The sequence below is a fragment of the Theropithecus gelada genome, chromosome 8, assembly GCF_003255815.1.
Source record: "Theropithecus gelada isolate Dixy chromosome 8, Tgel_1.0, whole genome shotgun sequence".
NCBI classification, from domain to species: domain Eukaryota; kingdom Metazoa; phylum Chordata; class Mammalia; order Primates; family Cercopithecidae; genus Theropithecus; species Theropithecus gelada.
The window spans coordinates 73,258,468-73,330,556 of record NC_037676.1 but is presented as its reverse complement, the minus strand read 5'-3'; positions in this window follow the sequence as shown (position 1 = coordinate 73,330,556).

Below are 72,089 nucleotides of genomic sequence, written 5' to 3'. Positions count from 1 at the left end.
AAAGTGAAGCAAGTCATGGAAATAAGATCTTCTGAACTAGCAGTGATTTGGATGGGGGTGATAGAGGAGGAACAGAATATAAATGTCATGGTTTTGAGCCCTGAGGACTAGGTATAGGAGGCTACTGAGAGAGGGTTCTTTAAAGGGGAAATGGATTTGGGAGGAATTGAGGTGCTCCAACTAAGGAAGTAGAATCTGAGATCCCCCAGAACACTGTGGCATAGACATGCACCACGAATCTCAAAACAGTAGTTGAAAGTAGAAGTGTAAATCTGGAAGTCTTTAGTTGGCTAAATCCTTGAATTAAAATGAGTCACTGATGAGATATTAAAGAAATATGAGAAGAGATGGAGATTGAGAAATTAAAGATAGCCTGGATTTTCTGTTAATTACAGATATTGAACTCAACCCATCCCAAAGTACACGAATTATTCTTTCTTCTTCCTCACCTGCATCCATACCCCTAAACTTACCCTTGCTTTTGTTATCATCACTTCTGATATTGACTTTATTATTAACACACTCAGCCAAGTTATAGTCACCTTGGCTTTACTTGGTCCCCAAATGTTACAGACCCTTCTCTCTAGAAATCTATTCCATGTGGCACTCTTTTTGTCAGCTCAGTCTCCAAGTTCAGGTCTTCATCATGTCTGATCTGAACTATTGAAACCTATTTCTAATTGAACTCTCAGTATCCAGTCCCTCTAGTCTGTAGTCCATTCTCCAAATCACCTCTCAAAGATATCTTTCTAAGAGATGGAACTTTATCATATCTCCACTGTATTTTAAAACCTCTGATGATCAACTTTGCATAGAATGACATCAGTATTTCAGCATGGCTTATAATTGATGCCCATATCTACCTGTAAAAACGTTGGCAGTCGATGCTGTGAGGCCTTTTCTATTCTGTATCTTTCTTAGCACTCTCTGCAGAGCTCTGCCCCGAGATGAAGACTTTCTGTGCTATCTGTTACAACTGCAGCAACTGTGAAGGAGCAGTGAGTCAGGCTAAGGAACCATAAGGCTTGAGAACAAAAGGGATGTTGAGGTGTTTGATAATGATGGTAGGAGATAGCAGAGACTGAAAAACAGTGACCCAATATGACAAAGAGCAAAATCTTAGAGTGTCCTTAAGTGCCTACATGAACAGACCCCTGCCCACCTCTCTCAACTCACCTGAAACCATTCCCATTGCTCTCTGCATTCAGGTCTCACTGGCCTTCTTGCAGAAACTCCAAGTTTCCTTTCTTGTGCTGGTGTCTCTAGCTACATCACTCTTGCTTGCTTCTGACCTGCTAACCAATCTAATCTCATTGCACGCTTACACTCGCAGGGACCAGGTCCTGCCCTCCCCGACAAGGTCAGATGCCCTGCACAAATTCTCTAGAGCCCTGAACTTTTCCTTCATTGCCCTTAATGTTTGCAGGCAGATACTTACATGGTTTCAGTAGCATGCACACACCATTCTGATAGATCTTAGCAGTTAATAAAGTATTCACACATCTAACTTATGTATATATGTTATTGAAAAACTGATTTACAATCTCATCCTGAGATGCAATACTTAAAAAGTCCAAAGATTGACAGAGCAACATATTATCTATTAACAGATACAGTTTTCAGAAGGTACAAGCAAATTCTTATTTGTGTGCCCGTGTTACAGGCTCAGAAATCCATGTAATTTTTATAAACAGTCAAGACTTGTCACTGTCATCATTAAGAAAGTAAATATGATTTTATGATCATGCATGTTCATAGGCTGAGATGATCACGTGAAAAGGATGCCTAGCTGAATCCAAGAGAAATACAGAAGTCGATGAAGGAACCATCTAGACAGCCAACTCCAGTATAGCAGGGAGTATAAGTACCATTTTCTCTCTTGCCTTCTCATAGTAGACCTGTAATAATCAGTTGTTAAATGAATGAAGGTGCTGATGTCCTTGAGAAATGAGCACTACTTTGTCTTTGGTAGACGAAAAGGATGGAAAAAAGTATAGAGTAATTGCACAGTGTGGACTTCCCAGGATGATGGTAATTGTGGCAGAACAATAGTCTGGAAAGAGGAGAAGGAGAGAGTTTCAACAGTGGGGAGCAGCAGTGTTAAGCTGGTTAAGAACAAGACAAGAAAATCTGTAATTGTGTCTAAATGGGAAACTGGGTTGAATGTGGAGGATGAAGGTAAGATTCCTTTTTTGTTTTTTCAAACCCAGATATAGACGGAGGCTTCAGAAGTCTTAGTAGTGAAATGAGTATGCTATACACATGGTTGTAACATTGGGGGATGTTATACAAGCACCAGGATCCGGTTTATGCAGCACTTAGTTTCTTTTCCCCCAAGAGAATAGCTAATGAATAGAAGGAGTGCCAAAATTACTTGGCAGACCTATCATCACCAAAATCTTACTTCAGATTTAGATCGTTGAGCATGGCTTGTTTTTTGAAAAGTGCCATTGAGTTGGTGTCTAGCAGGAGCTTAACATCTATTAAGTCTTAGGAGATGCCTGAGTGAAAGGTGCTATATTACTAAAATTATTGAGTTTCACCATATGCTTCTAGTCACTCAAAGAGGTGAGAAACAGCTGGTTCATCTTTGGAAGGCAAAACCTTAAGTCCCTTGAACCAACATCTTTTAGGAACCACATTCACTACTTGCAGAATTTGTTTCTGATTTTTGTTCATATTATCCATCTATTCTAATTTACTTACCCATGCATACCTATTCTCTTCTCTAGTTGAATTTAAAATTTTGGGGGGGTAAAACTTATAAAACATGTCCTTGTTACATAAGGGATCCGTATACATACAGGCTGATGGCATACTAATTTATCAATATCTAGAATTATTATAAAGAAGCTATTCGAAAGCACCAGAACAGTACCAAAGTTTCATTCATTCATGAGATGATTGATTGCATAGACTCTGCAGAAATAGATTCATATTTCTGGATACATGTTACTTTATATCCCTCAAAGAGAAAAATACATTTGCACTCAGTACGCATTTACAGGATAATATGACACAGGTGTGGTGATGTTAGAAAAGAGAGGGCCAGCTATAAAGAAGAAAAATAAAAGCTTTCCTAGGGAAAAAATTTAGATTTCATAATGGAGCTCTGGATTTGGAAAGAGAAAAATAGCCAAACATGAAAGATGTTTTTCATATTATAGGGAAGCTCAGTCAGCCAAAAATCTCACAAGCAAAGGTCCTAGTAGGGTATGGTGTAAGACAAAATCAAGTTTATGACAACTGAGATATTGACTTAAACAACTGAGTTCCTTATGACAGGTTGAACAGAACGCTGCTACTCAGCATGTAGGTAACATGAAAAAGATATGAAGAGGAGACAACATAAAGTATTCTAACACTCACCCCCTACAGAGTTTCATGTTGCTACTGTATGAAATGACATACTGCTGTTGTTGAAGAAGCATTCAGCAGTGACATAAAAATTTAAATGTGCCAATATTTATAGCGACACAAGTCTTTTATAGACCATGATATTTATGCACATTCTTATTGCTAACACTACTATTTCACATTAATCTTCAAAACTAAATTCACAGTTTCTTAACATCTAGTTATTCCTAATACATTTTAGGAAGCTGCAAGATAGAAAAATAAATCATGCCAGACATTAAATCATGAAGATTGACTGCAACGGCTTTTTGCTGAGAAAGTACATATCAAAGTACTCATTATTACAAAACATTATGGTTGGAGATGCCAGAAATATTTTTTTGAGTTAGAAACAACTGCATACTTTTGAATAAGTCTGATGATGATAGTTAAAGTGAAAGACAATTGGCAATCCACTTACATAAATGTGCCTTGGCAGCCAAGTAAGAACACCAAATAATGATAACAATAAAAATAATTCCTATGCTAACATTTACTGAACACTGAAGTGCCAAGCATTGTGGCTTTAAATATGTCATCTAATTGAATGAGATGATTTATTTATATGGATTGTCTATTTAATCATCATGATATAACTACCAGGTAGATACCCTAGGAAATATGTTCTGTTCTGAGAGTTTAGCTTAATGGTCAAGCAGTTACGAGTTAAAAGCAGTTACGAGTTTGGGCTAGTATTGGTTATGCCCCTAACTAGCTGCTTGATTTCAGGCAAGGTACTTTAACCTCTGTGCTTTTCACTGTTTCTTATTGATAAAATAGGAAGATTAATGATAATTAATTGCTATAATATATGTAAAATATTTGAAAGAATGCTGGCATATGTTTAGTAATCAAAATGATACTTGTTATGATTATTATGTTATTTTAAAGATGAGCAAACAGAGAAACTTGGTGAAGGCCACACAGTTAGCAAGTGACAGATCTAGGATTTGAAGTTCAGAAGGATGACCCCAGAGGCCAAGCTTTTAGCCATATGCCATCATGGACAGGAAATCTTGAGTAGCCTTTTATAAAGTAAGAATTGATAAGGAAGAATTTTAAAAGTTGAATTTTGTATACGGAACAGGTGTCATAATTATTCTTAAACTCTAATCCATATTGACATACATATATAACTATGACCTGTACTTAGGACAGAGTCATTGATCTGACTCAATCTAGAATTTGATTCTAAATAAGTCTCATGTCTTATTTAACCCATTCTTAGTACACACTACTACCTCCTCCATCCTATGTTTAATTTCTTTAGTTTAAAAAAGCCTTTGTTTTTTACTAAGACAAACTATAGTTGCACCGCAGGAAAAGATGAGAGGAAAGAATAGAGATGAGGCAGGGAGGGATCATAAGCCACGTTGGGGGCCAGGGTGAGCCTTATTCTAAAGGACAAAAGGAGCCATTAAAGGAATGTACATAGGGGGAGACATGGTCAGATTCATGCTGTGGAAAGATTAGCACACAGCTGAGAAATGGGAACAAACTGGTGGCCAAAGAAACCTGTTTAATTGAATAAAGGATATTTCTGAAAACTATTATGTTTAAGAAACACAATCACTGAAAAAAGAAATGATCCTTCCTGAGATTGTTTTAGAAGAGTCCATTTGGGGATACTTCAAAATCACTGTCTCCTATGCACCTCTTGAACCAAATCTGAGTCCTCTTCCCACCACCACTTCAGTAATCATGGTACATACAATCTCTTGAAAATATCTGAGATGTCTGAACTATATTCCTCACACCTCACCCTCTTTTAGTGTAACAGCTTCCCCATCTTCATCTACTAGACTGTGGAGTGGTATTCCTTGGGGCCTGAAGGTGTAGGTTAGTGTGATCAGGTACAGGGTTCCAGAAGAGAAGACATTGAAGCCATGCCTCACATGGCAGGGAAGGGTACAAGGGATCAGAAAACTTGTGGTAGACAATGCCACCTTAGGCATTCACTCTCAGGGCTAGTACTGGGTTTTAGGGTGTTTGGGCCAAGATCGCCCTCTCTCCAAGCCTTCAGGATGAGCTCATTGTTTAACAGTCCACCCTGTTCCATATACCAAGGCTCACAAAGCAGGGACAGAGGGGCCACACTTGACTCAAGAGAGACCTTTGTTTTGGGATATTCTAACATGAAGGAATTGATTGCCAAAATTTCACCATTAGAGGATGTCACATAAACATGCAAATTTTAGAGGGGGAAAAAGTGGAAGATCTGGCAACTTTGGGCTCTCATTGAGGCAATGATTGATAATTGCCTGGTAATGAGTGAGGACGCTACCATTGGAGGCAGGGATTTAGAATATCTATTTTTGTAACCAGAGAGTTCAAATGAGCAGCAGAGTGGCTGGTCATTCTCCGTAGTGACTTGAATTGCTTTGCTCTTTTTGTGTGGGATGCCCTCCCCTGTCTCCCACCAAATTCTCTCTGGTGATTGGTTGTGCATCTTTCTAACATCACTTCCCATGGGAAAATCTGTTGGTAGGTTCTGACAGCATGACGTCCCTCTGCTCAGAACTGTGTGAGGGAGGCTCTCCCCTAGACTGAGCACATCAATCACAAATATTTTCCTTTTATGATTTCACCTCAAGCATCTTGACAGTGTCTGGTGTGTGGTAGGTACAAACAAAAACAAGAAGAACAATAATAATGGTGTAATATAAAAAGTTGAAGGCTTTGAAGTTAGACACTGTTTCACATTTCAGCTCTTTCACTAATATAGACACATTACTTAGTATCTCTGAGCCTTGCTTTCTTTTCCTATAAAATGGGCACTAAAGGTTACTATGCAAATAAAATCACATAATAAAATCATTTGATCACAATACCTGGCTCAATGAGGTCAATAGATGTGAGTAACCTCCCCCTTTTGAATGCATGTGGAATAAAGATTTATATAAAAAGACAGCAACCTATTTTGTTTATTACCAATGGATTTTCAGAAACTTCTTGGTGTAGGAACATTTTCCGGAGAAGTGTAGATATCTGGGAAAGAGCATTCCGAGGAGAGGTAAGCACAATTTCAAAGGCCCCAGATGGATTTTCCTTGGCCTATTTGAGGAACCATGAGGGAAGAATGAGGAAGGGAGAGAGTATATGAGATGAAAAGAGAAAAATAATGATATGAGGAGGTAGGTCATGGGAGCCTGTAGGTAAGGCCATTGAGTCTTTATCTTTGTAAATCTATGAGTGAGCAAGAAAATCATTGAAGAGTTTTGAATAGAGGATAACAAGATCTGACAAGGTTTAACAGGATCACTCCAGACGCTGCACTGAGAACAGACTGGAGCAGGGTAAGGCTGGAAACAAGAAGGAAACAGGTGGAAACAGCTAGAAACAGGAAGAACAGCGAGGAGGCTCTGGAAAATATCCAGATGACAGTGGAAGGTTACTTGAACCCAGGTGGTAGCAGCAGAGATTAGGAGACGTGGTTAGATTCTGGATTATTTAGAAAGCAGAGCCAATATAATTTGCTGATGGATTAGCTATAGAGTGGGGGCTGGGGAGAGTCGGGAAGTACTACAAAGTTTGTAACTTGAGCAACTGCCAAAATGGAGTTGCCACTTCCTGAGAGTATAGGCTTGGGAATGGCAAAGTCACTCCAGGTAACTTGGAAGCCACAGTGGGCTACAAAGCTTGCAAGTGGTGGACAGAAATTTGAATTTAAGTTGTCTGATGCAAAAATTCAGGGCTCCTTCTTTTCCATCCTGCTAAGTTCATCGCAACATATTGCAGAGTTCACAACAGAAAATTTTGTCTAGGCTATTAAGACAGGTTTCAGGAAAGGTGTGGTGTCAGAGCAGAAGACAGAGGAGGGAGACCATAAGACCATTTTGAAATGAACAATAGCACATAGATCATGGGGCCTGAAGGTACCCTCTATTTATTCTGGTGTGACCTCAACTGCACATAAAGTTCATGGAGAGTGCACTGCGGGAAAGAAACCTAAAAGGATACAAGAAGTAATGGAAAACCTTGAAAGCTGTCCCTGGGAGCTAAAATTTAACCATTTGGATAATTAGGAGCTATTGAAAGACAGCAGTAGGAGATAAGAGAGTTTGTACTATATTTAAAAAACATTAACTTTGGAATGAGTGAAAATGATGATTCCTAGAAGAAAGAGATGCGAATCCAGGAGACTAATGAAATAATCCAAATCCTCATTAGAGTAATGGCATACAAACAGAAAAGGTATAATTTAAGAAACATTTGATGGTTAAATTGACAGTACTTTGGACTGATTAGATGAAGAGAGTGAAGTTGTAGAACAAGACAAAGGGTTCCAGCTTGCCTGGCTTTCAGACGGATGCATAATAATTAACTGAGAAGAGGAAGGCCTGGGAAGAAGCAAGTCTAGACATGGAAAGAAACTGAAAAGATAAATTGGATTTAGGGGCTGCTGAATTAAAGGAGCATGGATGTAGAACCACATCCAGATTTTTTTTCATAGTATTCCGTAATCAGGAGATAAATTATGGCTAGAAATAAAAATTTAGGAGCCATTAGCATAGAAGTGATATCAGATAAAAATTTTCAAACAAAAAGGAGCCCAGGCATAGAACAAAAAGGAGCCCAGGCATAGAATCTTGAGAAACACTTGCCTCTGAGAGGCAGATAGGAGAGGAGGAGTCAGGAGAGTCCCTGAAGAACAGGACAAGGGGGTGAGAAGAGGGTCATCAACAGCATCGGGTTTAATATGAAGTCAATTAGCAAAAGAAACAGGAATCTGCAATTGCCTTTGATTATAGAAAGCCCCTGGTAACCTTCAGGAAAGCAGTTTTTCTCCAGCTGTTGGAGAAGAAAGTAGAATGTAGTGGAAGGAAAAGTAACAATTTAGAGATAAAGCCTAGTCTCATAAGTCTGGATGTCAGAGAAGTTGGAGAAGCCCACACCATATCTAGGAAAGTGTTTGTTCATTTATCTTTGTTTTTATTAAAATATGAGGAAACAAGAAGATGTTTACAAACAGAAGGAAAGGATAAGACAGTGGGAGGAAAAGGTTGGAGATCCAAAAGACAAAAGGAAGATTTGATAAAGCTGTGAAATGGAGGAAGTGTGGGAAAGTCACAATGGAGAGTGGGATAAAGAGCACAGCAGTGATGAATAACCGCTCAGGTTTTAAAGAGAACAGGATACAGAAGGAGAGAAATGTACATACAAGCATCATGGGGAACAGAGAAAGCCAGGAAGAATGGAGCTGGATCCGTTCGGTGGTTCTGCTGAATAAAAGACGATTTAAACACTGATCCTTCGAGGGGAAATGCTGCTCTCCCATGTTTCTGGTGAGTGGTACATAATCTGGGTAACATGGAAAGGCACTGAATGATTCACAATATCACTCTTTGTCTAGCTCCATCCCAGCAGATCAAGGACAGGAGCAGCTGAGCTTGCTTCCTGGGGTGAGGCTCCTGACAGAAAGAGGAACTGCACATCTGCTTTGCCTTCCTTCAAACTCAGCATGATGTACAATGAAGATGCTTGTACAGTATTTGCTTGAAGGGCCAAAGTCAGATGGAAAATTTTTCAATTATAAAATTCCAGCCAGGCCAGAAAAACTCAAGGTCCTGAGGAGAATCGTAAAGGCCAGCACAGACCCACCATAAAACTTGGATGCAATGGGAATGTGGTTCTTAGTTTAATTTGTATGTCTAGCCTATAATTCTGCAACAAATAATTTGGAAAGAAAAGGTAGGTCTTTCCTTAAAAGACAAACAAAAAGAGACCTTTTTCAAAAAAATATATATACACCATTCAAGACCATGTCTATATATCAAAATATCAAGTTTGCTTTATTTTCTCATTAAAGGTATTAATGAGTTAAACACAGAATGGTGGATTTACAGGTTCATTGACATTGGTGACACCTAGGAAAACATCAATTTACCCTCTTCAATGACACACTGATCTTCAGAATACCGTGCACTCAGGTGTGTTTAAATGTGTGTTTTTAGGGTACAATGAATAAGGTATAACCTGTTGAATTAAAAATGCCATTTCACCTCCTGGAACAGAGTCTGCAGTGACTGTTTTGGGGAAACTTAAGTTCACCGTTCCCTTTTCTGTTCTTAGATGCTAAAGGGATTTAGTCTAGAGTTGTTTTTGCAATAACAGAGTGTGGTTTTAAGACCTACTTGCCTCTTCCCTGTTTTATGGCTACACAACAGGTTATCTTCTAAATACAAGGAAGGAGTTGTTCTCTGAAACTTTCCCAACTTTCCGTCCTTGTATTTAACATTGCCATCCTTGGACTCTTGATGCACTTGGCCATTATATCTCTCAAGGCATTTATCATCTAATACTCCATATAGTAGTTATTTGTACACGTGGATTATGTTCATCAGTGCCCCCACCACTACCACAAAAGGTGAATATGGAGTGGGGGAACCTTTAGTCACTTTTTCAGCTGTTGAAGTAGCTTGCCTCTTTGTAATCAATCTATACTGATGGGATGGAATTAAGAAAGAAACCAAGGTCACAACAGACTGTGTTAGTTCACCATGAAGCATGGTTCGCAGGCAACTGAATGGGCCCCTTCCTCTGGGAGTAAGGCCCTCTTGTACATGAATTGACATTTCAGGGGTATAGTAGTGTGCTAATAATTGTACACCCACTATACACATACTGAATCCATACCCCAAGAACTTTTTTGCCTGTTTAAAAAAAAAAATTAGAAGGCCCTGAACAAAAAAGGTCTTGTGTGCCAGTCTGTGTAATCCAAACATGTATGGTAATGAGATCCTACAAAAATCCCTACTACAACTAGTGCCCAGATATCAGACCAGCTCACACAATTGTTAAGAAAAAAAAAAGTTTCTCACCATCCCCATCACAATTCACACACGTCAGAAGTAGAACGGCAGCCTGGGGAGGGCGTTCACTGGTGCTAAGAAAATCAATGGCAGCTCTACCATTCTAAGACGGCATAGATATGTTCAGTGTATAAGAAACCAAATTGGGCATTTACAGTAGTTTTAGAAAAAGGAGAAGGTACATGTCAGAGAAATGAAAAGAGTAGCTTCTGAAATACTTTCTGCTCACAACCAGGTAGAGCAGGCCTGCCCAGAGGATCATGGGAATGAAAGAAAGGTGTTCTCTGCCACATCTGTAACTCAGTTTAGACAGCTGAGCCCCAACCATGACTACAGAGGATTATACCAAAGCCCTGCTGGCAGATTCAAGGAAATGAATAATAATATCGTAATTTATTCAGGGCTTGCTCTTGGCCAGACACTGTGCTAGATGCCTTATATCCCTATTAATCCTTACTATATCCCTATAGGTTGAGCATTTTCATACAGCTCCTACCAATGAGGAAACTAAAGCTCAGAGAGTTTAAGAAATCTGCCCCAAAGCCACACCCCTAGCAAATGCCCTAGCTGGAATTTGAAGACAAGTCAACTTGACTGCAGAGTTCATACCCTTCATATTCCATCAAATTCCCTTTGTAAAATACGGATCCTAAAACAGAAAGAGTCACCTTGGGAAAATATGGCACTCACATTCATCAAAACAAAGTTCAGATATTTCAAGACTTCATATCATCTAGCATTGAGTAATCATAACTTTTCATATAGCAGAAAAGCCCAGAAATACTATCAGGTTATGTAATATGTAGTTAGGAACTTAAATTCAGAGTCAGGCTGATCTCATTTCACAGCACAAGAGTTTATTACCTGTGCAATGAAAGCAAATCACTACCTTCTTCATGCTTCAATTCACTCAGCATTCTAACAACTGAATGACACATCCATGTAAAGCACATCCGTATAAAACTCAGCTTAGTTTTTGCTGCAAAGTGAATACATGAAATTTTTTTATGATTCTCTATCCATCCACCCAACTTTGTGCCTCCTGTGTCCCCAGGAAACTCATGTTCCCAGATATGATGAAAATGTCCTCCAGGACTAGATCCCTGCCCTTTAGCAACAACATTTATTGGCCCTGCAACTGCACCTAAAACTACATGGAACAATCTCCTATCTTATTCCACTCCAACATCCTAATTCCATCTAACTCTTCATGGAAAGGAACTCAAATATCACTTCCTTTCAGAGGTGGCTCAGTTGTGCTCCTGCATGCCCCCCACCTGCCCCTGTATCTTCAGCCCTCTTGTCACATTTCATTGAGGGCAGGGATCATTTCTTCTTTATCTTTGTATACCCAGGACTGAGCCCAGAATCTAGAGCTTCTTAGTCTATAATCAATGCTTGTTGGCTGAGAGAGGATAGATCCCAAAGAACAGACATTAGCAAATGATGATATCACACCAGGAATCTCAAAAAGCAAGAAACACCTAAGGACAAAGGAAATTCCAAACTGAAGATCTCTAATTCATATCTCCTCCTGGGTGTTTGTTTATCTGTTGTAGTGCCATTGACAACCTCCTATGGATAAGTTTGTCAAGGGCTATTTTTTAGCTGAAATGATTGTTTAGGCACCAGCAAGAGTGTTAGTTAAAGTTGCCCTCTCACTCTCCACAAAAAGTCAGCAGTCACCCTAAATTCTTCATCATGAGGCTTCAGTGCAGGCCAAATTGTGTTAGCTGCTGAAAGTGGTAAAACTGGTACCAGGACAGACTATTCAAGATTTTGATTCCTGGATCCTACCTGCCCTCTCCCACCCACTTTTCCCTAATGCTAAAGGTACATTTCTGCTTTTAAGAAAATTAGTGCTGGGGCCAGGCACAGTGACTCATGCCCATAATCCCAGCCCTTTGGGAGGTCGAGGCAGGTGACCACCTGAAATCAGGAGTTCAAGAACAGACTGACCAACATGGTGAAACCCCATCTCTACTAAATACAAAAAATTAGCCTGACATGGTGGCACACGCCTGTAGTCCCAGCTACTCAGGAGGAGAATTGCTTGAACCCGGGAGGTGGAGATTGCAGTGAGCCGAGATTGCACCATTGTACTCCAGCCTGGGCAATAAGAGCAAAACTCCAAAAAAAAAAGAGAAAGAGAGAGAGAGGAAGGAAGGAAGGAAGGAAGGAAGGAAGGAAGGAAGGAAGGAAGGAAGGAGGGAGNGGAAGGAAGGAAGGAAGGAAGGAAGGAAGGAAGGAAGGAAGGAGGGAAGGAAATTAGTGTCATAGCTGACTGGCTCCAAATAGCTATTCAGAGAATATCTGGAGGAAAATATGTTGACCTCTGTTGAACAGTCAAAAGTTCTGATTCTCAGAAGGCAGGGTTCTTTCCTTTGAGTCTTCTCAGCTGTGAGAAGGTAGAGAACACAGCATGACATAGAGAACGAGGACGAGAGGTCAGGCAGGGTGGCTACATGATGGAGGTAATGATTGCACTGAAAGTTAAAGAGTGAACCGTGGATCAATAAAATACTGTGTAGAAAGATTTCCTTCAATTCTGGGTTGTTTTGTTACATTTGATATGAAAATTTAAGGACAGCTATAAAATGAGATGATGTTCTTTGGTTACCACATCAAGGTCGGTGTTATTCACCCCTTGCAATGATCCACACATACCTCCCGTGGTGTCCTGTGTGAAAAGCAATATTATAGTTAATTATCTTGATCCTCGTCATCTGCATGGTGATTTGTGTTCCACAAATTCCCCAGGCTGATGAGATATTGAGGCTGAAAACTTTATTCATTATTTTATCCCCTTTCAGCATCTAGCAGTGTCCCTGGAACAGATGAGGTGTTTAATCAGTATGTGCTGAGTTAACCTGGATCATCACTAAGTCACTTCAGGAACTCTGAGGCAGTATAAGGTCACTCACTAGCACACCAAACAGGTATCAGCAGGTTTTGATGAGCATAAGCCATGACTTCCTAACATTTCACTTTATGATGCCAGAAGACAGCAATTCCTTACATACATTATAATTGTTATGCATTGAGTATATGCAAATTTCAGTAGTGCTTATCTCTACTGATTCTTTATGGGATTTTCGCAGGGGAGTTTCACCTAGCAAGTCCACGACTATTTCTGAAGCCGTGCCCTTACAATGTGTACCAGTAATAATAAGCATATTCTAAGCCTCTTCCCTTAGGATAAGACAGCATTCTTAATCATGTCATTGTGTCAGCAGCACTGAATACTTTAATGGGCATTATATATTTGCTAAGGAGCTAAGAGAGTACCCAGGTTACGTGTGCAAGCTGATAAAATCACAAATTACTTTATTTCACGGGATCTCCAACAGCAGATGTCCTTGAATATGGTAATGAAAAGATATTCACTAAAGCAACCACCTGAGAATGCGCAAGCTGTTCACAAGCCACCCATCCATGGTAGTCATCTGTCTATATAGTATGCTGCCTAGAGAAATCAGATCCACGTTCCAGACAGTAGTTATCATGTCGTCTAGATCATACTTCTTCCCAGAGCACATCCAAGAGGTGGTCACATGAACACTCTGGATGGTAGCCATGCCTGGGCCTAAAAGTAGCTCTGATATTAAAAAGATCACAAAGAACTTAACATATGTCTGGGTATTGGGCAAAAAGAAGCAAAGACACTTACCTATTTATGAGAATGAACCAAAGACCTTTGGTTAAGAAGCCCTATACATTATAGAACTACTCTAGGCCAGGCGTGGTGGCTCACATCTATAATTCCAGCACTTTAGGAGGCCAAGGCGGGCAGACCAATTGAGGTCAGGAGTTCAAGACCAGCCTGGCCAACATGGTGAAACCTGTTTCTAGCAAAAATACAAAAATTAGTCAGGTGTCATGGCACACACCTGTAATCCCAGCTACTCGGAAGGCTGAGGTGAGAGAATCCCTTGAACCCCGGAGGTGGAGGTAGCAGTGAGCCAAGATCACGCCTCTGCACTGCAGGCTGGATGACAGAGCAAGACTCCGTCTCAAAACAAAGTACTACTCTAAAAAGCAAGCTTGACAATTCTGGGAGACTATTCTTCAAAATGATTTAAAATACCCTGAAATCGCTTATTATATTGACCAAAAAGATTCATCATGTTTTCTTTTGTTTATTTATTTTTAGTTGGAGACGCTCTGAAGGAAAACTTCCCTAAGTCTGATTTCCCAGTTAAATTGCTCATTCCCACTAAAGCTCATACATTTTTTGTAGTAGTTTACCAACTGTAGTTTACAATGAATTTCAACAACCAAAATGTAAACCCCAGGGGAAGGACCAAATCTATCTTGTTTTCCATCATATCCCACATGCCCGCTCAGAGTTACACTCCAGTAGATATTTGTTGAAGGAGTGTGTGCATGTATGAACACGGAAAAAAAGACACTACTGACTACATGCCAGGCACTGGGAACCATGTGATATAGTTTGAATGGCCCCTCCAAACCTCATGTTGAGATGTGAGCCCCACTGTTGAAGATGGGGCCTGTTGGGAGGTGTTTGGATCATGGGGGCAGACCCCGCATGAATGGCTTGGGCCATCTCCTTGGTGATAAGTGATCTCTCACTCTGGGCTCACGTGAGATCTGGTTGTTTAAAAGTGTGTGGCACCTCCCCCTAATTTCTCTCTCACTTGCTCCTGCTTTCACCATGTGATATGCCAGCTCCTCTTTCGTCTCCACCATGATTTTACACGTCCTGAGGCCTCCCTAGAAGCTGAGCAGATGCCAGGACCATGCTTCCATTAAAGCCTAAAGAACCATGATCCAATTAAATCTCTTTTCTTATGAATTGCCCAGTCTCAGGTATTTATTTATAGCAATGAAAGAATGGCCTAATGACACTGTGCTAGGTACAGATTAGGTAAGCAAAAGGAATCAGAAGCCATCAGAGCAGGCTTGCTGAATCCATTAACACCATAGCTACAAACTTGATAAAGTGCTGAGGAACTCTAAGACAAACGACTTAATTCTGAATGCCTCTTTTCCCTGCTTCATCTCCCTAGCCATACTTTTCACACCACTATTACAGTTAAGGTGCTTTCCCTGACAGTTTTGCCAATTCAGTTGAGGTCACAGAGGCCTAGGTGATATGAAGAGCAGAGAGTAATTGGTGAGGCATGTGATGTTGCCATGTCAAGGAAGCTCAACAGTGTTGCTTTCAGGTTAATAAATGAGTACCAGGTCAATAAAATACTTTCTTTACTTCCATCAGGTGTTGGCGGTTTAGCTTCACTTCCCAAAGACTCATCACAGCTCAAAGGCAAAGAGCACACTCACAGGGGAAGCTCAATTTCCTGTCTGGGGCCTATTTACCGTTCTTGAGTATAAAAGCCATCTTTACAGAGACTGAACCTGGTTGGGTAAAAGCTGTGTATCCAAGTGAAATGGGGAGGTTCTGCTTGTCCAGGACACGGTACTGCACTATGAATGTTTTGTCCCTTCTGAAGACTATACCACTGTGGTCTGGGGGTTGCCTATATCACCGGTGGTGTTTATTTAAAAATCTTCAGGCCCTGTTCCAGGCCTATAGAATGGGATTCTCTTGAGGACAATGCACAAATCTTTATTTTTCACAATGCCCTGATTTTTATACACATTCAAGTTTGAGTATCACTGATCTCTACTGATTTTATATGAGACAAGCCCAGAGAAGTTTTCTAACTATAAAAGATCATGAGAGGGTCCGCTCTCTCTGCTTTTTTGCTTGTGTTACTTTGGGCTAAGATACCTGACCCCCTACAAAAGCCTGGAAGGATACAAGAAGCTGACGGAATGGAGATAAAGGGAAGGAGGAAGTATTTTCACCCAGAAATCCAACATTGAAAAGAAGTATGAGTCCGTAGAAGGAAAACAATAGATTGTGACATTAAAAATCCTTCTGGTAATTTCCCAGCACCTTCAGGTTTAAATCTTACATGAATTATTTGCAGGTATGATAGATTTTACTTCACATAGTAGCGCCCAAATTAAAACTTAAAAAAATATCTAGTTCTGATCTGGGTATGGAGAAATGGGCACTGCTATACATCTTTGGAGGGAATCAAAATTGATGCAGCCTTTTTGTAAAGAAATTTGCCAATAATTATCAAAAAATGCATTTCCCTTTGATTAAATAATGTTACTGCTAAGAATTAACCCTGCAGACATACTATACCTGTTAGTATATGCTAATATTTTTGTACTGCTAAAATAAGAATCTCTACTAAAAAAAAAAACTTAGTTGCATTCATACAACTTATTTGCATTTAAAAAAATACATCTAGAGTACTACTATAAATAATATGATGATTTTACTGATAAAATAATATCACTCTTGAGGGCCATAAAGAAGGCAATTAACCCTTACTGACTTCTGAGTACTTATTTGGTGCCAATTACTGTGCTAAGAGCATTAGTGTAATCTCTCCACAAACCTGCAACCTGGACATAATTTTCCCCATTTCTTCAGACAGGAACACTGAGATTCAAAGAGGACATGTAACTGGAGCAAGATCATGGCTGACAAGTACAGATTCATACTCCCAGACTCTTCCTGAAAACCAATTCCCTTTCTAACTGCACCACCAAAAAGAGAAACCTCTGACCATACTAATGCTGTCTAGAAACATCAGCACTGTAGAGTTTCAGAATCAACTTATCTTGTTTCAACACAGCACTTTAAAAAATAAAAAAAAAATGGGAACCATTATGTTGACAGGTTATGGTAGGAGGAGCCAGTTGCATGAAAAATAAGTTTCAATATTTTAAGCCAATTTTAAGGACTTAAAGGAGTGGAAAAACACAATGATTTTTCTAGTCCTTTCGGCTCTTTCCTCTTGGCACACAAAACTATCACTGTCTTACAGCACTGGAAGAATGATTTTCATCCCACAGAGGACTTAAGAATTTCTTTCTAATAGCTCTGTTCACTTCTTGAATAAATAGGAATAACTCCACCACATCTTTAAAACAGTTCCTCGTATGTGTAATAAGGGATGCTGGGGAATGTGTAGAAATGTGTGGCTGAGCTCAGATTCACAGCCTGAGGTTACAAGGCTCCCCGCCAAGTTTTCACCTATATCAAATCATTCAGCAGGCTTAACTACTCTGCCTCTACCCCAAGGAAAATACTAACATGATTTAACTGCAGCTAAGAATTCCAGTAGGTACTTACTAAATGTGACATAATGTTTTCCATGCATAGAGAAAAGGAAATCATTTTGCTAATCTATGCCTCACTCCAAACAATCACATTTCAGAGCTCAATTCCCCATTAAAGCAAGAACAGCTTAATTAACTTTAAATGTATTTGGTATGAAAGATGTATTTATGGGAAATGCAAAAATTCATAGATGCAAGAGATTTTAAAAAGTACAACAAAAATGTTAAACAGTTTTTTTAAAATAAAATCCTTTTAACACTTTGCTTGTACTTTTTTATTTAAGACAATTTCAATGACATGATATGGGTGAAGGGGAAACTAATAATGTGGAGAGAAGGAGGAAATTCACCATGCTAACAATAGAAGAATGAATGTCTCACAGAAAGGAGCTACATGAAAGGGGATGGAGTCTGGAAGAGAAAGTGATTTCTGGCCAGACCTGTGGGACTGCAGGCAGCGTGATTATAACCCTGTCTGTAGTTTGTCTGTGATCTCTTGCCAAAGGCAGATAATTTAGCAAGGGTAAAACTACAGGAATGACTTACCTTATAACTGATGTGGCAGGAAAATCACTTTATAGTACTTTTTGCCGGCAATGGGATAGTAAAAACAATTGCCCAAGGTTTACAATGAAAAGGTAGCACAATTTATAATGAAAAACTAGTCCAGATAGCTAAGAAGCTAAGAACACAAAATTGAAATGAAGAAAATCAAGGCCAGAAAATAGGTTATTGTCAGAATGTATTAAGTTAAAAATTCACAGGCAAATATTGCAGTTTAAAAGACAAACGTAGGAGTTGCTTCTTCTACCAGAATAGCTTAGCAAATTGTGACTTCAAAGTGAGCCTTGCGGCAGTTGAAAGGCGGATAGTGCATGTTTCTACATAAGTGTTGGGGGTGGGGGTGGGGGTGGGCGAACAGGTGGCTATGATCAATTTGACTGCCTCTTTGGGAGGATGGTGTAAACCATGTTGTAAGCTAAAGAATAAACCATATGAGTAGTTTTAAGGAGGTGTTTAATGCTCGAGGTTGTTAGATGGATATTTTACCAGTAGAAATGGGCTTAAATATAAATGGCCCTAGTAATGGAAAATGCTTCAAAAATAGCTGTGGATAGACAAAACTGAAGAATTTACTGTTAAACCTCCCAACCCCACAGAACCATGATCTGCAATAGAGATGGATAGAAGGAAGGGCAAGTGGAAAAAGTTCTCTTTGGGATGTTAGGAGTTGATTATATACTATAAAGTGTTTCTCTCATTGAGATATTAGTATGCTCTTTATAATAGATAAGGAGAATTCAGAGCTGTCAATACTTCTCCAATAGCCAATCCATTTTATCCTTCTTCCCTTCCAGTAGAACCCCATTAGTAGTGAGGAATCACACTGGGAACATGCATGTGATTTACCAACACTCAGAAATTTCCACTAATCTGCTCAAAAAAATTACCCAATATTTTAGGTAAATCGAATAATTAAGCATCTAATCCAAATCCTTCTAATATGTTTACCTTTTAAATAATCACATACAGAAAAAAATAAAATTATATTCAAATATTAAAAAATAGCCATGGATAGAAAAATCGGAAGAGTTTACTCATAGAGCTTCCAACCCCATTGAACCATGTTCTGCAGTGGGGCTAGACAGAAGAAAAGACAAATGGACAAAATTTCTCTGGGAATTTTAGGAGTATTTTAAAGCTTTTAGAATTTCTATTAAGACTTTATATAAAATAATATGATAAAAGAAAAATAGAAATAATTTTAAAGTGATTAAATGGCTTCATTTTTTTATTTTCCAAGTTACCACTTTCAGGATCACATATCTCTAAAAATAAGAAAGGAAAATGGAGGCAGCCCAACTCCCCATTCCAAGTATCTGATAGGATCTGTAGTTTCAAAATGTGAATAAGAAACTATCTTGCCTTGGCTGAATCTACTTCACCATAGTTACCATACTCACTAAGTTGTTCATGAAGACTGAGAGGAAGGAAAAAAGAGGTAGAACAGAGGCACACTTACTGCCTTGCTCCTCCTCTTCCTACCTTTGAAAAGACATTTTCAAAGCTCTTTATTGACCTTAACAACAAAAAGCTAATTCAACTCTTTAATGGTGATGATGATGGTAACATGCAGTGGCATTTTCTTTGTCAAGAATGGATTGTGCTTGGACATCAGCAAGATAGCAAAATAAGAATCCCTATACTCTCCTTCTCCTCACAAACACACCAATTCAGCAATAATTCACAGACAAATTCCCTTTGTGAGAAATTCAGAAATGAATTGAAAGGCTCTTGCAACCCAGATAAATGTGAAACCAGACTCATCAAAGTTGATAGGTAGATTCAAGGCACCCTCTCACCAGAATCCCTACCCCTGGTACTGTGCCATACTATCAGGAAGAGATGCCTTAGCTCTCAGCTTTTCTGAGGAAAGGCAGGGGTTGGTTCACATGTCTAGAGTCCCAGCTTTTCTGAGGGGGATCCTGGAGGATTGGCTTCTCCCTTGCCAGCCTTGGAGCTCTGATGGGTCTGGTGCAATCTAGCTACCTGGGGGAGAACAGAGATCATGTTTTGAATTGGTAGAGGCAAAAGATCCTCCCCCATGCTTAGCCCAGAGTGAGAAAATTTTAAAATTCCAGCTCGACTACTCCTGGGGGAGGGAAAGACTTGATCCATGCATCCCACTGCCCAGTTTCTCCAGGGCTGCATAAAGAACTGGCATTTCTTTCATCAATCTTGGAACTCTGATAGGTTTGCCACAGTCTAGCTGCCTAGAACAGAGACATTGGTTTTGACAGGTAGACACCATAACTCTACCCAAACCCCAATCCACAATTCAGCATATAGCAAGTGGACAGAAAGCACAGTTGCTTACTTATCCTTGGGGAGGGAAAGAATTGGAAGAAGACCCCAGAATCTTTGGCCAGGCAGATTGGTGGGGTTCTGTTCCTGTGCAAAACCAATCCATGAAGACTTGAAGAGGTGCCTGCTTTGTCTAATGCATAAATAACACAGAGAGATAAGGAAGATGAAGAATCAGGTAAAGATATTTCAAACAAAGGGACAACATAAATTTACAGAAACCAACTCTAATGAAATTGTTTTATATAATTTACCTGACAGAGAATTAAAAATAACTGTCATAAAGATGCTCACCAAGGTCAAGGAAGCAAATAATACTTGAACTAAGTGATAATTTCAACAAAACAATAGAAGATATTTTAAAATTCCAAAATGAAATCATGGAGGTGAAAAACATAATAAATGTAAATTAAAAATTCACTAGGGAAGTTCAACAACAGACTACATCAAGCAGAAAAAAGAATCAATTAAATGACAGGTCATTGGAAATAGTTTAGTCAGAGAAGAAAAAAAAATGAAGAAAGCTAAGGGACTTATGGGATCAACAAGTGAACCAATATACACACTGGGGAGTCTCAGAAGCAAAGAAGGAAGAGAAATAACCAGAAAGCTTATTCAAAGAAACAATAACTAAAAAGTTCCCAAAACTAAGTGAGGAAATGGACATCCAGATCCAAGAAGCTCAAAGAAAACTAAATAAAATGAAACCAAATAAATGTTCATGAGGCATATTGTAATTAAATTGTCTAAAGTCAAAGACAGACAGAAATTTAAAAGCAGTAAGATAAAAGTGACTCATTACATACAAGAGAAATGCCATAACAATATAAGCAGATTTTTCAGCAGAAGCCTCATAGGCTAGAAGGAAGTGAGACAATAAATTCACAGTGCTGAAAGAAAAGGAATGTCAACCAAGAATACTATACCCAACTAAACTGTCATTGAAAACTAAAAAAGAGATAAAGACTTTGCCACACAAACAACAGTTTATGGAGTTCTACACCACTAGACCTGCCTTACAATAATGTTAAATAGACTTCCTCTAGTTGAAACAAAAGGACACTAAGCAGCTGCATTATAGCATAAGAAAGTATGAAATTCACTGGTAAAGGTAAATATTATATATACACAAATAGAGAATACTGTATTGCTGTAATAGTAGGGAGTAAACCCCTTTTAATTCTAGTATAAAAGTTAAAAGGCAAAAGTATTAAAAATAACTATAACTAAACATATATTTAAAGATATACAACATAAATACATGTAAATTGTGACAATAATAACATAAAGTATGGTTGAGGGGAGAAGCTAAAGTGTATGTGATTGAATGTACATTTTTTATCAGCTTAAAATAGACTTTTTATATTTTATGTAAGTTCCAAAGTAATCACACACACAAATAGCACCTATGGAAGTTACATCAAAGAAAAGAGAAAAAAAAACAAAGCATATCAATAACAACAACAACAAAAATTAATAAAACACAAAAGATGACAAGAAAGTAAAAGAGAACCAAAAGAAACACAAGATAGATAGAAAGCAATTTTTAAAATGACAATCATAAATCCTTTCTTAGCAGTAATTACTTTAAATGTAAATGGGTTTAACTCCCCAATAAAAAGAGTTTAATAAATATTAAATTCATAGAGTGGATTAATGCATAAAAAACTAAGACCCAATGGTATGCTGTCTATAGGAAGCTCACTTCGGATTAAAGGATACACACAGACTGAAAGTGAAAGAATAGAAAACATATTCCATGCAAATGGTAACTGAAAGACAGGAGAAATTATTATACATATATCAGAAAAAAAAAAACTTTAAGTCAAAAGCTGTCACAGAAGACAAAGAAGGACATAATATAATGATAAAAGAGTCAAAATATCAAGCACCTGAATATATAAAGCAAACGCTGGAAGAACTGAAAGGCAAAATACACACAAATACAACAATAGGAGGTAATACTAGGAGAGTTTAATATCCCACCTTCAATAATAGAGCATCCAGACACATGATCAATAAGGAAACAGAGGACTTGAATAACACTATAGGCCAAATGGATCTAACATTTGTAATATTAGTACCAATGTTCTACCAAAATTGGCAACATTGTTCTACCAACAATGTTTGATATAACATTCTATCAAGCAACAGGAGAATACACATTCTTCTCAAGCTCACATGAAACTTTGTCCAGAATAGATCACATGTTAGGTCACAAAACAAGTCATAACATATTTTAAAAGACTGAAATAATACTAAGTATCTTTTCAGACCACAATGGAATGAAACTAAAAATCAATAGCAGAAAGAAAACTGAAAAATTCACAAATATATGCAAATTAACAACACACTCAAAGCAACCATTCAGCCAAAGAAGAAATAAAACAAAATTCAAAAATACCTCGACTATGAAATAAAAATCACAACATATGAAAACTTATAGGGTGTAGTAAAAGCAGTGTTAAAAGAGAAGCTCATAGTAATAAACACCTGCATTTAAAAATAAAAAAGCCCTCAAATAAATGACCTAACATTATACCTGAAATAATTTTTTAAAAAAGAACAAACTAACCCCAAAGTTAGCAGAGGGAAAGAAATAACAAAGATTGGGACAGGAATAAACAGAATATAGAAAAATTATTTAAAAATCAGTAAAACTGAGAGTTGATTTCTTGAAAAAATAAACAAAATTGGCAAACCTTAGCTAGACTAAGAAAAAAAAGACTCAATAAATAAAGTCATAAATGAAAGAAGAAACATTACAACTGATGTCACAGAAATAAAAAGGATCGTAAGACACTAGTACAAATAATTACACCAGGAAATTGGATAACTTAGAAGAAATTAATAACCTAGAAACAGACAACTTACCAGGACTAAATCATGAACAAATATGAGTCATAACAAACCTATAACTAATATGGAGATTGAAATAATAACCAATGTATGGCCATACCACCCTAAATGTGTCCAATTTAATCTGAATCACTAATAAAAAATCCTCCAACAAAGAAAAGCCCACGACCAGATAGAATTACTAGTAAATTCCGCAAAACACTTAAAGAAAAAATAATGCCAGTCCTTCTCAAACTCCTCCTAAAAACTGAAGAGAAAGAGACACTTTCAAATGCATTTTATGAAGCCAAATTACCCTGATGCCAGTCGGACAGACACCACCTAGAATAGAAAACAGCCCAATATCTTCGATGAACATACATGCAAAAATCTTCAAGAAAATACTGGAAAATAAAATCCAAGAGCATATTAAGATAATGATACACCATTACCAAGTGACATTTATCCCTGCAATGCAAAGATAGTTTAAAATAAAAAATTCAGCTGGACACTGTGGCTCATGCCCATAATCCCAGAACTTTAGGAGGCCAAGGCAAAAGGATCACTTAAGCCCAGGAATTTCAGACCAACATGGCAATAAAGTGAGAACCTATCTCTCCAAAAAAAATTTTTTTTAATTATCCAGGTATGGTGACATGCACCTGTGGTCCCAGTTACTCAGGATGCTGAGGTGGGAATATCACTTGAGCCCAGGAGGTTGAGGCTGTAGTGAGCCATGTGCACACCACTGCACTCCATCCTGGGTGACAGAGAGTGACTTTGTCTCAAAAAAATTAACTAATGTGATACACAATATTACATTTAAAAAGAGATTAAAATCACATAATCATCTCAACAGATGCAGGAAAAGCATTTGGGAAAATCCAACATCCTTTCATGATGAAAATTATCAACAAACTATGAATGTAAGAAAAGTACCTCAATATAATAAAGGGACATATATGTGAATCCCACAGCTAACATCATATCCAATGGCAAAAACATGAAAGTTTTCTCTCTAAGATCAGGCCCAAGGCAAGATCTCCATTTTTGCCACTTCTATTCAACAGGATACTGAAAATCCTAACCAGAGCAATTAGGCAAGAGAAAGAAATAAAAGAAATTTGAATTAGGAGAAAAAAATTAAATTGTTCTTCTTTGCAGGTGACATTATCTTATACACAGAAAACTCCAAGGACTGTATTAAAAAACAACCTATTAAAACTAATAAACAAATTCATTAAAATTGCAGAATTCAAAATACAAAATCAACACCCAAAAATCGATTGCAATCCTCCTGCCTCAGCCTTTTGAGCAGCAAGAACTACAGGCATGCACCACCATGCCCAGCTAATTTATTTTAATAGACAGGGTATTGCTATGTTTTCCAGGCTGGTCTCAAACTCCTGGTCTCAAGTGCTCCTCCCCCTGCCTTGGCCTCCCAAAGCCCTGGGATTGCAGGCACACGCCACACCCAGCCCAGTTGTTCCTTTTTCTATACAGTAACAACAGACTACCTGAAAAGAAAAATAGGAAAACAACTGTATTTACAACAGCAACAAAAAAGAATATAATACTTAGAAATAAACTTAGTTAAGCAGCTGAAATACTTGTATACTAAAAATCACAGAACATTGATCAAAGAAATTAAAGAAGAAACACAAATGGAAAAACATCCTATGTTTACAGACTGGAAGAATTAATAATATTAAAATGCCCATACTACCAAAAATTATCTACAATTTTAACACAATCTCTATCAAAATCCCCATAACATTTTTTTACAAAAATAGAAGGGAAAAGCAATTCTGTAATTCATATGGAACCACAAAAGACTACATATAGCCAAATTAATCTTGTAAAATAAGACTAAAGCTAAAATCACCACATTTCCTGATTTCAAAATGTATTACAAAGCTATAATAACCAAAACATTGTGGAACTAGTATAAGAACAAACACATAGACCAATGGAATAGAATAGTCTGGAAATAAATCCATGCACTTACAGTCAACTGATCTTAGAAAAGGGTGTCCAGAATAGATAATAAGAAAAATATAGTCTCTTCAACAGAAGGTACTGAAAAAACTGGATTCCACATGCAAAAGAATAAAATTGGACTCTTTTCTTACAAAATACACAAAAATCAATTCAAAGTAGATTAACGATATAAACATGAGACCAGAAACTATAAAACTCCTAGAAGAAAACAGAAGAAACATCAACAGAGTGAAACAACTATATAGGAAATAATCAACAGAGTGAAAAGGCAACTGATGGAATGGGAGAAAATAATTGCAAACCATATATCTGATAAGGGGTTAATGTCTAAATTTATAAGAAACGTACAACTCAATAGCAGGAAAAAAAATAAAAGAAGACTAATAACCCAAATAAATGATGGGTTAAGAACTTGAATAGACATTGATCCAAAGAAGACATAAAAAAAGTGATCAATAAGTATATGAAAAAATGCTTAATGTCACTAATCATCAGGAAAATACAAACCAAAACCACAATAGATATCTCATACCTGTTAGGATGGCTACTATCAAAAAGTAAAAGACAACAAGAGTTACAGAGGATGTAGAGAAAAGGGACACTTGTACGGAGTTGGTGGGAATGTAAATTAGTATAGCCATTGTGGAAAACAGTGTGGAGATTCCTCAAAAAATTAAAAATAGAGCTACCATATGATTCAGCAATTCCACTTCTGGGTACTTACTCAAAAGAATTGAAATAAGAAGCTCAAAGGAATATTAGCACTCCTGTGTTCATTGCAGCACTATTCACAATAGCCAGAATATGGAAATAACCTTAAATGTCTATTAGTGAATAAATGGGTAAAGAAAATGTGAAAAAATACATAAATAATATTAATATATGATAAATATTATATATATTTTTATATATTTATATTTATTATTATATATAATAAAAATATAATTTATATTATATATAATAAATATAAATATATCATATATAACCTATTATATATAATTATATGTAATATATTATATTATATGTAATATATAATATGTAAAAATATATTATATATTACATATAATTATATATTATATTTTATTATATATAAATTATATACTCTATATTATGTATGTTATATTTATATATTATATATAAATGCATATTATATAATATGCATAATTATATTATATATTTTATATAACATAATATAATATAATAATATTATACAGTATATATTAATATATAATATATTATATATAATCTATAATTATGTATTATTAATACATACTATATATTATATATAATGCATTATGTAATATATAATTATATTATATAAAATATACATATGTATAATTATATATAATATAAAATAAAATTATATATAATATAATACATATTACATATAATATATTATATGTTATATATAATATAATCTATATAATATATTATGTATTATTATATTATATATAATAATATATAATTATATATTACATATAGTATATAATATAATATATTATCTATAATTTTATATTATATATTATATGTAATATATAATACATATTATATTATTTTATATGTAATATATATTTTATATGTAACATATTATATTATATGTAATATATAATACATATTATATTCTGATAACCTACTTGAAACTTTTAAGATAATTTTGAATTGGTGAATAAAGCATAATCTGATAATAAATAGGCTTCTGTTAAAAGGTCACTTTTCCCGAAGGATTGGGGAGATATATATACACACACACACACCCACATATATATACACACATATATATATATTTCACATATATAATATATTATATATAATATATAGATTGATTATATATACACACACACACAATAAAATGCTATTTGGCCATATAAAAAGAAGAAAATTCTGCAATATGCGATAACTTGGATGAACCTTGAGGACCTTAAACTAAGTGAAATAAACCAGCCACGGAAAGATAATACTACACGATTACACTTACATTAGGTATCTAAAATAGTCAAATCCATACAATCAAAGAATGAAATGTTGGTTGCCAGGAGAGGGACATATTGGGACTTACCAGTCAATGGGCATAAAGTTTCAGTTAAGCAAGATAAATAAGCTCTACAAGCTTTTGAACAACATTGTACCTATAGTCAACAATAATGCATTATACTCTTTAAAATGTGTTCAAAGGCAAGATCTCATGTTAAGTGTTTTTACCACAATAAAATAAATTTTTTAAAAATGGGAAACCACCTTAATGTCCATCATTGGCAGAAAGAATTAAAATATATATGATAGTACTTAATACCACTGAACAGTACATTTTAAAAAGGTGAAAATAATAAAGTTTATGTTATGCATTGTCTTAGTCTCTTTTATGCTGTTAGAATCCCTGAGACTGAGTAATTTATAATGAATAGAAACTTATTTGGCTCATGCTTCTGGAGGCTGAGATCGGGGAGTAGGGGGCATGTCTGGTGGGGGCCTTCTTCCTGCATCATCCCATGGCAGAAGGGCAAGAGAGCAAGAAAGCAAGAGTGGACCAAAATCACCTTTACAACAAACCCACTCCCAAGATAATCAATTTACGCATGAGGGCAGAGCCCTCATGTCCTCATCACTTCTTAAAGGCCCACCTCTCAACACTGTTACACTGGGGATTAAATTTCCAAGATATGAACTTTGGGGAACACGTTCAAACCATAGTATGTATATTTTACCATGACAAAAAAATAAAAAATATATTCAAACAAAGAATAGATTGTGCTCAGTGTTTTATTGAATAAACTATAAACAAACTATTTTAGTCTCACAACAGCGATAAAGTAGATTCCACCCTTCTCCAAAAGGGATTAAGTCACCTGCCCAGGTCATGGTGGAAGGTGAAGATTTGAAGGCAGGGAGTCAGCCTCCAGAGCCCATGCTTTACATAACTTAACCCTACAGCCTCTTAAGAGTCCCCAAAGCATCTCTTATTTCAAAATTCAGAGGAAAAGAAAGAAAGGAAGGCAAGCAACAGTGAAAACCAGCTACATTCTCTTCTCCAAATGGAGCACAGTGACATATGCAGGTTAGGTGGAGGGAGACTTTGGAAACAAATGTAGCACAGACGTGGTCTGACAGCCCTGGGTTTGAATTCCAGATCTACCACTAACTATGTATGGAGGTGTTAGGGGGCACTCTTATTGTCCAATAACCTAGCTCCCAGGAGATCTTTTACAAGTTCCCTCAGAGAATAGCTTGCAAGAAGCTGAAAAAGCAAACCAAACACCAGCCTCCCTGAAAGAAACACGCTTCAGAATTTCCAGAAAAGTCTCCAGGTTGGGAGTCAGAGTGTGTGGTGTTTGTATTATCAACAGACGCTTTTGCTTTTTACTTGTTGAGTTTGGTAAAAATAGCAAAGTTTTCTAAAGATTATTTCATGTGCCGTGTTTATAAGATCGAGAAACAGCACTTGTTTATGTCAAGGAAGATCCATTTAATTATTTTTTAAAATTTTCACCACTACTGTAATTATTGTATAACTTTGGAGTAGAAGGAGGGCTTTGAGGGTTCTGATGGTGCTCTCACTAGGAAAAAGAAGGTCATCCTGCTTTAGAAGGCTCCTAAAAGTTTATAACACTGAGTTGAGAAGGGGCCCTGCCCCAACATTAGCGAAAGTAGCCTCTGTAGCTGAAATGAGACAAGAAACACAGAGATGAGATGACTAGGCCAAGACTGGCCTCACGCTATGTGAGGAGAGCATTCAAGGTGGGGAGGAGGGTAAGGGACTCCCTTAAGACCCTGGCAGAAGGGAAGGATGGAGATTCCAGCCATGCTGCTGCAGGGATTCAGACTAGAAGGTGGTAGCAATGGTGATGGTGGTTGTCACTAATACTCTTTTTAAATGTACCATGGCAGGCTGCCATGGAAGTTAGGGAAGCAAGTGTTGGTTACACAACATATTTTGTTGAATTATTTTCTGATTTCTGTACCAGAGGATTCTTTTTTCATATGACTTTTACGTACTTACGCTCAAATTTTCCATCAGGTCCCATTCTAGTAACCACAAATGAGACTTACATTTTGGGTTTGGAGTTGCTTATGTGGGCAAAACCCAGCACTTGTACAAGCAAAAGTAGGGGTGGTAAGGAACAAGTTTTTGTACCATTTAGCTGTGGAAAATCCTAGCCCATGAGATCAACATCCACACAGCAGCAGTAAGCTGGCCTCAAAGGAGCTGCACTATGTTTCCTCAGGCAGTTGGCCAAGAGCAGGTGCCTTTTCTTCAAAAGCTTTTTAGTGCTTTCTGTAGCCAGAATAGGGCCTCTTACAAATTATTTCAGGCAACAGAGTTATTTCCCAAACTACTCATATGTGAGATGGTTCCAAACGGGGCCACAGCCTATATGACTGCATTGCCCCACCACAAGTAGTCTGCTAATAACTCCAAAAAAATTAGAATGTGCTATTAGCAGAAAAGAAATTATCTAACTGCCAAAAATATTTTTCTCTCAAAAGGAAAATAACCCTGTGTAAAAAATTCTTTTGCTGCCTGTTGGCCCAATGTCATTCTTCATCACCATGATAATTTTTGTTTGTCAAATTAAAACCTAAAGAGTACTTTTCACAACTGCAGACCATCTTCGAAACATTTATGATCCATGAACTTTAATTTCAAAAAGATCCTCCCTACGAGTTCACTTGCTTCATGGGACCACAGGATTTTCTCCACAAAAATTCTGGATTTGTTTCCAGAGCTTATCTCATGATTCCTGCTGACTCTGGGAAGTGGTGCTGTTCCAATGCCATGTGCGCTAGCTGCTGGGTCAGCCAGTTTAGTCCAATTCCCAAGCCAGGAAGCAGGCCTCAGCAACTTTCAGACTGTCTGCATTCTCTCAAGTGGATATTTTAAAGGTAAAGGCAAATAAATATTTCTCTAGTTAAAGAAGAATTGAAATATTCTCAAAGGAAACTTTTTTCTTGCATGTGAACATTTTTCTAGAAGGATTCCAAACTTACCACAAACATATCTTTCGAAAGATAGATTGTAATTATACATGCCTTACAAAATACATTAGGCAACAGTGTGTGTAAGCAAATCGAGGGTTTCTCAGCTGTGTGACTCACAGAATTGCATGGGGAAGATCACAAGGTTCCACATAGGTAATAAGCACTTTGTAGAGAACAAATGAAAGAACAGAATTCTGTTTTCATATTAGCTGGGTGAATCTTAGATTTGTGAGAGAAATGCAGGCCTTTTGAGCAATAATAGCAACACCATTGTTTCAGTTAGGTCCACTTATAGCAAGCAACTTGTGGTCCTTTCTGATTTTTTTAAAAAAAAGCTTTCTCAAAGCCTTTAATCCACTTCATAATCTTTAGAAATTTCTCATTATGCCATAAAACATCAGAATTACAAGACAATGAATTATATTAAACCCTGTAACCCTCTTTATTAATAAGCATTTAAACATTAACATATACACATGCATATATCATGCCATAAACATATGCATATGTGCATATACGTGTACATAATATACATGCATGTATGCATATATGTGTGTATATATGTGTACACATATATGTACATATATAAGAAGATGTCTCTTCCATCACAGGATGATCTTCTTTGATATTAAAACTTTCCAGGGCAATGGTCATGAATATGACAGATCTCTTCTCATATAGATCCACTTTTATTTAGGGTTAAGTAAGAATAATTTATTATTGTTAGGAAAATGATTTTCTTTAGAAAATCCTCTGTTGATTTTGATGTACTCTTGAATATTTTTCATAGGCACTTTTTCATCCTTATCACAGAGCTGATACTTTTTGTCATCTTTTAAACCAGTGGTTCTCAACAGGGGGTGATTCTGCTTCCCCAGCCCCCACCCTCACCTTTGGCAATGTCTGCAAATTCTGCCTCCCCAGTTCAAGTGATTCTCCTGCCTCAGCCTCCTGAGTAGCTGGGATTACAGGTGCCCACCACCACACCCAACTAACTTTTGTACTTTTAGTAGAGACAGGGTTTCGCCATGTTGGGCAGGCTGGTCTTGAACTCCTGACTTCAGGTGATCCACCCACGTTGGCCTCCCAAAGTGCTGGGATTACAGGTGTGAGCCACCGTGCCTGGTGGACATTTCTAATTGGAACAGCTGGGTGTGGGGTGGGTGGGAGGGATACTACTGGCATACAGTGAGTGGAGGGCAGGAATGTTTCTAAACATTATACAGAACAGCCCCCCACCCAATAATAAAGAACTATCCTGCCCAAATGCCAATAGTTCTGAGGTTAGAAAGTCCTGTTTACACTAAAAGTTCTTTTCCAACTCAACATTACTGAGAGGTGACAACATGCTAGCAGCCCTCACTCTCAGCGCCTCCTCCACCTCAGCGTCCACTCTGGCGGCACTGTGGGAGCCCCCTCTGGGCTGGCCGAGGCCGGAGCCGGCACCCTCTGCTTACGGGGAGGTATGGAGGGAGAGACGCGGGCGGGAACCGGGGCTGCACGCAGCACTTGCAGGCCAGCACGAGGTCCGGGTGGGCATGGGCTTGGCGGGCCCACACTCGGAGCAGCTGGCCGGCGCCACTGGCCCTGGGCAGTGAGGGGCTTAGCACCTGGGGCGGCAGTTGCAGAGGGTGTGCTGGGTCCCCCAGCAGTGCCGGCCTGCTACCGCTGCGCTCAATCTCGCAGGGCCTCAGCTGCCTCCCAGTGGGGCAGAGCTCAGGACCTGCAGCCCTCCATGCCTGAGCCTCCCCCAACCCCCGCCCTGGGCTCCTGCACGGCCCAAGCCTCTCCAACAAGCACAGGGTGTGGCGCTTAGTCCCATCGACCACCCAAGGGCTAAGGAGTGTGGTCGCACTACATGGGACTGGCGGGCAGCTCCACCTGCAGCCCAGGTGTGGGATCCACTAGGTGAAGCCAGCTGGGCTCCTGAGCCTAGTGGGGACTTGGAGAACCTCTATGTCTAGCTAAGGGATTGTAAATACACCAATCAGCACCTTGTATCTAGCTCAAGGTTTGTAAATGCACCAATCAGTACTCTGTATCTAGCTAACCTAGTGGGGACTTGGATAACTTTTCTGTCTAGCACTCTGTTTCTAGCTAAAGGACTGTAAATGCACCAATCAGCACTCTGTATCTAGCTAATCTGGTGGGGACTTGGAGAACCTTTACTTCTAGCTAGAGGATTGTAAATGCACCAATCAGCACTCTGTGTCTTGTTCAAGGTTTGTGAACACACCAATCAGTGCTCTGTATCTAGCTAATCTAGTGAGGACTTGGAGAACTTTCATGTCTAGCTAGAGGATTGCAAATGTACCAATCAGCACTCTGTGTCTACCTCAGGGATTGTAAATGCACCAATCAGCACCCTGTCAAAACGGACCAATCAGCTCTCTGTAAAATACCCCAATCAGCATTCTGTAAATGGACCAATCAGCTCTCTGTAAAATGGACCAATCAGCAGGATGTGGGTGGGGTTAGATAAGGGAAGAAAAGCAGACTGCGGGACCCAGTGGTGGCAACAGGCTCGGGTCCCCTTTGACACTGTGGGAGCTTTGTTGTTTTGCTCTTTACAATAAATCTTGCTGCTCCTCACTCTTTGGGTCCAAGCCACCTTTATAAGCTGTAACACTCACCGCTAAGGTCTGCCCCTTCACTCCTGAAGTCAGCGAGACCACGAACCCACCAGAAGAAAGAAACTGCAGATACATCTGAACATCTGAAGGAACAGACTCCAGACACACCATCTTTAAGAACTGTAACAGTCACTGCATGGGTTCACGACTTCATTCTTGAAGTCAACGAGACCAGGAACCCACCAATTCCAGACACATTACCACTGTTCTAGCATCTTTTAAAACAGGGTAAAACCCTATCTACCCAGCAGACTCCTCACACTAACCAAACAAGCAAAAGCATATTGGCATGCTGGTAACTATCACCCTTCAATGCCAGAAGCATTCATAGCTTACGTGTTTACTCATAGAACCACGCTTGCCTTTCTGTAAGCTGCAAAATCATTTAAATCTAGTTAATGCATCAGATGGGAAATGGTATATAATGAAAGCATAGAAAAAAAAGAATATGTATATTAGTTTCGTAGAGTGATCAAAACAAACTACCACAAACTGTACGGCTTGCAATAGAAATTTATTTGCTCACTGTTCTAGAGGCCTGATATCTGAAATCAAGATGTTAGAAGGGCTGCACTTCCTCTAAAGGATCCAGAGGAGAACTGTTTGTTGGCCTCTTCCAGCTTCTTGTGGTGGTATCACTTCAATCATTGCCTCTGTCTTCACATAGCCCTCTGTCCTTCAGTGTCTTCTCTTCTGTCTCTTACAAGACATACCACTGGATTTAGGGCTCACCTGGATAATCTAGGATAATCTCATCTCAAGATTCTTAATTACATTGGCAAAGACCATATTCCCAATAAGATCACATTCACAACTTCCCAGCGAAAATATCTTTGGAGGGGTCACCACTGAATCCACTATGGTGTGTGCTGGGGAGAGGGGTTGGTGTGTGCATGCATATGTGTGCATTCAAAATCACTGTGAGGGGGGCAGTTCCAAGATGGCCAAAAAGGAACAGCTCCAGGCTACAGCTCCCAGCATATACAACCCAGAAAATGGGTGATTTCTGCATTTCCAACTGAGTTACCAGGTTCACCTCACTGGTGCGTGTCAGACAGTGGGTGAAAGTCAGTGGGTGCAGCCCACTGAGCAAGAGCTGAAGCAGGGTGAGGCATCACCTCACCTGGGAAGCACAAGGGGTAAGGGAATTCCCTTTCCTAGTCAAGTGACACCATGACATACAGCACCTAGAAAATTGGGTCACTCCCACCCTAATACTGCACTTTTCCAAGGGTCTTAGCAAACGGACCAGCAGGAGATTATACCCCATGCCTGACTTGGAGGGTCCCACGCCCATGGAGCCTCCCTCATTGTTAGCACAGCAGTCTGAGATCAAACTGCAAGGTGGCAGCAAGACTGGGGGAGGGGCACCTGCCATTGTTGAGGCTTGAGTAGGTAAACAAAGCAGCCAGGAAGATTGAACTGGGTGGAGTCCACCGCAGCTCAAGGAGGCCTGCTTGTCTCTGTAGACTCCACCACTGGGGACAGGGCATGACCCAACAAAAGGCACCAGAAACAGGTGCAGATTTAAATGTCCCTTTCTGACAGCTTTAAAGAGAGTAGTGGGTTCTCCTAGCATGGAGTTTGAAATCTGAGAAGGGACAGACTGCTTCCTCAGTGGGTCCCTGACCCCTGAGTAGCCTAACTGGGAGGCACCCCCCAGTAGGGGCGGATTGACACCTCACATGGCTGGGTACCCCTCTGAGATGAAGCTGCCAGAGGAACGATCAGGCAGCAACATTTGCTGTTCAGCAATATTCACTCTTCTGCAGCCTCTGCTGCTGACACCCAGGCAAACGGGGTCTGGAGTGGACCTCCAGCAAACTCCAACAGACCTTCAGCTGAGGGTCCTGATTGTTACAAGGAAAACTAACAAACAGAAAGGACATCCGTACCAAAACCCCATCTGTACATCACCATCAACAAAGACCAAAGGTAGATAAAACCACAAAGATGGGGAAAAAGCAGAGCAGAAAAGCTGAAAATTCTAAAAATCAGAGTGCCTCTCCCCAACAAAGGAACACAGCTCCTCGCCAGCAACGGAGCAAAGCTGGATGGAGAATGACTTTGATGAGTTGAGAGAAGAAGGCTTCAGATGATCAAACTTCTCAGAGCTAAAGGAGGAAGTTTGAACTCATGGCAAAGAAGCTAAATACCTTGAAAAAAGATTAGACAAATGGCTAACTACAATAACCAATGTAGAGAAGTCCTTAAATGACCTCATGGAGCTGAAACCCATGGCACGAGAACTATGTGACGAATGCACAAGATTCAGTAACTGATTCGATCAACTGGAAGAAAGGGTATCAGTGATTGAAGATCAAATGAATGAAATGAAGCGAGAAGAGAAGTTTAGAGAATAAAGAGTAAAAAGAAATGAACAAAGCCTCCAAGAAATATGGGACTATGTGAAAAGACCAAATCCATGTCTGATTGGTGTACCTGAAAGTGACAGGGAGAATGGAACCAAGTTGGAAAACATCTTCAGGATGTTATCCAGGAGAACTTACCCAACATAGCAAGGTAGGCCAACTTTCAAATTCAGGAAATACAGAGAACGCCACAAAGATACTCCTTGAGAAGAGCAACTCCAAGACACATAATTGTCAGATTCACCAAAGTTGAAATGAAGGAAAAAATGTTAAGGGAAGTCAGAGAGAAACGTCAGGTTACCCACAAAGGGAAGCCCATCAGACTAACAGCAGATCTCTCAGCAGAAACTCTACAAGCCAGAAGAGAGTGGGGGCCAATACTTAACATTCTTAAAGGAAAGAATTTTCAACCCAGAATTTAATATCCAGCCAAACTAAGCTTCATAAGTGAAGGAGAAATAAAATCCTTTACAGACAAGCAAATGCTGAGAGATTTTGTCACCACGAGGTCTGCCCTACAAGAGCTCCTAAAGGAAGCACTAATCATGGAAAGGAACAACCAGTACCAGTCACTGCAAAAACATGCCAAAATATAAAGACCAATCGATGCTAGGAAGAAATTGCATCAACAAACGAGCAAAATAACCAGCTAGTATCATAACGACAGTATCAAATTCACACATAACAATATTAACCTTTAATGTAAATGGGCTAAATGCCCCAATTAAAAGACACAGACTGGAAAACTGGATAAAGAGTCAAGACCCACCAGTGTGCTGTATTCAGGAGACCCATCTCACATGCAGAGACACACATAGGCTCAAAATAAAGGGATGGAGGAAGATCTTCCAAGCAAATGGAAAACAAAAAAGGCAGGGGTTGCAATCCTAGTCTCTCATAAGACGGACTTTACACCAATAAAGATCAAAAGAGACAAAGAAGGGCATTACATAATGGTAAAGGGACCAATTCAACAAGAAGAGCTAACTATCCTAAATAAACATGCATCCAATACAGGAGCACCCAGATTCATAAAGCAAGTCCTTAGAGACTTACAAAGAGACTTAGAATCTCCCACAATAATAATGGGAGACTTCAACACTCCACTGTCAACATTAGACAAGGAGACAGAAAGTTAGCATGGATATCCAAGAATCGAACTCAGCTCTGTACCAAGCAGATGTAATAGACATCTACAGAACTCTCCACCCCAAATCAACAGAATATACATTCTTCTCAGCACCACATCTCACTTATTCAAAAATTGACCACATAGTTGGAAGTAAAGCACTCCTCAGCAAATGTAAAAGAACAGAAATTATAAAAAACTGTCTCTCAGACCACAGTGCAATCAAACTAGAACTCAGAACTAAGAAACTCAATCAAAACCGCTCAACTACATGGAAACTGAACAACCTGCTCCTGAATGACTACTGGGGACATAACAAAATGAAGGCAGAAATAAAGATGTTCTTAGAAACCAATGAGAACAATGATACAACATACGAGAATCTCTGGTACACATGTAAAGCAGTGTGTAGAGGGAAATTTATAGCACTAAATGCTCACAAGAGAAAGCAGGAAAGATCTAAAATTGACACCCTAACATCACAATTAAAAGAACTAGAGAAACAAGAGCAAACACATTCAAAAGCTAGCAGAAGGCAAGAAATAACTAAGATCAAAGCAGAACTGAAGGAAGTAGAGACCCAAAAACCCCTTCAAAAAATCAATGAATCCAGGAGCTGGTTTTTTGAAAAGAACAACAGAATTGATAGACCACTAAGAAGACTAATAAAGAAGAAAAGAGAGAGGAATCAAATAGATGCAATAAAAAATGATAAAGGAGATGTCACCACCAATCCCACAGAAATACAAACTACCATCAGAGAATACTATAAACACCTCCATGCAAATAAACTAGAAAACTTAGAAGAAATGGATAAATTTCTGGACACATACACTCTCCCAAGACTAAACCAGGAAGAATGTGAATCCCTGAATAGACCAATAATAGCTCTGAAATTGAGGAAACAATTAATAGCCTATCTACCAAAAAAAGTCCAGGACCAGATGGATTCAGAGCCAAATTCTACCAGAGGTACAAGGAGAAGCTGGTACCATTCCTTCTGAAACTATTCCAACCGATAGAAAAAGAGAGAATCCTCCCTAACTCATTTTATAATGCCAGCATCATCCTGATACGAAAGCCTGGCAGAGACAAAACAAAACAAGAGAATTTTAGACCAATATCCCTGATGAACATCAGTGCAAAAATCCTCAATAAAATGTTGGCAAACCGAATCCAGCAGCACATCAAAAAGCTTATCCACTATGATCAAGTGGGATTCATCCCAGGGATGCAAGGCTGGTTCAATATATACAAATCAGTAAACATAATCCAGCATACAAACACAACCAAAGACGAAAACCACGATTATCTCAATATATGCAGAAACGTCCTTTGACAAAATTCAACAGCCCTTTATGCTAAAAACTCTCAATAAATGCGATATTGATGGAATGTATCTCAAAATAATAAGAGCTATTTATGACAAACCTACAGCCAATATCATACTGAATGGGCAAAAACTGGAAAAATTCCCTTTGAAAACTGGAACAAGACAGGGATGCCCTCTCTCACCACTTCTATTCAATGTAGTGTTGAAAGTTCTGGCCAGGGCAATCAGGCAGGAGAAAGAAATAAAGGGTATTCAATTAGGAAATGAGGAAGTCAAATTGTCCCTGTTTGCAGATGACATGATTGTATATTTAGAAAACCCCATTGTCTCAGCCCAAAATCTCCTTAAGCTGATAAGCAACTTCAGCAAAGTCTCAGGATACAAAATCAATGCGTGAAAATCACAAGCATTCTTATACACCAATAATAGACAAACAGAGAGCCAAATCATGAGTGAACTCCCATTCACAATTGCTTAAATAGAATAAAATACCTAGGAAACCAACTTACAAGGGATGTGAAGGACCTCTTCAAGGAGAACTACAAACCACTGCTCAAGGAAATAAAAGATGACACAAACAAATGGAAGAACATTCTATGCTCATGGATAGGAAGAATCAATATCGTGAAAATGGCCATACTGCCCAAGGTAATTTATAGATTCAATGTCATCCCCATTAAGCTACCAATGACTTTCTTCAAAGAATTGGAAAAAACTACTTTAAAATTCATATGGAACCAAAAAAGAGCCTGCATTGCCAAGACTATCCTAAGCAACAAGAACAAAGCTGGAGGCATCACGCTACCTGACTTCAAACTACACTATAAGGCTACAGTAACCAAAACAGCATGGTACTGGTACCAAAACACAGGTATAGACCAATGGAACAGAACAGAGCCCTCAGAAATAATACCACACATCTACAGCCATCTGATCTTTGGCAAACAAAAACAAGAAATGGGGAAAGGATTCCCTATCTGATAAATGGTGCTGGGAAAACTGGCTAGACTTACATAGAAAGCTGAAACCAGATCCCTTCCTTATACTTTATACAAAAATTAATTCAAGATGGATTAGAGACTTAAATGTTAGACCTAAAACTATAAAAGCCTAGAAGAAAACCTAGGCAATACCATTCAGGACATAGGCATGGGCAAGGACTTCATGTCTAAAACACCAAAAGTAATGGCAACAAAAGCCAAAATTGACAAATGGGATCTAATTAAACTAAAGAGCTTCTGCACAGCAAAATAAACTGCCATCAGAGTGAACAAGCAAACTACAGAATGGGATAAAATTTTTGCAATCTACTCATCTGACAAAGGGCTAATATCCAGAACCTACAAAGAACTCAAACAAATTTACAAGAAAAAAACAAACAACCCCATCAAAAAGTGGGCAAAGGATATGAACAGACACGTCTCAAAAGAAGACATTTATGCGGCCAACAGACACATGAAAAAATGCTCATCATCACTAGCCATCAGAGAAATGCAAATCAAAACCATAATGAGATACCATCTCACACCAGTTAGAATGGCAATCATTAAAAAGTCAGGAAACAACAGGTTCTGGAGAAGATGTGGAGAAATAGGAACACTTTTACACTGTTGGTGGGACGGTAAACTAGTTCAACCATTGTGGAAGACAGTGTGGCGATTCCTCAAGGATCTAGAACTAGAAATACCATTTGACCCAGCCATCCCATTCCTGGGTATATACCCAAAGGATTATAAATCATGCTGCTATAAAGACACATGCACACGTATGTTTATTGAGGCACTATTCACAATAGCAAAGACTTGGAACCAACCCAAATGTCCATCAATGACAGACTGGATTAAGAAAATGTGGCACATATACACCATGGAATACTATGCAGCCATAAAAAAGGATGAGTTCATGTCCTTTGTAGGGACATGGATGCAGCTGGAAACCATCATTCTCAGCAAACTATCGCAAGAACAGAAAACCAAATACCGCATGTTCTCACTCATAGGTGGGAACTGACCAATGAGAACACTTGGACACAGGAAGGGGAACATCACACACTGGGGCCTGTCGTGGGGTTGGGGGAGAGGGGAGGGATAGCATTAGGATATATGCCTAATGTAAATGACAAGTTAAAGGGTGCAGCACACCAACATGACACATGTATACATATGTAAGAAACCTGCATGTTGTGCACATGTACCCTAGAATTTAAAGTATAATAAAAAATAAAAAATTTTAAAAAATAAAAAATAAAACATTCCAAAAAAATCACTGTGACAAGGCCAAGTTCAAAATAAGCAAAAAGTTTTCTCAAAGTGTAAAGTAAGGTTTAGCATACTTTTATTTGGATTAATAATATCACTAGAACTGTCTATTGAATTCAGAAAATGTATTATTTCTATCTATTAGCTATTAAAAATAAAGATCAAGTACCAGAAAACCTGATGGCTTGAGGAAACTCCAGAGAGAAATTAGCAGGTCTACTGCCCAGGTAAATTGCATGTATTATCCCAGACAGATGAGGTTCAGCATAATTTAAAAGGTACACACCTCCACAACCCTAGATAGTCCTCAAGTGTTTCATTTTTCATTGTTTAATCAAGGTGGAGAAAAAATGATTATGGAACAACCTTCAAGGAGAAGGAGTAAGACCTTGAAAAAACATTTCGCTGAAATCTCTTTATTTTGTAAACTGAGAAACTAAGATGCCCCAAAGGCTTCCATATTTTACAGCTTGCCCAAGACAAGATCACACAAATGACTGAAGCAAGATTAGAAGCTCAGTACCATCATTGTAGACCAACATTCTTTCTCTACATGCTGCATTATGTCTAACTTAGTTTCCTCCTACTGCAAAGTAAACTATTGTCTTTATTCTCTTTTAGTTGAAATAGAGAGGAAGCCACCTTACACCCTGTATTGGTCACCTTGGGCTGCCGTAACAAAATACCACAGCCTGGGTGGCTTAAACAACAGAAATTAATTTTCTCAGAGTTCAGGAAGCTGGAGGTCTGAGATCAGGATGTAAGCATGGTCCGGATCTGGTAGGGGCTCTCTTCGGGGTTTGCAGGTGACTGACATCTTATTGTGTCCTCACGTGGCCTTTCATCTGTGCGTGCTCAGAGAAAGAGAGGGAATAATTTCCTCTTCTTCTTATAAGTTCAACAATCCTGTCAGATTAGAACCCCACTCTTACCTCACTTAACCTTAACTACCTGCTAAAATTCCTGTCTCCAAATGCAGACACAGTGGGGGTTAGGACTCCAATGTATGAAATTTTGGGGAACACAATTCAGTCCACATCACACCCCCTATGTTTTGTCAATAGAGAGTATCCATAACTTCTCAAAATGCTTTTTTTTCTTATATCTTATTCAATTTTTTATATCTTATTTAAAAGTTATTTAATAACTTTGTGATTTGTTCCATTTAACAGATTGAACAACTGAGGTTTAGAGAAGCCTCAGTTGGCTGGCCAAGGTCATATAGCCAGTGAGAGGCAAGTTTTGTTCACATTCTAGAGCTCTTTCCCAGCATCCAAGATGACCTTCAGTGTTGGTCACCTTTTAATAGCTGTCCTTATAACACATCTATAGACGTTGCAAAACACAGGGCTTCTAAAAGGTCCTTAGAGAGACCTTCTATGAAAGTCTAACATTGCAACTCTTTCCCTTGACTATCTAACACATTAGTGACTTTAACCCTATAGAATGGAAACAGCTTAATATGTCATCTGTTCTCATATACACTAGGAATATGGCTTGAGAGGAGATTCAGCTGTTCTCACACTAAGCCATCAAGTCCTTAAAAAAACCATAAAGGAATAAATGATTATTCACGGTGCCAAAAGCACATGTATTTTGAACAAGAAAACATTATGTTAAAGAATGTGGGAGAAAAAACTAATGCAGATTCATTCAATGAGCTTTTCACTGAAACCTCTAAAATTGAACACAAGAATTGTTTCATTCCATACATGGTATCAAGATTTTACCAGATATAAAAAGTAAAACTATTGTCTGTTGACAATGATATAAATTTCTAGATCATTCTGGGCATAAACATAAAAATTCAATATATAAAATATTTTCACTATTACTTAAAGTTAAAAAAAACTTTATAACATGTTTACTGGTATTATTAATTTTTATAGGTGTGATGACAATAGTAGTATTATTATAGAAGAATTATTTTAGAGATGCACATGGAAGCTAATATTCAGGAGTAAAATGTTATAGATCTGTGATTTTTAAGTACTTCAAAAAATTAAGCAAATACATATTAAATCTCAGTGATGGGTATATGGTAGTTCATGACACTCATCTCTATACTTTCATCTCTAAAGATTGTATGTCTAAAGATATATCTAAAAATGTATAATGAAAATAATAGAATATGTTATGAAGTTACCAAAAATCTTGGAAGCAAAATATTATTAGTGTTTTTGTTAATAGAGTACAACTACCAAATAGTGTATGAATGACTCACAAAAGAAGACACAATGTAAAAGATACACATATATCTATTTAGAGAAATACCTACCCCATTCTTCCCATATCTGCGTTATGTGAGTATACATTGATCAGTAAATTTGAAACAACCCTAACTATCTCTATTTTTTAGAATTGAAAACAACTTTGTTTTTAGTCGGATGGGCCTGTTTGATTTCAATAGCTAGCATTCTTCATCTTGTGATCCATGGTTAATGCAAAAATGCACCTTCAGAAGAATTTAGTTCACACGCAACTAACATTAAAAGTAGATTATTTTGTGGAAAGCAACACAGGAGCACACACACATTCTCTTTAGGCTTCAGTTTGAAAGATTTTTCAAAAGGTTAAAAACCTTCCCCTTTGCGGGTATTCACAAAGCCAGGAAATAGTTTTTTTCTTTTTTTTTTTTTTTTGGTCACTTGCTCTGAATTTTTTTCCCCAAGATGAAATACAGGAAGCCAATTTAGAGAAGCTAGTAAATTCAGTCATTTTAAGGGCCCCACACTTCTCAACCACGTGCACAATTCTTGCTCCTACCCAGAAGTACAACAGCCAAATAGAAGACAAATATGACCCTCGGTTTAAGTGGAGGCTCTCCCCTACCTGAGGGACTTTTCAAATAAAGATTCCCATTTTACTTCTCGTGTGAATGGTACAAGTGTGTGTTTGAGCAGGAGGTGAATATGCCAGGGAAACAAATCTGTTCACACACTTGTACTCTCCTCACCCCAGACTCTTTGGGGAACACCGTCTTGCCTCTGGAAACCATTAGTCATCATCATCTTCCAGTTTGCAGTTATCACAATAAATTTGTTATTTTATTTGACAAATAACTCTGGAATTGACCTATCAAGATTAGAGAATTTGGAAACACATTAGGTTAGAAAAGATGCTAAACCAAGTTACAGGAAAGAAGACTAAACTTACCTCATAGCAGGAAGACAAATGAGGTGTGTGTAAGTACAAGAATACATCTGCGAGCTCTCACAAATTATCCCTGGGAGTTTAGAGAGTAAATGTACGGCTTATAGCTCGAATACAGAGGGGCTGGAGACAAAGAAGCAGTGTAATCAATGGACTGCCTCTCAATTTTAGAAAATGTTGAAATTGTATATGTAATATTTTCCTATTAACAAAGAAATAAGTGTTTCTTAAAAAAGGTATTATAAAAAAATCATTACTAATCCTGCCCCCGAGAAATCGTGCACTATTAACACCTTGCTCCATAGGCTTCCAGATGCTCTGAGAGGTTTTCCCTGACAAATCTGACTGAAAAAAGACCCAATTTGTCACTATCAACTCCACTGTGGAAATTTTGTGTGGGAAAGGGTGGAAAACCAAAACCCAACTGGCTTAAGCAGGAAAATATATTAACCCAGAGACTGAAATGATGTCTCTCTCTGTGCTAGGGACTGAATGTTTCTGTCTCCCTGCTCCCTCCAGATTTGTATGTGGAAATCTCAACCCATGAGGTGATAGTATTAGGATGTGGGGCCTTCGGGAGGTGATTATAATCACAAGGGTGGAGCTCTATAAAAGAGACTCAAGAGAGATCTCTTGTCCCTTCCACCATGTGAGGTTACAACAAAAAGCTATTTAGGAAGTGAGCTCTAACCAGACACTCAATCTCTTGACACCTTGGTCTTGGACTTCCCAGTCTCTGGAATGGTGAGAAATAAATTAAAATCATTAAAATAAAGCCACCCAGTCGATGGTATTTTCTTACAACATCCTGAATAGTCTATGAAACTCTGTCCCTTAGATCTGTTGTTCTTCACGATGGCTACGGGCTCCCACCAGGCCTGAGCCTCCCCGAGGGGCACCGCCCTGTGCTCCATGGCGCCTGGTCCCAACCACCGCCCAAGGGCTGAGGAGTGCAGGCGCAGCACTGGACTGGCAGGCAGCTCTGTCCGCAGCCCTGGTGCGGGATCCACTAGGTGAAGCCAGTTGGGCTCCTAGATCTAGTGGGGACTTGGAGAACCTTTATGTCTGGCTAAGGGATTCTGGATACAACAATCAGTACTCTGTGTCTAGCTCAAGGTTTGTAAATACACTAATCAGTACTCTGTATCTAGCTAACTCTGTGTCTAGCTAACCTAGTGGGGACTTGGAGAACTTTTCTGTCTAGCACTCTGTGTCTAACTAAAGGTTTGTAAACGCACCAATCAGCACTCTGTGTCTAGCTCAGGGTTTGTAAATACACCAATCAGTACTCTCTGTCTAGCTCAAGGTTTGAAAATACACCAATCAGTACTCTGTATCTAGCTAACCTAGTGGGGACTTGGATAACTTTTCTGTCTAGCACTCTGTGTCTAGCTAAAGGATTGTAAATGCACCAATCAGCACTCTGTCAAAATGGACCAATCAGCTCTCTGTAAAATGGACCAAACAGCTCTCTGTAAAATGGACCAATCAGCAGGATGTGGGTGGGGTCAGATAAGGGAATAAAAGCAGGCTGGCCCACCAGCAGTGGCAACCCACTCGGTCCCCTTCCACATTGTGGAAGCTTTGTTCTTTTGCTCTTTACAATAAATCTTGCTGCTGTTCACTCTTTGGGTCCATGCTGCCTTCATGAGCTGTAACACTCACCCCAAAAGTCTGCAGCTTCTCTCTTGAAACCAGCCAGACCACGAACCCACCAGAAGGAAAAAACTGTGAACATGTGCGAACATCAGAAGGAACTCCAGACTTGCCACCTTTAAGAGCTGTAACACTCACTACAAGGGTCCCTGCTTCATTCTTGAAGTCAGCGAGACCATGTAAGAATTCATCAATTCCAGACACACTATGATGGCAAAATGGCCACCAACAGCCAGAGGCTGTATCATTCCAGATGTAAATGCCTGAGAAAATAAGCTCTTCTTCCTACTAGTTGCTTTTGCCAAAGACCAGGGACTGGTTCCAATTGGATTGTGTGGTCATCCCTGAACCAACTACACTGGCCAAGGGAACACAAATAATTCAAGAATGCTAAATGCCTGGGAAATGGATAATGCTCCTTTTGTCTCTAAGAGTAATGCAGTGTCACAGAGCTATGACTATAAGAGTTCTTTACATTTTTATGCATAGCACCCTAAATATACTAGGATGTACTCAGAATTGTCATCCCACCTTCCCAACTACTGGCCAAGCTTTATTACTAAGGGATGTCTTTCTTGGTTCCTTCTTCCCTCAGACCAATGGCTCTCCTGGGTGGCTTCTCAGTCCCTTGAGATACAGACACTTAGCATCTATATCTCAGCTGATTTTCAGGTTAGAATCTCCTGCTCTTCTCTCTCTCTCTCTCTCTCTCTCTCTCTCTCTCTCTCCCCCCTCTCTCTCTCTAATAAAAACACCCTTTCTCTTTAGCGTTGTCTACAGTAGTGTCAATTCAGAAGGCTTTTTGAAAGAAACCATTTGGTGAACTTCCAGATCATTGTTTTGCATATGTAGCAGGAGACAACAAACTAAAGGGAGATATATTTGGTTCCACCTGGAATATGTGTAATTATTAATAAGAGTTAGAGCACAGAGATGATGGGCCAGATGGTACTGGGAATTGATGGGTAAGGCTGGAACTCCGCTCTTGTCATCTTGCTGCCTCTTATGGGTATAGGAGTTGTGGGGTAAATTATGAGGGGACCAGTGTCTAAAGTAATGTCTGAAGGCCTGTATGTCATGATAGCCACTATGACGGCAGGGTCACTTCTGTCTCTGTGGGGATAAAGATGGAGAGCTCTCAAGAAAGGCAGGGATGTAGGAAGAGCACAGACACTAGAGTCAGTCTGCTTGGGTTTGAATCCACAGCTCTGCAACTTACTAGCTATGTAACCTTGACCATCACCTTGAATAAGATAACCATGAATGAATTTAACCTTTGCTTCTTTGCGCCTCATTTTCCTTGTATATACAAAAAAGGACATATTAAAACTACCTACTTCATGGGATGATTCTGAAGATTAAACAGGATAATGCACATGAAAGGCTTATTACAGTGCCTGGTACATATGCCCTCAACAGACGTTTGCTGGGTGATTAGTTACACTACTGTTACCACTATTAGAATACGTGGTGATTTAGAATCATAGATTGGAGTTAGACTACGTAAGTGCAAACACAATTCCATCTCTTACTAACCATGTGGTCTTGACCAAGTTGCTTAAATTCCCCAAGACTTAGTTTGCTTATCCATAAAATAGGAACAACAAGGGTACCTGCCTAACTGGGGTAGAAATAAAGATTAAATTAAATAAATCTATCAATTGGCTCTCAGATGTTGTCTGTTGTTTATTTTCTAGGGCATGCCATTTAAAGGGTTCTGAGAGGCCCTCCTCTCCTCAATGTCTCCATAAAGAAAAAAAAAAGTCCCCTAATTGCCATTTCTGTCCAGGCACCTGGAATTCTGAAGTTAGAAAAGCAGTTCAAAGGCAGTATTAACTGTTATAGGTAAATGCCCTGAGGTGGCCACAAGGAGGGGTACCCAGCCAATAGCTCAGCAGTTTTGTTGGTATAGCAAATGCTTTCCAAGGGGACAATTTCAGGATGGGTGAGTGAAGATACGCTCTGTGAAGGGATGAGGACACCTGCACCTGGAGGAGCCTGGAGGTAGAGTAGCCTTGGATGTGGAGGTAACGCTCCCTAAAAATGTTACTGGCTCTGTCAACTTGGTCAAGGACTTCTGTCAGATAGTTACATTCAGCTTAGGGTCTAGAATAGGCCACAGGGCCCAGAGTATTCCCTAGGTTCTGGGCCCAGGATCTTCACAAAAGAGCAGGCCAACTTCAACATCCACAAGTACTGTCTTTAGATTTTGGAAAAACTCGAGATTTTTGAAGAAACGTTGAGGCCACATGTAACTAGTCATGGAGCGAATGATTTAAACACTCTCTATGGCCCCAGCAATCTAGTGTTTTCCAAACAGTATTTTAATGATGATACAATTTCCCTCTTCAGATGTGGAGAAACTGGAGAACTGAATAATTTCCTAAGACCACAAAGCACAGAGGAGGCAAGAATTGTCTCAAAATAATGGGATGAGTCTAACCAAAAGAAATCTTCAACTTATTAGCAGAACAAGTTTCTTAAGTTTTCATCTACGGAGAGAACTCCCAAATAAAATTTGGGACTCTTTCTTCCCAAAGCATGTTTTAAAACAATGGAGACCACAGGAACGATCCTCTCCTATCCAGGTAAAAGGGTATGGGGTCGGTGGGGGCGGGCAGCTGGGGTTGGACTGGTCTTTTCCAGCTTTAACTTCTATGATAAGTGATCCCAGTTACCTGGGTTACTGGGCGGGGAGTGGAAGCAGAGAGTCCTTCACACTGACTTTCAATTTTAATGCGAGCAAGTTTAGTCAGTTTTCAGGCACAACCCTCCTTTCAAGTCTCTGGAAACATCTCAAGGGAGAGAATAGCACTAAGAAACACAGAAATCTTTTCTCTTCTCTGCAGGCATTTGTCACAGCGCCAGTTCCTAAGTGCACAAACTTTTGGCAAGCCGAATCACTTTGATATACTTTTCCCAGGGTTCAAAAAGAAAAGATAAACAAAGAACTTGTGACTTCAGGGGGAGCAAAGGTAGCTCATAACTTTGGGAGTTTATGAGGTAGCTCATCTTCTTTACACTTCTGGCAAAGGGGAAGGGAGTGTCAGTAAAAAGAAATCACCTTGTTAGTGGTTTCTGAGACTGCAGGTTTGGTGCCTGAGGGCACATTCTGTGAGGGTTTGCTGCTATTTTCCACAGGTAAAGCAGAGGGCAGCTTCTGTCAACAAAGGTTGACACTCCAAGGTTTTGTTTTGGTTGGCTTTATTCCTGCCTTTTAAGGCACAGAAAAGTTTAATCATTTAAAACTGGTTTTCAAAAGATATTTGAATTTTCATTAAGCATATTTCTCAATGAGTTAAGTCAAACAGGAAAGGCAAAATACAGTTGATGTTTCTTTTGGATTTTATGAGAACAAACAGGATGTGTCTAATTAAAACTTCACTTTTAGTTTATTTGGTAATTAGTTTATTTCTTCTAGGATAAGAGTGTTCGTAACTACATGAAGATTCAAATGTTGAAGAACAAATGGCACAGAGATGAGGATGCATTTAAATATGAGACTATGTTTATTCTATTTCACTTTTCTGCAGCTCTAAGACATGTTCCTCACCAGCCAGTCTTGTATCACCCCATTGAGAAAAACATATTTTAAACCATCAGAGTGATGACTTTTGGATAATGTACTTTTCTGGATATTTGCCGAGAATTTGAGATGTAAGAAATAAACATTCATCTTCAGTTTTTGATAGAATTGGATTGGGGCCAACAAACTATAGCCCAAGTCAAGTGTCTTCAGTGATGCTGCACCAATGATGTCATGATTGGAGCCAAGATTAGGAGACCTCCCAGGATCTCAGTTGTTACACTCACTAATTCCTTAGTTAATCTTACTGCTTTCTTCTCACTCTCTGCCAATTGATGAAAAATCAGAATATTGCCTAGACTAATGGGAATGTGGTAATATCTGGCTCTGTAGATGGAGAGTGGAAGAAAGGGAGGCTTAATCTCCATGATCTTCTAGTCCCTTGCTGCAGGTGCGCAAAGTCAAACAGAGGTACTGACTGTCCCAGACTGACCCTAGTTGGCTGCATCCTGAAAGGTCCACTGTAGCTAGGCCCAGCTCTGCAAATGCAACACTCTAATCTTGCTTGTTTTTTTAACTGACCCAGAATGATCAGCTTTTATAGACTGACATTGGCCAAATACCCACAAAACTGACTTAAAATACCAATTTATTAATTTACAGTGATAAATGTAACTCCCAAAGGCTCAGAGTGGCTCTTGAGCATGACCAGATCATTCTTTCCTCTGGAGAAAATGTTATGTGGTAATCTAAATTATATTTAAAGGGCAGCTTGGTGAGTTCAGCGTCACACAATGCTAATAGGATGTACTACCCAACTCCATTTCCAGAAACAATTCTTAGAGAGGATAGGAGGGAAATGTTATTTGCTCAGTGCTGACACTGTGGTAAATTAGCCCCCTGGTGTTTTTCTAGAATTGAGATATATCGTCACACCCCTTAATGATAAGGCAATAACATTTTAAATATGTATTCAACATGTATTGAATAGAAAACAGCATTCTTTTCCTGAAAAAAAAACAAAGTACTACAAAATACCCTAATGACTTTAACAGGACTTAGGGAGAATGTCCAGGGCCTTTGACTGAATTTGGGAGACATCCTGCATCTTCTCTATGACAACAGGAAAATACAATTGCTTCTTGGGCAACACACAAATTAGACTCCACCTAGAAGGAGTCTGGTGGATGAGCAGATGACATGGATACGCAGATGACAGTTCTGTGGATGAACAAATGACATGCTCATTCATAGTGTGCTCTCTTCTTGTATTCACCTTCAGAAAGTGACATATTCTGACCTTGCTCCCCAATGTGGAACTGTGCACTGCTATGCCTGACTGCTGTGTGCCGTTTTGCCACGATACCGGCCAAGAGTAGAGGCAAGATGCTCCGTAGCCACAAATGCTCCTTGTGCTGATGGAACATCTTTCCCAACAGAATAATTTTGGTTCAATAATAAAATGAAGGGGGTTCTAGAGGATCTTTCATGGCCAGCAAGATAGAAGAGGTGTTTTAACCCAGTATCTACGCAAGAAGTGGCATAAAAGGAGTTGAGACAATTTGCCAACCTATTCAGGATAATAAGTAAGATTTTCATTTAAGGAATAACTTACTAAAGTCAAATGTATAATTGTGGAAATCCTCTCAGTTTCCCCATCTCCTTTCCCAATATCTAAAAGATATGGAGAAATAAGTTATTTTTTATTAATAATAATAAATTATTTTTTATTTTTGTCCCTGAGTGAATAAATTTGTTCATGGGAAATTTCTTCTATTCAACAATGATAGCAATAACTGATAGTTACAGAGCACTTGGTATTTTTTCTCAGATATTGCACCAAGAACTAGAAGAAATCTTCACAACTATTTCATGAGTTAAGTACTGTGACTAGCTGTAGCAGGCATTAGGGTGAGAAAATTGGGCAAGCTGCTTAACTTCTATGGGCCTCAAGTTCACACAGCTTGTAAGTGCAGCGCTATTGCTTAAGCCCAGGGCATATGACCATAGATCCTGCCTTCTTAATTACTAAGATATGCCTCCTCAAAATTTCAAACTATAAATACTTGTGTAATTTGGCCTAACCCATTATGGCCATTAATATTGCCTCTATAAACTTGATTACCATGCTGAAGTTTTTTATTCCTTTTTCCTTCATGAAAAATAAGGCAAATGTAAAATTAGAACAACCTCCTGTTCTGTTTCTCAGTGAATGACTTTATTATCATCTCAGCCAATATTGAAATCCCCATTCCAAAAAAAAAAATAAGATCTCCACCACCCACATTACCTTCATTCTTAATATTTATAACATGTGGTGAAAGAGTTTAGAAATAAACTTCATTGTTCCAACAAAAATTTAAAATCTTCCAAATTGGCTAAGGGGCTCTACTTCCATAAGGTCTACTCCTTAAATGTAGGCCTCTTGCCAGAGTGTCTAACAAAGCGAGTCTCAAAATTTGAAAGTTATCGGACCATCTTTTGGCAGGTTAAAGAGAGTTCCAAGTGTCAAATGCACTCCTAGAACTGCAACTCCAAAAAATAGAATTCCTTCACATTTGTATATTAGAATTTAACCAGATGTTCATTATTAGGAAAAAGAGCCAAGTTAACTAAGCAGGGACCTATTCATACTCTACTATGAAAATTACTGAGTTTAATATAATTCAGAGGAACTCAAACAATTACTTTTAGAGATATTTAGCAATAATCCTCCAATATTAGCATTTAACTTTTGTGAAGATGGGTCCCCAAACTTTGTTTTTCAGTTAAAACAGCAAGGAAAGAGTATTTTTTTTTTTTACTTTTCAATTTTTCTAAGATGTTTCATGACAGTGAAAATGCATGACTTTCGGGGAGGATTAATCAGTGTTCAATCACGATATCACTGTAGGAAGTAGTAATCAGTTAGTAGAAGCCTTTTCTGCTTTTATTTCTCTTAGGTTTTCAAAGGAGAACATCAAAGAGGGTTCTGTTTCAGGCATAATGGTCCCTTCTTTTTCTCATTAATCTCTTGATGCCCAGAAGCCCAAGAAACATAGACATTCTTCTTCTCTCCAATCTTCCAAAACCACATACAAGGGGATGAAGCTGTTCTGCAACATAATCTCACAAGACAATTGATGGTATCATATTGATTCCCTCTCGCTCAATGTTTATGTATTCCCTCTTGTTCACCCATCTTCCTATCTCCCTAAATTTGTATATATCCTCGTATTTTCAACCAGTGAAGCTATACTTCAAATACCTTCCATCTGTTTCAACTTTAATCTTGGAGGGAGACACAGTACCTTTAGAACAGACAAAAAGGAAGGGGATACATATAACTATTTCACATAAATAATCCCAATATATTGGTGTAATAGATGTAATCCCAAACATTTACCTAATTAGTATATTAAAGTTTAAAAAACTGTTCTCTGAATTTTCAGTCTTTGTTTCTTCTTTCCTATTTGTTAGGCTGAAATGTTATTAAGGTTATCCTTGAAGTCTAGAGAAAAAAATATTTTATCTTCTTCTTGTATTGTTCAGACTAGAAAGGAAGTCAAATACTTCAGCTCACCCAAATATAGCATTAATTCCTGCTGAGGAAAGTCTGTTTGAGAAACATCCCCAGCTGGACACTCTTATGTAACAATTTGTCTAGTCAGTTTCTTGGTAAACTAAATGTTTCAACTTTAGCAACACCTATGCAGAGTTGCTTAATTTAGATCTTTTGAATCCTCCCACCAAAAAATAATAAAGAATCCAAGTAGTATGACTTAACCCTTTAGTTCAATTGAACAAACATTTATTAAGTATAAGGATATGGGCACTTATGTCACTAGATGCAATAATGAACTGTTTCCTAAAATCCCCCTGGGACCTTACAGAGCAGCAGCTGCCACTAAAATGGCACCAGTAGCTCATGAGTAATGGAGATGGCACCTTAATACAGATCTGGGGGCATCGACAGGCTTAGCACAGTCATCGAGGCCATTTAGAGCAATGGTGCTTTCAGAGACACAGATCAGGCTGCTACCCTTAGTGTCAGCAGAGAAAAACAGGCATCACCTCGGAGCAGAGATGTTATCAGAGTGAAAATTTAAAAACAGCCAGTGCTACATGGTGGCCAAAAGGACTGGTTCCCAGATGATGCATTCTAGACACTCATTAGAGAAATTATGTGGGAAGAACATGAGGACACTGAAGTTCCCACAAAATAGGTGAAGATACAGCCAAAAATACTATTTTGAAATTGTAATTGTGATCCATTTCTTTTTTTACCTTCTGACTGGTATGGACTGGGAAATACACTGACCCTTTGTTTTAGTTATCTATTGCTGCATGAAAGCCTCCCTGATATTTACTGGCTGAAAGCACCAACCGTACTGTTAATTTTTGTGATTTTTTTGTTTTGATTGGGCTTAGCTGGGTGGTACTTCTGCTCCATGTGATGCTGACTGGGGCTGCAGTTATCTGGGGTTCAGCTGGGCTGGAATGTCCAAGATGGTTCACTTTCATGCCTGACAATTGATATTGGCTTTTGGCCAGGAACTTAGCTGAGACTGTTGAACAAAATGCCTGAAAAGAAGTTCTCCATGTGATTCGTGCGCTCATTAGCTTGGCCGCTGGGTTTCAAGAGGAAGCAACCTCAGAACTAGTGTTCCAAGAGAGGAGAAGCATATGCAGCCAGTCTTCTCAAAGGCTTAGACCAAAAACTGACACAGCGTCACTTCCCTGTGTTCTACTAATCAAAGCAGTCACCAGCTCAGTCCAGGTTCAAAGGAGTGGAGAAACAGACTTTACCTGTGAATTTGTGGTCATCTTTCAACTGAATAACCTCTGTCCTTTGACTGGTTTCAAGGAAAGCTAAAACAGCCAACAGAGGAAGGTATTATTACCACAAACAACTCAGATGGGACTAGGATAAGGGAGTAGGTGTCAATCAGAAATATCCTGGTTATCGTTGCCCTAGACTTCTTTTACATGTCTTAAACTCCATTTTTCAGATTCAGTCTGAACTGCTGCATTTATATGATCTTCTCCATTTCCTAACATTACACCGATGAATGGAAAACACCTCTGTCTGGTCAGGAAACCACAATTCTTTTTTATCTGTTTCACTTTGCACTTGATGTTTTATACTCTCCAGTGTTAATAGGAGAGGAACTAGGGCCTGTGCGGCCTTCTGAAGAATCATTGACTTCACATCAGATTCACCTGGGGTTTTAGAATCTCTACTCGCAGGCTCTACTCCAGATCCAATGACTCAGTATGTCTGAGGGCATGCCTGTGCGCACACACAAAACTCTCCAAGTGATTCAGATATGCACCATTCTGTTGGAACCACTCTTACAGTGGTAATTGTTTAGAAGTTAATTTAGGGTTTTTAAATTCTTTGAAAGATGGCCATCATGAACAACTCATATATACGGAAGGTAATTTTCCCTATAATAGATCTATTTGCACAATTTCCTAGATCTTACCTATACCTTTGTGATTAAAGTTAAACATAACCCCTTCCAAATGATTTGTCTTTGCCACAATCTCTTTTAAGTACCATTGGACTAATTGTGATGAAAAACTGAGGCACAGTCAAGGCTGGCTGTGTGAAGCTGAGACAGGGTTACTGATTCCTTTGCATGGCGGACAGGTGCTCTTCAGAGTCCCAGCCCATTCAGAACAGTTACACATGACATAATCAGCCTGCCATGGGGCCTGTATGCAAGTATGAAAACTCTGGAACCAGCATCACAGTGCACAATCTGCGGAATGACCACCTACAGGGCGGCTGAACCCAGGTACTGCGCCTTTGGAGTGGTGAAGCAGCCATGAAGCAGGTACCCAGCCAGCACTATGCAGGCCAGCAGAAAGGAGAGAAATGCCCAGGAGACATGGCAAATCCTCCTTCCTATAAAGACTATCTGCATGCCTGCTTGAATACTGACTGCCTGGAGCAAGGAATGCTGAGTTGTTGGCAGAATCATGCCTCCTAGGGGCTAATGTGACCATAATCTTTCTATGCCTCAGTTACCCCTGGAGGAAAATAATATCAGAGTCCTGGATTCCTCCTGGGGGTGCTGTGAAGAGTAATGAGATAGTGTCTATGAAGTGCCCTGAGGAGAGTTCCTCAGAGAACCCTATAAAGACAAGGTACATCATTAACACCCATGCAGCAGGCCCACTGTCGGGGATTTCAAAGCCTCACCCCAACTCAGTTGAAGGACAGTGCAACTAAGACAGCCTTTCTAACTATACATGTCTAAGTCTAAACAGCAGGCTCACTCTAACTGCTGACATATTAAGAAAAAACAACAATCATTGAACTGATCATTGGATGCTGCATTCATTGGGCAATCTCTGTTTTCTTTAATAGAAAGGCAGTAGCCCCGCAAGCTTTCTTCCCTGGGCTGACAGCCATTTCTATAAAGCCATGTGTTTTTTCAGAGCAGCCTATGGTGACACAGCAACCCAGACATATGGTGTCATTATTCAGCCGACACAAATTTGACACTTAAGTGAATTTATTATATTTTGCTTTGCTCCTGGTGCCTGAAAGGCTTTGCCACTGTCTCTTCATAGAGCTTGTCACAGATGTTGATGTATTTTCCTCCTCCACGGCCAGGTTTTACTGTGGAAACTGATACAACTTCACGATAGAATTTCTAGATGAATTATTCACGCATTGCATGCTTTCTGCACACAGGGGCTTGGAAGAAATCCATACTATTCAATAAATGGTCTTTCTAATCCTCTTTAACAGAGCATTCTCTCCTGGTTTAAACTGTTTCTATTATCGCCTTTGTAATCATAATGTTTTGGATAAAGTATTTCATAGTTGATAGCTTGGTTAAAACATTTACAATATTTCACATTAATGTGCAACAAAATTGCCCAGGCACTGGGATGAAACTGATCCATTCTAGCAACAATAAACCATATGGGCCGAATTCTCATCAGCTCAACTTTTGCTCACTTAAACACACACACACACACACACACACACACACCCCACCACCACCACCACCAGCAGCAACAACAAACCGTGAAAACTTGAAGTCAATTCTACTTCCAGTGATTTATAGAACAATTCCTGAAATATCTCAATATTTGTTGTTTTCGACACAAGAGGCCTTTCTTAATACTAATACCATCTGTAGAGATGAGTTTTTAATTGAAAAAAATGTTCTACTTGATGGAAAAGAGTCAGATGAACTCATCACTGGCCTCTGAGAAAAGATTAATGAAACAAAAACATATCAAGCTTCTTTAATACCTGAAGAAACCATAAGGATACCTCGAGTGACATTATGGGCTATGGTATACGGGAGTGAATAACCTTAACATGACACAGTAAGCCCATTGAAGAATTAAGAAGTATAATTACAGTTTTTAAAGTATACTGACCTGTTGACCTTTAAGATTTAAGACTTTGCCTCAGGGTCATTTCTTGACCTAGTTTTAGTTTTGTTCCATTAGTTTTTTTTTATTCCCCACTGAAATAATTTTTCACATTATTCAGTTAAATTCTAAGTGGTTGGAATGTTAAGTTCTTGCCTATCATTGTCTTACTTTGTTTCATTAAATGCTTCAGAAGTACATGTTTTTAAATAAGAAATCTCTACTTTTAGAATTTGCTTTCCGTTCAAAAAGCACTGACATTCTGAATTGTTCCTAGAACAGATGGCAACAGAATTGCACAAAAGCACAAAGGAAGATGAAATTCTACCTAATGATTATTATTATTTGAACAAATTCAGGCTAAGTGCAGTCGATTTCATTTACTATGCTTTGAGGTCCATCCATGCATAACTTCCCCCATGTGTTGTCTATGGCACCGCTCTTTTCCCAGCTTCTCAAAACCTCAGCATTGGAGTCATCTTTGGCTACAACTTCTCACATCCCATATCCACCCCCCAAGTTCTGACAGTTCTTTCTTGCTTTGAAACATATCTTCTATTCAAATCTCTTAGTATTCCTCTACCTTACTCTAAGCTCCTGCTGTTTTAATCCAGATAGATATCCATGACATTTGTCCCATTTCATCTTCTAGTGTTCAGAAATTTCCCTCATTTGAGTCTTCCCCTGTATCATTACCAGGATAATCTTCCTCATATAAGATTTTATTAGATCTCCCCATTTGAGAATCCATAATAATTTTCTATCACCTACATTTATTACATGTATATGTGTATAGATGCCATACATATATATAGAAACTATGACATAGAAACTATTACTTCTTCCTTTTTACAGATGAGCCCACTAAGACACAGAGAGGTTAAATAATTTGCCCAAGGTCACACAGCCAGAGAGCAATGAAGCCATGATTCAAATTCAGCCTGTGCTTTTAACCAATATACTATGCTACCTCAATCTGGAATAACTAGCACCCACATGTTTTTTATATATATAAATATATATATAATTTTATTTATTTTTTGAAACAGAGTCTTGCTCTGTCGCCCAGGCTGGAGTGCAGTGGCACGATCTCAGCTCACTGCAACCTCTGCCTCCTGGGTTCATGCCATTCTCCTGCCTCAGCTTCCCCAGTAGCTGGGACTACAGGCACCCGCCACCACGCCCGGCTAATTTTTTGTATTTTTAGTAGAGACAGGGTTTCACTGTGTTAGCCAGGATGGTCTCGATCTCCTGACCTCGTGATCCACCCACCTCGGCCTCCCAACATGTTTTATATTTTTAAAACAGTTTTCATTTATTTCTCATTTAACCCAACCTCTCAGTCAGATGTTGTTCATCCCTAAATTCATCTCGTTTTATATCATTTTAATAAAAGGACCCATTTAACTGGACTACTCTCCTCTGTGTATATATTTCTACCTCTTGTACCATCGCCTGTGATGTTTCTCTTGCCTGGGAGGCCCTCCCATTTCTCTCTCTGAGACATGCATCTATTGAATAATATTGTAAATATTTATCAGTGTAATATACAACCTTCTTGCAATATGTAACTCAGTTCCTCAAACAAGGCTCTTCTGACCTCACACAAGTCTCCTCCCTTCTTTATCCCCTCTCAGTGTGTGTGGACACACAACCCAACTTGCTTACACTTTCTTTGCAGAGCGTCCTTCTGACTTCCATTCTTCTCTGAAGCTTCCCCCCCATTCTCACAGGCAGGACTTGTAGGTATGTTAACAGAGCTCTGATGACAACTCAGATGGTTGGTTTATCCTTTGATTTTTACCACATTCTTCTGTGTTGGGATCACTTCACATGTCTACCGGATTATTAGTTCCTCAAAAGGCAGGTGCTGCAAAACCTCTGCCTATGTCATAACATAGCAGGGAGTCAGGAAGTATTTTAAATACATCAACACACAGTTCCATTCTGATTTCTACTTGTTGCATAGGTGTACGTATATATGTGTGTGTGTTCAAGCATATTTGTTTTATTTTCTACCAATATTATAAATTCAATGAAGGCAGATCTTGCTTCTATTTTCCTTGCATTTCTCATCAAATCAAGTACAATGCTATACCATCAATCCTCACTAAATACTGGCTGTATGAATGGGTGAGTTATTAAAATTACCCCAGGAAATGAAGATCTTTGGCTTGAATTGCCAAGTGTTAAAAATGGCACCACTCAAAAATATATAGTCAACCACACATTAAAAAGTACTAAGAATAACTCAATATTTCTTGTATGGAACAGTTGCATTTTCTTCTGAGAATCCATATGTTAAAGTCTCCCTCTGTGTTTCCCACATGAGCACTTAAGTCCAGAACTCACAGTGTACCTGGCTTCAAACCAAGTACATTAGTTATTTTGGAATTGCAGAATTAATAGTCATTCTCCCACTTGCAGATCTACCTCAAATAAAAATTGTATTTCATTTGGATTAAGAGTTGTAACTCATAAATTCTGCTACAGAAAGCTGCACCAACACAACTCTGTGGCACTTATCCCATTGCAGTGCTTCGGAAAAACACTAGCAACTATGATGATTCGCTTATTATAAATAAAGAGAAATCTTTTCTCTCAATGCTTAGAATCTGATATGGAATATATATTTTACTTATTCTAAGAATCAAAATTGTATGGTGATATTGTGACTTTCAGGCCAAAAGCCAGAACCATATACAAATTCAGAAAACCATTTTGGCAATTCAAAGTTAACATCCAGATATTTTGTAATAGAGCCATGATATATCATTATCAAATGCCTCATAACTATTAAGCACAGAACCAACAATAGATCCATTAGAAGACAATTTTATAAATAAGCAAATATGTCTTATATAAGATGTTATTTATCTTAATATTTATATTATGAAATATGCCTATTATTAATAGATTTCTATTACCTTAAAAGTAAAAAAAGAGAAGAGAGTCAACATTTCTAGGACTAAGGGAGGCTCAGCCCTAAACGCTGTGGTGTGACAATGAATTAGAAAACCACAGACTCTGAGAGACCAGCGGCTGAACAGGAGGGAGAAAGAGAAATGTAGTTTTTCAAGTAGTTTTATTACTTAAGTTAGGTATAAAAAGAAAAGTCAAACAGAAACAGGCCTTTTACATAGCAGTTTTAGATGAGAATCAAATAAATCATGTCATATTTATACAACATGGAGAGAACTGTTGACTTCTCATTTTTTTTTCAGTCACTCCCCCACACAGAGAATGTGTCTCCCTCACATGGAAGTTGGAAGCTCCTTCCATTCTAGAAGGCACTGACAGAGATGTGAATATGTAATATCCCAGTAATACAGTCATACTGAAAACTTGGATTTAATTTATACAGTTACCACTTGGGGGTTACCTCACATGTTGTTTAAATCAAAGCTAATGGCTTTTAGTAACTCCAAGTTAGTGCAGAGGAGTTTGGCCATTTAAAAATAAGTGCTTCCATATACAAATGAGTAGATTTCCACATACAAAAAAATTGTCACTCACCCACATTTATTGAGCACTGATTATGCAGTAAATAGGACCTAGACAAGGTGCTGTGGGTACAGAGAAAAATGTGATCCCAACCGTGCAGGAGCTCACAGGCCCACAGGGAAAACAAAGTCAAATAACTTTTAAAATAAAGATAAGTGCCTCAAATTCAGTATGTACAGAACACAGAGAGATTGCATTTTACCTAAGGGATGAGCCTGGAAATGCTTCCTGGAAAGACTGACATTTGGTCTGAGACTTGCAGTATGAGAGGATAACTTCATTTACTACCCATGATCACTTTGGAAACCAAATAAAGTAGACACAGAAGAGGTGGTTTTAGGATGTGTGCCTTAGCAGGAATTAGCTGTAAATACATATTGTGATGCAAAAAAACTATTTGATGAACCCTTTACTCTGTCTTGCACTACACTAAGGCATAGCACAGAGTGCAAATGAGGAATAAGTGATGGTCTTCAGAGTATAATTTAATTAGAAGGTAAAAATCAAACACGTGGCAGCCAAATAACAAGACAGGACACTAAAATCTTTAGCTGTTTCAAAGCCAAGTATGAATCACTTTCTGTTCTTACCCAATCTTCTTTCCCATAACTTTTCCTGTTAATGATGTGTTTGCACAAGAGACAATACCCATGCATAATTCTCATAAAGCTTTTTCATTTGTTTGTATATAAATATAACAACATCAAGAAAAAAAGCAATTATCCTAATAGATGGACATAGCAAGAGACCAAACTTGAGTTCATATTTCTTCATATTTGTGGTAAATCCCATGCAGTCTTGCTTCATAACAAAACAGACCTCATGTTAGAGACCATGTTCTTTCTCAGGACCAAAATGTCATCTTTATAGCTTTTATACAAAGTTACAGATGAGGAGGAGTCAAAGGAGTCAACCACAACTTGAACATACACCAAATTGAGGAACTAGATTTACAATGTAGTTACATAGCTATTCCTCCACTAAATCATATTCACTGGCTCTGAGAAAACACCATTGGTGCATTCTTCCATTTAGTGAAGCAATTTCACTTCACTGAGGAGTCAATCTCTTAAGGTCTTTTACTCCTACCCACAATGGGATGCAGCAGTTTGCACTAACAGAAAACCATATAGGTAACTAGTTGTACAGAAACATGAATGTGGGCCTAAATCAAGACAGCCTCTACTTGCCACTCACTTCAGCAAATTGTTTGACTCCTATGAGCCTCAATTTTGTCATCCATCAGACAGGCACAATGATACCTACTGAATCATTACAGGGTTTATAGATTACAGAGAAGGGACAACATACATCCACTCTGAAAGCAGGTTAAGTCCCTGATTTGAAAAGCAATCTTAGGACAAAGACATGGCCACACAAAGCTGAAGTGTATGCACAGAAGGAACACTACTGCCTGAAATACTATCCACACAAAGGGGAACCTCCCTCGGCAGCCTTGAGAGTCTCGGCTACTCCTGCACCGCCCTTTCAGACTTGGGCTCATATCAGCTGTTGGGAAGAAATGATATTAATAATCTACGCACTTCCATTTAAAGAAATGCTAAGGTTCCCTAACATTTAATAGCCTTTCCATAAGTAGTGACAACTGTATTTCTTATTACCAAATAGTGAGTTATTGGTTTTTATTTTCAGAAATATAAAGTGATTATAATATGGAACATCTACTTTGCCAGTAGCTAGATGAGCTTGGAGGGGTCCATATAGGAGTACAAGTCACAGGGAACACGAGACACTGCTTCTTCTTTAGTTTCGTGCTCTTCTCTCCCTCAGGTCAATTTCTCATCTATTGGTCTGGGGAGTCACTGACAGGTATCCTCAGTGAACTCCCAATCCATCTCCTCCCAACTCCCACGTGGCAGTCTTCCTATTTCCTTCTGCAGCTACTGGGATGCCTGATACCTACTACCATGTTTGAGGATATCCACTCTCCAAAGCCACTTCAGCTTCTCAAGCCATCCAGGCCCCAAGGCACGTACCACATCAAAGCTTCATCTTGCCAAAATTGTCACAGTCTCAAGTGTTCATCATGTCACCCCTCCACCAGAGTTCTCTCCCACTGAAGTGGAGAGAATTCCCCTCCTGAGGGCGCTGACTTGTGACTTGGCTTGTGGTCGCTGCCCCTGGAATTGTGTGCAGCACACCACCTGCTGCTAAGTTGTGTGCAAAGGCCCTGTTGCCTCCCATCCTCTTCTCCCCAGGCCACAGAAGTGCTACCTCGTTCTGTTCCCTGGTATCTTCGACATTTTACTAAGAAAGTGAAAAGGCTCTCTTCCTTGTTTCACTTTGAGTCCTCTCCACCAGGATCTGGCATAATCCCCAAGAAAAATAAGAAGGGCACATAGAAGATCGACAGGAGCACCACACACATGAACCTGCCCTTCTGCTTTCATTTAGGCCTTCATTCTGCAGCCCTTTCTCCACTTTAGGATAACTGCCTGAGGATGACTCACTCTTTCTCAGGAGGCTTCCTGGACTTCTTTCAAATAGCTCCCAGACAAGCACGTGACAAGCTTTGCGGATGTGTTGAAATCTCAGAGAGTATATATTTTGAGTTCAAGTGGAGGCCCTTGCTATAGTCATAAGCTAAAGATTTATAACCTACAGTTTCTTGATAAATTACTTTAATATGAAACATAGTGTTGGAAATAAAAGAGTATTTTATTTTTCTAAAACTCTATTTATTCCTCCTCCCCACACCTAGAAAGTATACACACACTCACATATACATGAAAATTCAGCCATCTTCTGTTCTCGTAACCCTCAACAAAACTAAAATGTGTGATACTGACTAAGATCTTTGTCTCAGAAATCCCATTATTCTATAAATGTGTTCAGGTTACATATTTCTAGCCTACAGAATTTCTGCTTACATTTCCTTATAGACAAAGCTTTCTGTTGCTCAGCTGACAAACTATGCTGGTTGTACTTATTCATGAGATTAATAAAATCTATAGAAAAAAGTTATTTAAATTTATGTCTATTTATTATAATTATTAGCTTCAAGGATAATTTGTGACAATACGTTAAATTTTTCTTTGTATTACCCTGAAATCTGTATCTCAGAAGGCTGTTGGCAAGGCATAGGAAATGAATTCAGAATCTTGCCATGATGGCAGAATATATACTAATACTATTTTTTAAAGTATAATAAAAACTGTTCCTGTATGAGTAACTTAAAGCATTTGCAATGTTACAAGATATTTCACTGCATGCACAAACTGAAAAAGAACTTCTAAAAGTATTTAAGAATACCCTTCAGCAATTTTAGTGGCTCTCTAAGAGGGACTTCATTAACCATTGCTTCACTCAGGTAATTTATTTTTCATGCTGCTCCAATGAATTCTCCAGTTGTCTTTAATCTTTCCCAGCATCTTCCAATTGCTCAACCCCGTTCTTATCTCTGGGGCTGTTCTGTTATTCCTCCGTCAGACACAAAGCAGCACACAACTGAGCAATCGCAACAGCTGAAAGAACTACCTGGCCAGAGCACATGCAAGGCAAAAGCAGAAATCACTCTCTAGAGCAATGGGAAAGTCTCTTTTGAGGAGATTTAACATATTTTCTGTAAGCTTCAGTACACTTGGAACAGATAAAAATCTATGTGTATATCATGTGTGACAGAAAGATTTCAAATAAATTACCCCTAGAGGCACAAGCATACGTTCAGCTATAGCTTTAACAATATTTTCCAATTTGATTCATTCCCAATGAGTTTTGCTATGAATTTTAATGAATCCTTCCAACTTGCATGTTGCAGTTTCTTTTTTCACACATAGCTAATTGCCTTGGAATCAGAGAGTTAAAATTTTGTTTAATCTTATGTCATTTTTTAAATAATGCTATCTTTCAGGTCTAAAGATTCATTTTGCTGTTAACAGATCTAACCTAGGCAAATCCAATGTTACTTATAAATTTTATGTTTTTTATATATCAATATATATTAAAGAAAAACAAAAAATATTTTTGGTATCTCGTAATTAGATGTTTTATTGTGAGACACTGATACTGAGATACAAAGAAGAATGATTTTTCAAGAAGGGAAAAAAAGCTATGAAAACAGCTTATACAATTGCCAGATTGAAGTGTCAAGAGAAGCAAAAGGTCTTAGGTTTACCATAGGCACATATAAACAACCCAGCCAACAATTCTTGTTGAAACTCTAGGTATTAATGACTCAAATATGAAATAATGCATCTTTCCTTGATGGTTGGTTTCTAGAAAATAAAAAATGTCCAGGGTCCCATAGTTCATATTTCAGGCATCACTCTTCCTAATGCACAAAGATTTTGCAAGCCTGACATGGATGTGAGGTCTTCCAGATCTGTGCTTTACCTTGTGGATGGGTATGCATGTTTTACAACATTCTTTCAAATGTCTGATCACAAAGAAGGACTTGTAATATCTCCTACTTTCAACCCAGAATTGGATATTTTCAAGCATAGCTATTCTGCCTGCCTTCCAAAACAAGGGGTGGGGCTGGTACTGATAAACTTTGGATTCTTCAATTTCCTCTGATCAGAACAGAAACAAAAGAAACCCTCTGTCTTGTTCTGCATTATTTCTTGTGATCTGATTTTCCATTCACTTGCAGAGTGTCAGGGCACTGGGGGAACAATGAATTCTCCATGAGTGAGCCCAATTTGACTGCTTTTCTCCTGGTCATCAGTTCAATGTTCCACACCACTTACCGGTCGAGATCTGAGGAAAGCTCAGACATGAAGCCTCAACACTATGTTTCTTGCTCTAAATGGCTTCTCTGAAGTAGCTGGAAAAGTCAGGGAGACAGACACAGTTTATCAGAGTTGTTCCTCAGTCTAACAAACGGTTCAGCTGAGTGGAGCACTCTCAATGCCTACTACTTAAAAAAAGGAAAAACATCTGCTTAATCAGTGTAGTGACCACAGAGGGAAGCAATGGCATAACCACCAGGGTCTTGCATGGGGTGCACCAGGAAGCCCATGTGTCATGGCTCATGTCACGAAGGACCTTGGATTTAGACTTTGGACTTGATCCCTGAATGAGGTTATCCGTACAGTCACTTTTAGTGCGGTCCACATAAAGGTGAATGTGTTAAACATACACATTTAAAACATGCTAAACATTTTAAATGTATTTAGTATTTTCAAAATATACTAAACATTTTTCTGTAGCCTTGTCTGGATGTTTATTTTAATATACTAAGGGAAAAAAATAAATACACAGCACTTAACTACATTCAAAACACCATTTAAACACTTAATGTGAATGAAATCACATATTCTTTATAGCCATCCTGCAGTAGGGACTGTTACTATCCTCATCTTACACATAAGTATGCTGAGGCACAGAGAGGTTACATAATTCATCTGAGGTCACACAGCTAGTAAGTTAGCAGGGACACCCAGTTTCTAAGCCAAGCTCCAGAGTCCATACTCCAGAGTGTTATACTCTACTGCCCCCGACAGATGTGGCTCTGAGAGGCCCTGGCAACTGTCCTTTCTCTTATGCTTTATCCTGAACCCAAGGCACATTACCCCCAGGCTCCAGGTGCTTCCTTTGGTAGATGTGGCTAGAGGTCCATGTAAGGTTAGTTAGGGACACCACTTGAACCACAGCTTGATTATTGTAGGGCTCCACTTTTTGCTTCCAGGGTAAGTTGTTCTCAAAGCATCATCTGGACAAGCAAGTTGGCCAGCACATATGACAGTCATGCTCTCTCTGGTTTCGTGGTCCCACACTCTCTCGGTGTACTCTCACTGTCCCTCCCTCCAAATGCTATGGCATCAGATATAGGCATTTATTTCTCATTGACATATTTCCTCCTTAGAGGAGTTTCCTCCCTAGAGAAGTTGGAATCCATATCAGTTCATTTTCACATTGCTGTAAAGAAATATCGGAGACTGGGTAATTTATAAAGGAAAGAGATTTAATTGACTCATAGTTCTGTATGACTGGGAGGCCTCAGAAAACTTACAATCATGACGGAAGGGGAAGGGGGAGCAAGGAAACTTCTTCACATGGCAGCATGGTAGAGAGAGAGAGAAAGAGGAAGGGAGAGAGAGAGAGGGAGCTCCGGGGAAACTGACACTTTTAAACCATCAGATCTCATGAGAATGCCCTCACTGTTAGGAGAACAGCATGAAGGAAACCACTCCCATGATCCAATCACCTCACATCAGTTCCCTCCTTCCACACGTGGGGATTACAATTCAAGATGAGATTTGGGTGGGAACACAGTCTAATCAGCCATATCAGACTCTAATCAGCATTAGTTCAATTGTTTTATCTTACTTAGGGGCATATATTATAGTGAACACACAGGAATTTTTGACTATGCTTATGATATTCTTGATCAGTACTAAGCAATCTCTGATTTATCATATATTTTAAACCAAAACAGACCATCCAAATCTAAACGTAACCTGCATTTTACTTCTTCTTCTTTCCCAAGATGTGAAAATTATAACTTATTTTTCAGAAAATTCCCCCAAATATAGGCTGACACTTGGTCTCCTTTTCCTCATTTCCGCAAGATAAAATAATTTCAAGCAGAATTTTAAGAAATCATGTATGCATCAGGAACTCGGTCTTTCTTTTTGGTATCAGCTTGTTCAGAGGCATTCCCTTTGAGAAAATCTAGTGGTTCTCCTTATATCAGCAACTTCAAACCTTTTTCTTTACACAGACTATGACATTGTCATTGAATATGGTTTTGGACCACCATGTTAGCAAGTCATTTTAAACAGTTTTTAACATATCCTGTGACTGATGAGGAGTCAAACTTCATCTATCAAGCAGTATTAAAAATAGTTATTTCCAGTTGACATGTATCAACAGATTTTTTCTATGTTCAGACCATCTGACCAAGTAATTCTACTTTGGGGACTCTGTCCTAGTGAAATAAACTGAAATAACAGAAAAAGCTTTATGCACAAAGGCAGTAATCCAACCACTTAATCCTCCCCCAATACAGGAATAGTTCAAACTGTCCACTTAAATGAATATTTTATAGCTCCTAAAATATGTGATAAAAATTTCATAAATTTATATATAAATTTTATAATGTAATTTTTCTCATTAAATGGAAAGAAAAATTATATGTACAAGGTAATCACACGTAAAAATCAGGAACTCTGCAGGACAAAAATAATAATAATGATGAAACAAAATAAACTAACTCACAGAGAAAGTAATTTTGACAGTAATTTTAAAAGACTAGTGGGATTCAACCAAAAAGGAAAGAAACAAGAGTAGAAGAGCCTTTGAGCTTTCATATTCTTTTGTATAAGGTTGTACTCAAAAAATACTTATTAAATTAATGAATGATGAGGACAGGTATTCACCATTACCTACTACGTTGTGGCATACAAAATTGCTGATATTTAACCATTTCGACCAATAAAACAGCAATTTTACATGATTCAACTGAATAGAGTAAATGAGCCTCTAATACCATATGTTGCACAAGATCCCAGTGAATAATCTCTACCTTCAGCAGTCACATCCTCTTTCCCTTCCTCTCTCTCTCTCTCCCTTCTCCCTGTGCTGGCCAAATAATCAGCCTGAAGAAAATCTAGCTGGATATTTCACACAATATTGCTAAAAATAAAAATAAGATCTGTTGCTCACTTTTTCTCATGTTGGTGTCATCATATAGACATACTTTAGGACTTAAACAGGAGAAATGAATAAATCCTAAGATTTCTTTGTATATAATTACATGATATCTTGGGATAATAGACACCGATGAGTCTAGTTTCCCACACCTGGCCACCTAAAGAGAAAATCACCAGACAATTTAAAAGATATAGGGCTTTTCCATTACAAAACAATCAATGATTGTTTTTCCATGTCCTGAGATCACTCCTGGTGGTCTTCCAATTTATTTCTTTTCATATATGGAGAGTGAAAATATTGAATGGAAGCTCCGTATTTTGCCAAAAGAGCACTTTTATTTTCTATTCCCTTCCCTTATCACAATCCCCTTCCCCCCAGGCAACTAACTAGAAACATCATAGGTAACCATGAGGGGAGTCAACCCAGAGAGCCATGGAACAGATTCAAAAAGTTGAACGACATTTCCAGTATTGCAGGCAGTTCTTTGGCAATGCTCTACCAAAGAACATTCTTTGAAAAATAATTTACTTTTCACTTTATCTTTTTTTTAGTCCTTCTACTACAAAGAATAAATATTTGACAGTGTCTAATCACCTTTGTAGAATGCTCTACGTACCATTTTTTTACTTTACAACAGAGTGAAAGTAATATTCACTAGAAAACATACTTAAATATTCATACAGCCATTTTGTTTTTCACTTTCAGTACAGCATTCAATAAATTACATGAGCTATGCAACACTTTATTATAAAATTGCTTTCTGTTAGGTGATTTTGCCCAACTGTAGGTGTTCTGAGCATGTTTAAAATAGGCTAGGCTAACCTATGATGTTTGGGACATTAGGTGTATTAAATGCCGTTTCGACTTGTGATATTTTCAGCTTATGATAGATTTATTGGGATGTAACCCCATTATAAGTTGAGAAGCATCTTTGTATAAATAATAAAATAAATACGTAACCCTGTCTAACCACCTTTGTAGAATACCTCAGTCCTTTCAGAATTTCAGAGCCCTCTCAGTCTTAGCCTGATTGTTAAAATCAGCATCCTGGGCCAGTTGCGGTGGCTCACACCTGTTATCCCAGCACTTTGGGAGGCTGAGACAAGCGGATCACTTGAGGTCAGGAGTTCAAGATGAGCCTGGCCAATGTGGTGAAACTCCGTCTCTACTAAAAATACAAAAATTAGCCAGGCATGCTAGCGTGCGCCTGTAATCCCAGCAAATTGGGAGGCTGAGGCAGGATAATCTCCTGAACCGGGGAGGTGGGGGTTTCAGTGAGCCGAGGTCATGCCACTGCACTCCAGCCTGGGCAGCAGTACAAGACTCCGTCTCAAAAAAAAAGAAAAAAAAAAAAAAAAGGCCAGACGCAGTGGCTTGCGCCTATAATCCCAGCACTTTGGGAAGCCAAGGCAGGCAGATCACGAGGTCAGGAGATCAAGACCATCCTGGCTAACTTGGTGAAACCCCGTCTCTACTAAAAACACAAAAAATTAGCCGGGTGTGATGGCAGGCGCCTGTAGTTCCAGCTGCTGGGAAGGCTGAGGCAGGAGAATGGCAAGAACCCAGGAGGCAGAGCTTGCAGTGGGCTGAGATTGTGCCACTGCACTCCAGCCTGGGCAACAGAGTGAGACTCTGTCTCAAAAAAAAAAAAAAAAAAATCATTGTCCAAAAAAGGGAGATCTGTTCATTCACTTTTTTTTTTAATAGAGAACATGAGCTAGGACAATTATTCATAAGAACTGCTGAAGTAAAACAATTAATATGTTTCCCTCAGTTTTATGATATTTCTATAACCAAGTGACAACTATATAAAATAATTAAAGAAATCAGTTGGCCAGACACGGTGGCTCATGTCTATAATCCCAGCACTTTTGGAGGCCGAGGCGGGTGGATCATAAGGTCAGGACATCGAGACCATCCTGGCCAACATGGTGAAACCCTATCTCTACTAAAAATTAAAAAATTAGCCAAGTGTGGTGGTGCTTGCCCATAATTCCAGCTACTCAGGAGGCTGAGGCAGGAGAATCGCTTGAACCTGGAAGGTAGAGGTTGTAGTGAGCCAAGACTGTGCCACTGAACTCCAGCCTGGGTGACAGAGCGAGACTTCGTCTTGGAAGGAAGGAAGGAGGGGAGGGCGGGAGGGAGGGAGGGAAGAAGGGAGAAAGGAAGGAAGGAAGCAAGGAATCAGTTGAATTTTAGCAGGATGAGGTCTTGGAAAGTTTACAGTATATTCCGTCCTGCTTGTTACCAAGTTGACAAAGTTCAATTTGTAAGTTAGTCTGATACTGTAGCATTTTGTTAGAGGAGCTAAAAAAAATCCTTTAGAAATTATTCACTTCTAGAAAAGTACAAACTCTGTACTATATACACACCTGATTTCAGTACCTATGTAAGCAACACAATATCAATTTTTGCGTGTGAAAATAAACTGACCTAACTTTTGCCAACATTTCGTGTACATTTTTACATTTTGGTTGTCCAAAGACAGATGTGAGTTTTAATACAGTTTACCCATATAAGGAGACAAATTGAGCTTCAAATCTATCCAGGAACTTACTTCATTCTTTTGTTATTCTGGTGGCTTTGCTTGGATTAAGACTCAAGACAAAATGAAAAGTATGCAAAGGACATTAAGATTACTGCAATCACCTGAAGATTTGTCACTGTAAAGTTACCTTATGTTCCACCTCGAAATGTTTTAATTTCATCATTCATTTTATGGCAAATAAACTCTCTAAATCTTGTCCAGTGCTCTCAATAAGGACCTTATTTAAACCTGTGAATCTTTTCTCAATTAGCAATTAGGTATCTAAAGTTGTTATTGTTAACTTGGTAATATACTTTTGGATTATAAAATCAGAGGGAAGCAGTTGGGAAAAGGACTGGAATAGGAGGCATGATTCCTAAGAGCTAGTCTCTGCGTTTTACCATGATCATGTGCTTTACCATTATCAGGGCCTCCGAATACATAAAATGAAAATGTTTTGTTAGATAACTAACTACTAGCTTGCTTCTGTTTTTTCCTGCAGTCCTTTGACCTATTTGAACTTCAGTTTCCTAATGAATATAATGGAAATGATAATAAAATCAAATGAATTCTAAATTGACTTCCAATAATACAATTTAAATTATATTTTCAGTTGTGGGTATCATCAATGCACAGAAATTTACATGTTCTAAAAGATCTGATATGGCATGTCATATGTTTTTGTTAAGATATAAAATTATAAAATTGTTAAGAATAAAATTGGAAAAAGCCACCTTCTGGAATGCATACTAAAATAAGACAAAGCAGATAAGATTCACCATCTGTCTAGTAACTCACCTTATGAGATGGTTTTCAAACATGGTGCTTCCTTGATTATCAATAACATAACTAGTGTTTAAGAAAGGTGTAAGGCCGGGCGTGGTGGCTCACGCCTATAATCCTAGCACTTCAGGAGGCCAAGACAGGCGGACTGCTTAAGCTCAGGAGTTTGAGACCAGACCAGCCTGGGCAACATGGTGAGATCCTGTCTCTACTTATAAAAAAAAAAAAAAAAAAACAGAAGTGCAATCTCATCCAACAGCTGGAGAAAATTATGAATCAGCAAAAGAGTGAACTATCTGGTGGTCTAGAAAAATCAAGATTATTATATTTACACTAGTATTCAGGGAAAATGATGCCCCAATTTTGAAAGCTAGAGACAGATATCTAAAAAGATAAATTTGAATCCCACCAACATTTATCGGACACCTGTATACCATCCATTGTGATTGATTCTTTTATGCATTAACTCATTTAGTCCTCACAAAATCCTAAAAATATTACCCTAGTTTTACAGGTGAGGCTCACAGATGTCCAAGGACTGTCCAGTTTCACCAAGCTGGAATTTATCCCCTGTTCTTTGACCCCAAATCCCAATGGTTTTGTGCTCTATTATACTGACTCTTCAGTGAATGGAGGAAAAAAAGGTTTTTTCCTAACACTTCAGACTTGAAAAAAAGTAATCCATTTCCCTCTGTTAAAACTTTATGTTTGTAACAACTTAATGTATTCTTCACTATAAAAACAATTATAAATGAAACCCCTCCCGCACACATCTATATTTTTCAAACTTTTACCTAAAAATCAAAAGTCAGTAAGTGTTCACCATAATATTGTAAAATAACACAAACCATTAATATGGTTATGAGGCCATAAAATAGAAAAGGTAATATTTTTTCTATTCATTGCTAGGTTCGTGGCTAAGACTCCTATAATGAGAGGCAGATTAACAGGAGAAAAACATATAAATGTATTTCATATAAGTTTACATGGCACAGGAGCCTTCAGAAATGAAGACCCAAAAAACAGGAAAATCTGAATATTTTATGCTTTGGTTTGATGAAGAGTGGACAGTCATGTAAAAGGATAAATAAAAGACAAAAGAGTATGATCTAATGGTAATACACTGGGAGGGGGTGCTTAGCAAGGCCTGTTTGTTCAGATTCTTCTCTGTATTCCCTTAAAGATAAGGGCATTCCTTTCCTCTGGGTATAGGAGGGATCCCTCTAGAAGGAGGATATTATGACCTACTTTAAAGTAAGGTCAGAGAGTTATTTTATGGTCTGCTTCAGGGGAGAATCGCAGGAGAAGGTCAGAGAGATCTTCCTGCTTCTGCTGTTTCTCAAATACTACGGTTCCATATTTGGGGTAGCATATGCTGAAACCCGTCAGTGCTAATAAACAATTGATTTAAATAAGGATTTAGGCAGCTAAGCACTGTTTACTGCTACTGGGCCCTTACTTGTGGCTACCCCACTGTCAAATGTCAGTCAAATGATAGATGTGCGCAATTCAGAAACTATCTGATACATGGCTCTGCTAATAGTAAATGCTACAGCAATTATGCCACCAAATTTCTATGGTTGCAACATCAGAATGTTTGATAAATACAAGATAATTTGTATGCTTAGCCAAAGTAAGTGAAACTTATTGTGCCTGTTAACATCTTGCCTTAATACAACAACACGTAAGTTAGTTTTACAGAAATATTTGACACAGCTTGTAGACTTCTTGTTTATTGCATTCTTGGACCCCTAGAAATCAAGTAGAGAGCAATGAGGTTAGCAAACCTCCTACTTTAAAGTTAATCCATTGGTATTCTATTCAAAAGTCATCATTCTAGTTTATAAATCACTCCTGTGCATTTAATTAGCATATATTAGTTCTTCAATGTACATGTTGATGGTTTAACAGGCTCTTTCTGGATGATTCTTTTGTTAGGCAATGACAGCAATAAAATGTTTCAATATATTCATATCAAAACCATTTAAAATATTCTATGACTCAGCAATTGCACTCCCACATATTTACTCTAAATGATAAGTAAAATAATTGAGAATAATAAAAAACTATTTACCCAACAATAAGGAATTGTTTAAAATATAACACATTACATTGTTCCATAAGTAGCTGAGAGCTGCTATGTGCTAGGTGACAAAGCCTGA